The 71,508-nt window shown below is 44.6% G+C and overlaps 4 protein-coding genes and 1 pseudogene across 4 annotated transcripts in view; 4 read left to right on the top strand and 1 right to left on the bottom strand.

The window, feature by feature from the left end:
- The window catches only part of LOC139908247 (ankyrin repeat and SOCS box protein 15), a 9,813-nt gene extending 1,470 nt beyond the window's left edge, over nt 1-8,343 (top strand). Inside the window, exons 4-9 of the mRNA XM_071894864.2 lie at nt 2,461-2,625; nt 3,312-3,557; nt 4,209-4,380; nt 5,079-5,604; nt 5,894-6,047; nt 8,162-8,343. Of these exons, the coding sequence (XP_071750965.1) occupies nt 2,461-2,625; nt 3,312-3,557; nt 4,209-4,380; nt 5,079-5,604; nt 5,894-6,047; nt 8,162-8,343 (1,445 nt within the window). The remainder of the gene's footprint in view (nt 1-2,460; nt 2,626-3,311; nt 3,558-4,208; nt 4,381-5,078; nt 5,605-5,893; nt 6,048-8,161) is intronic.
- A 3,702-nt stretch (nt 8,344-12,045) lies between these two features.
- On the top strand, nt 12,046-19,591 carry asb15a (ankyrin repeat and SOCS box containing 15a). Its single transcript, XM_071907812.2, has 9 exons — nt 12,046-12,143; nt 12,232-12,266; nt 13,498-13,629; nt 14,979-15,137; nt 15,608-15,853; nt 16,394-16,565; nt 17,103-17,646; nt 19,045-19,198; nt 19,422-19,591. The coding sequence occupies exons 1-9, from the start codon at nt 12,046-12,048 to the stop codon at nt 19,589-19,591; spliced, it is 1,710 nt and encodes a 569-aa protein (XP_071763913.2).
- Nucleotides 12,810-13,437, top strand: LOC139908243 (clathrin light chain A pseudogene; annotated as a pseudogene).
- A 5,026-nt stretch (nt 19,592-24,617) lies between the features above and the next one.
- Nucleotides 24,618-28,941, top strand: lmod2a (leiomodin 2 (cardiac) a). The gene is made up of 3 exons (XM_071907714.2): nt 24,618-24,893; nt 26,034-27,335; nt 28,862-28,941. Exons 1-3 carry the CDS (start codon nt 24,618-24,620, stop codon nt 28,880-28,882), a joined length of 1,599 nt encoding a protein of 532 aa, XP_071763815.2. The 3' UTR covers nt 28,883-28,941.
- Nucleotides 28,942-35,051: 6,110 nt separating this feature from the next.
- On the bottom strand, nt 35,052-63,257 carry wasla (WASP like actin nucleation promoting factor a). Its single transcript, XM_071907791.2, is given in 12 exon segments — nt 35,052-36,610; nt 37,053-37,161; nt 38,116-38,470; nt 38,472-38,703; nt 42,001-42,154; nt 47,642-47,684; nt 48,132-48,372; nt 53,992-54,015; nt 56,116-56,212; nt 57,822-57,908; nt 58,801-58,935; nt 62,846-63,257. Coding segments are annotated over 12 exon segments (1,641 nt in total). The 5' UTR covers nt 62,948-63,257; the 3' UTR covers nt 35,052-36,548.
- Between the last annotated feature and the right edge of the window lie 8,251 nt (nt 63,258-71,508).

Raw genomic sequence — 71,508 nt, 5'->3', positions numbered from 1 at the left:
ATCAGCACCAAGTCAGTTATTTTGAACTGTAAATATGGTTTTATGGCTTCATAGGGAATAGCATAAGTCCTGCTTCCGCTTCTGGAGGCAGAAAATGGTTGTTGCTCCGTTCTCTATGAGCTGAAGCTTCTGGCCACACCTCCGTCAGTGATGTCACGGCAGGTATTTCACGTTTGGCAGCATCAAATGCTTATTGATCAGGAAATTGTTACCAAACCCAAGTAGAGAGGGCTGATCTGTTATCACAACCCGCTCCCCACTTCAAAAATGTGCTTAAGTACAGAGATAAAAATGTACATTTCTGTTTTTTTAAGATGAAAAAACCCCAAAGGCCTTATAAAAATATCTCACCTTTCAGATTTCAGACCCTATAACCAATCCTGAAACTAGCGTGTGCTATGTGGAGATTTCATTGAGATATAATGATATAAACCATTGCTTGTTGTCAAAATCCGGACCGACTCGAAGCTCCTCCTGCTCCATTCAGTAGCTTTTCATTTTTTTAAAACTAGCTTGTCTCCTCACCCCCTCCCATTCATGAAAAAAAATGTCGTAATGGTGGAATCGATGAAGTGAGCTAGTAAAACTAGTAAACTTGTTAAACTAGTGAACTTGCTACCTGCCTCTTCACTTGTCATTGTGGGTCATGTGACCTTCAGCAGGAGAGAGATCTGTCAAAGTGAGACTGGTAACTGGTGACACTTCTCAGTAGGTACAGTTAGCTTAGCTGTTAGCATTTATGCACGGTTTGTCCTCCTTAGCCCAGTAGTTTTGCTGTGCTTTATTTACAAATGTGTTGCCGTTTCTGTCACCCTCTAGTGGTCGTAAAATCACGTATTGCAGCTTTAACATTTAAGGACAAAGAACAAAACAAAACAAAAAACAATAATAAACTAGAAGTCACTCAGTAGAGTCAAACGTCCACCAACACTGAACAGTCAAAGCTGCAGCCTCCATAACGCTTTATGTTTGCTTATCGTTTGTCTTTTTGCCCGGTTTGATTTTCTGACAAAATAGCATGTGAAAGCAGCAGACTTGGAAGTCCCGGATATCGGACTTTCCCATCAGCACATGAACGCAGCATAGTAGTAAATCTAATCAGCTGATCCTTGAGCCAAGAGCGACCTGTCCACCAGGTTTCAGCTGAATCCATTTGTAACTTTTTGAGACATCTTGCTAACAGACAGACAGACAGACAGACAGACAGACAGACAGACAGGCAGACAGACAGACAGACAGGCAGACAGACAGACAGACAGACAGGCAGACAGACAGACAGACAGACAGACAGACAGACAGACAGACAGGCAGACAGACAGACAGACAGACAGGCAGACAGACAGACAGACAGACAGACAGACAGACAGACAGGCAGGCAGACAGACAGACAGACAGACAGACAGACAGACAGGCAGACAGACAGACAGACAGACAGACAGACAGACAGACAGACAGGCAGACAGGCAGACAGACAGACAGACAGGTGAAAACATAACCTGAGAGGTGTGTGACACGCACATCCAGTATAAGAACTGTAGGTTCCGGGCCGAGAGTGTCTTCCTCCTTTCTAACTGAAAACATAAACTCCCTCCAACTCTGCTGGTGGAAGTGATAATAATAAATAAATAAAGATGACGAGCAAAGATAAATATTCATGTCAGTTTGAGTTCTGGCTAATAAGCTGCAGGCTGATGCCAAGGCAGGCGGCGTCATTAGAGAGGCTGAAAAACAAAGGCTGCTGGGAAAACAGTCAGATCACTGTCTAACCTGACAGAGCAGTGAAGCTGCCTTCCAGCTGGAGACAGGAAGACAGCTGATGCAACTTCCTCTCCTGCCTCAGACTCCTGAGTCTCGTCCCGCCCACTTTTCAGATGTGGAGCGATTCAGAGAGTCTGGTGTTTCCCTCGTCAACGGCTCGGAGAAACAATCGAGCCAATCAGAGCCTTTGTGGGCGGGACTAAAGTTTGAACCGTTCGTGCAACGTTTTTTCATTGGTGTTTCGGCAGAATAGATTTGTTGAAATCTCCTCCTTAACCAACAGATTGTCTTTGCAAAGACGATATTTTTGTCCAAATGGACGACATTCTTGGTCAGTTGGTAAATGTCTGTTAACCATGTAGAGGCTGACTGGAGCATCATGTGACTGAAGTGATGTCAGAGCGGCCGATACGTCGTCACTAGTGATCATTAGTGACGTCTTAGGCTGAATAATGGAGTGGGAACCAGATGGACATCAGGCTAGCAACTTCACCGATCAAACAATCCTCAACCCCTAAAATATCTGTGATGTCATCCCCCCCCCCCCCCCCCCTCCCCCCACACACACACACACACACTCCCCACCCATTCAGCTCAACTGAGTTTAGAGGTCAGCTAATACCAGTCAGGTCAGCACAGCTGTCCGTCAGATATGACCTCCAGGCGTGCTGCACAGCGAGCTTGACGTGTTTTGTGTTCCAGTGGCGGCGCACGGCCTCAGCCTGGAGGAGCGCACCACGATGGGCGGGGAGACGCCGCTCACTCTGGCGGCGAGAGCCGGCCTGGTGGAGAACGTGAAGAGTCTGCTGGCGCACGGCGCTTCGCCGCACAACACCAACAGCAAGAACGAGTCTCCGCTGCTGCTGGGTGAGACGGCATCAACGCCGCCGGGGTGGAGGGGTCGAGTCCAAATCATTTCTGTTGTACAGTGTTGTCGACTACCAAGAAAGAACTAATATATTAGATTATTTTAAAATGACAAAACTCAGGAACAAAAACAGTTTTCCCCGCCCACTGAGGAGAGAAGCAGCCAGGTTGAATACACCATGCTCCATCTCCTCCTATCCATCTCTCATATTGTTCTGTGTCTTGCTTTAAATCTATTAAAGGGTCTCTGTGTCATTTCTGGTCCCATGCTGGCCTCTGACATTCAGCGTTGTCATGACAACAACACTCTGCCCTCCGTAGAGCGAGACCATCATCAGCATGGTGGGCAGGTTGGACTGTATTATATACTGGACTGGATTATAGAGATGCTGAATTTACCACAACACCCCACCGATTAGTAATGAAGTCTTAAATTATATTTTCCATGTGTGTTTTTTGCCAATAAGCGAGGCAGAAACAAATTGCCAGATTTCTGAAGGGACCTTGGTGTGGTGGGAGCCTTCAGCCTCGGCTGCTCCTGTGTTTCTGAATGCAGAAATCTGTGCAGCCTCACTAACAGTCAGGACCCTGCTGATATTTACTGTCATATTATGCTTCAGTAAAACATATTACACTATGGAAGTCACACATCTGTTGATCGCAGTGTGTTTTCGTCTCATGTCCAGCGGTCAGGTCCAGCTTGTACGAGATGACCTACACGCTGATCGCTCACGGCGCCTGGGTGGAGCAGGTGTGCAGGAAGAAGTGGACGGCGGTGCACGAGGCGGCCAGGGTGGGAAACGTGGACGTCCTGATGCTGCTGCTGAGGAACGGCGGGCGGGTGAACCAGAAGGACATCATGGGAGTGACGCCGCTCGCCGTGGCGGCAGAACACGGACACTTCCACATCGCAGAGATTCTGCTGAACTGTGGTGAGCGGGAAGAAGCGGGTTAGGCTTCCTGTGGTGAGAGGAAACCGTGTAACGCTCATCTGGTCAATACTGTCATTATAAATGAACATTTGGAAAAACAGAAAATTGGGTACACTATTCTAAAATATCAACTTTTTGTCTCTTAGATAAATAGAAAATAGGGATTTTATATATCGTTTTTCTAATTTTCCATTATTTAACAAAAATTAGAACATTGAAAAAAACATCAACCCCTTCTGCATTTAGGCTATTTGAGAGATAAGGAACTGATATTTTACAATATTGGCATCCCGACCCCAATTTTCCATTTTTTTTATTTTTTAACACCAATTTTGCAATTGTATAACAAAAATCAGAAAATTTGAAAAATGATCTAAAATCCCAACTTTTTATTTACCTTTTTGCAAAAAGTTTATATTTTAGAATATTGTACCCAATTTTCAGATTTTCCAAATGTTTGTTTATAATGAGAATATTGAGCTGATAAGCGTTACGCGGACCGTAAACTCAACCTGAGTGAAGTTTTCCATTGTAAAAGTACTGCTCTGCACCCATATTGTGGGTTTGTAATCATTCTGTAAGAGCAGCTGTCACTTTCTAAATGAGCAGCGTTGCATTGTGGAACCAAAGTCCTGCTGTTTCTCTGGTCAGGCAGCAAAGTGAACTCTCAAGCCTTCAACGGGGAAAGTGTCCTGCTGGACGCGGCCGGATCAGGAAGCACCGCCTGCATCCAGCTGCTGCTGGACAACGGAGCCGACCCCAACCTGCCGAGCATCACCGGACACCTGCCCATCCACAAGGCGGCGTACGCAGGACACTACGAGTGAGTCAGGAGCATCACTACTACTTCAAATGATTTAAAGCTCTGTGTAGCTCTGGTAGAGTCTTGAGTCGTGTCTCTTCCTCCATGATAAAACCCCAAAATCAGTGATTCTGTGATCTGTTGCTCCGGTAGAGCAGACTGGAGAATTGTGTTTTTTTCTCTCTCCATTCACTGCCATCGTCTGGAGGAACAGTCTGAAAATCACTTCTAGCACATAAAGGAACGCCGACAAAGCAGATTCTGACTATATATAAAAAACTAGTCTCTCCCTTTTTTTCAAACTTTAAAAAGCCCTAACTACACCATTAATGTATTGACATGAAACTTGCTACACAAATCCAGCTCTTTTTACAAATTACACTGATTGGCCTAATGGGGGCGCTTTAATTAAAGGTCAAATTTTTAACTTCAGTGTGAAATCTCCGGCTCCGGCTCCGATTTTGATGAACCTCGGAGGGACGATGTGTTCTGGTGTTTAAAAATTACACTGACTGGCCTGATGGGGGCGCTACAGTTAAAGGTCAAAACTCCAAACTTTGAAAGACCATAACTGCTGCACCACCGGCCTGATTTTGATGAAACTTGGAGGGAGGATGCATCTTGCTACTGATTAGCCCAAGCGGGGCTGCATCATTCGTGAATTATTCTTCTGTAAGTTGGGTTTTTTGCTTTATCCATCCGTCTGTTTCCTGCCGCAGCGCTCTGAAGATGCTGATCCCTCTGACCACCAAGAAGACCATCAAGGAGGCGGGTCAGAGTCCGGTGCACTCTGCGGCGGAGGGCGGCCACAGCCGCTGCCTGGAGCTGCTGCTGGCCAACGGCTTCGACGTCAACTACCGCATGAACACCCGCAACTCCGAAAACTACCGGGACATGAGGAGGAGCGCCTTGTACTTCGCCGTGTCCAACGGAGACGTGGCGTGCACTAAAGTCCTGCTGGACGCCGGCGCCAAAACGGACCTGGACCCGCTGTACTGCCTCCTGGTGGCGGTCCGGTCCGGCCGGTACGAGATGGTCAAGCTGCTGCTGGCGGGGAAGGCGGATGTGAACTGTTACTTCACGGTGGTCAGCGACACGGTGTTTCCCACGGCGCTGCAGTACTGCCTGAAGGACGAGGTCATGATGCGGCTGCTGCTCAACAACGGCTACAATGTGGAGAGATGCTTTCACTGTAACCATGACAACCCGTTTGATGCTGCGGAGGATGGAGAGGGGAAAATTCCAGTGAGCAACAACCTTTTCTCATCTTGGCTAAATAATAACACGCACAAAACTAATAACTTGGTGAATAACTCATTCAAAGCTTGCCACATAGAAGAAATTCATACAAATCCTAGCTATCTATGATCAAATAATAAAGTTATTTGTAAACTGACATGACTCTCCTACAGCTATTACTACAACGGCTGCCAGTGTGAATATGTGGAAGTGTCTGAATGTGAAGCAGGGTGAGACTCAAAAATAAATATGATTGTAATAAAGATGATGATTTTTAATTCCTCTCTCCTGTCAGTTCTGTGAGTTCATGAGTCTGTGCTGTCTGATGCATCTGTCCGGAGGCGTGGTCCGGATCCTGCTGGACTACGTCAGCCACATCCACATCTGCTCCAAACTCAAACTCATCCTGGAGAAGCAGCAGGAGTGGCCCGACATATGTGACATCCTGGGTGAGTCTGTCTCACGGTGTGTTTTCAGAGGGATCGCGCTGCTTCCCTCCGCTGAAATAACGTAGGCGGAGTCCTGACAGATGATTGACAGGTGCTCCCTTTCCCTGAAACCTGAACACAAATTCCTCCCAAATGTTAAAACCCAATGTAACGTCTTGCTGGGTTTATTTCAAACGGTGAACGAACAGTAGTTTATGGAGAGCCATTTCATTCAAAACCCCACCCAAACTGCACACCACCTATCCAGTTATCCAGTCATCCTGCGCTGCCACCCAGTGGACATCGCAATTCGACATCGCGCGCCACCCGGCTGGATAGCGCCGATTGGACAGAAATTCAATCGCCTCTCTTAAAACGGAAGTAGAGCGAGAAAGGCCAAAACAAACTTTGGAAATAAGCTAAAATCTAAGGTGGAGGAAATTGGTATTATTAATATTAATGTGTGCCCTCCAGTCTGTTGGTCAGTTGTACCAGCATGGCTAATCCCAGAACCTGAAGTCGATCTATGCATACTGAATAATAACAAAAGAAAGAAATCAGGAGATATAGTCAAGGAAGTTAAGTCTCATCTGCAACAAGAATGGAGTTCATATTTACAGATTTATACAGATGGATCAAAGGATCCAGAGAGTGGGAAAGTGGCATCTGGAGTAACCATTCCTGAATTAAGAATTAAAAACGGACATAGAATTTCAGATCAGATTATGGGCACTTTGGTGGGTAGAGGACAATAAACCAGACTGGTGCAAAATAATATTATTTGTGAACCTCGGCTCGGCAGCGCGCGATGTCCACTGGGTGGCAGCGCAGGATGACTGGATAACTGGATGACTGGATGACTGGATAACTGGATGACTGGATAACTGGATAACTGGATGACTGGATAACTGGATAACTGGATGACTGGATAACTGGATAACTGGATGACTGGATGACTGGATGACTGGATAACTGGATAACTGGATGACTGGATGACTGGATGACTGGATGACTGGATAACTGGATGACTGGATAACTGGATGACTGGATAACTGGATAACTGGATGACTGGATGACTGGATGACTGGATAACTGGATAACTGGATGACTGGATGACTGGATGACTGGATGACTGGATGACTGGATGACTGGATGACTGGATAACTGGATGACTGGATAACTGGATAACTGGATAACTGGATGACTGGATGACTGGATGACTGGATGACTGGATAACTGGATGACTGGATGACTGGATGACTGGATGACTAGATGACTGGATGACTGGATAACTGGATGACTGGATGACTGGATAACTGGATGACTGGATGACTGGATGACTAGATGACTGGATGACTGGATAACTGGATGACTGGATGACTGGATAACTGGATGACTGGATAACTGGATGACTAGATGACTGGATGACTGGATAACTGGATGACTGGATAACTGGATAGGTGGAGTGCAGTTTGGGTGGGGTTTTGAATGAAATGGCTCTCCATAGTAGTTGAGTATAAACAGGAAGGTTTGCAGCCTCGTTACTTTCATCTGTCATGGACCGAAGGCTGCAGCTGATTGGACGAATGCAGCGCTCCTTTCTGTCTCCGGTTTTCAAACTGGAAAAACATGGCGGCTTGTTCAGAAACGTTTTCTTATTTCACCCAAACTGTCAAACAAACCGAAATCTGTTTCTGAAATTATCTGAGGTCAGAAATCGGTCGTGCAGCTGCTGGATCTCGATTCATTTTAGTTTATTCATTTATTTTATTTTAGTTTAGTTTGTTCATGAGGTTCAGGAGTTTTCAGAGGCATAAAGTAGACTAGACCTCAACTTTATGCAAATGTGGAGAAGCCAACATGATGTGCGCTACCAGAATGCATTGCACGGACATAGAAAATGAATGGGAAGCGTGGAAATGACAGAAGCTGTGAAAACACACCATCAGAACTGTGACAATATTCCTCATACACAGCATCATCCCAGCAATGACTTTCTGTTTTTTTTATCTCACCTGCACAAAGTTGTATTTTTTCTCTCTTTCTTTCTATCATTCTGTTTAATCCTTTCACTTCTATATTTTATCACTGTGTGAATTAATGAGCTGAAGTAAGTTCTGAACCCTGCTCTCCAGGCAGCCCTCGCTCCCTCAGGCAGCTGTGCAGACTGGAGCTCAGGAGGCGTCTCACCCTGAAGAGACTCAACAACCCCGAAGTCATGAACTCAGACATTTTCCCTCCCAGACTAAAGAGCTACATCCTGTTCCAGGAGCTGGACCTGTACGGACTGAGAGACGGACTGAGAGAGACGGACTGAGAGACGGACTGAGAGACGGACTGAGAGACGGACTGAGAGACGGACTGAGAGAGACGGACTGAGAGACGGACTGAGAGAGACGGACTGAGAGAGACGGACTGAGAGACGGACTGAGAGACGGACTGAGAGACGGACTGAGAGACGGACTGAGAGACGGACTGAGAGAGACGGACTGAGAGACGGACTGAGAGACGGACTGAGAGAGACGGACTGAGAGAGACGGACTGAGAGAGACGGACTGAGAGAGACGGACTGAGAGACGGACTGAGAGACGGACTGAGAGACGGACTGAGAGAGACGGACTGAGAGAGACGGACTGAGAGACGGACTGAGAGACGGACTGAGAGAAGGACTGAGAGACGGACTGAGAGAGACGGACTGAGAGACGGACTGAGAGACGGACTGAGAGATGGACTGAGAGACGGACTGAGAGACGGACTGAGAGATGGACTGAGAGACAGACTGAGAGAGACGGACTGAGAGACGGACTGAGAGACGGACTGAGAGACGGACTGAGAGAGACGGACTGAGAGAGACGGACTGAGAGACGGCCTCTACTTTTTTTAAGGATTTTTTTATGCTAGATTGTGAATAATCAGAGGTGGAGACTCGAGTCACATGACTTGGACTCGAGTCAGAGTTTGAATTGCTTGAGACTTGACTTGATGCATGAAGAGAAGACTTGAGACTTGACTTGACTTGGGTTCTGGTGACTTGGGACTTGACTCTGACTTGTACTTTGATGACTTGAAAAGGTTTCTAAAGTCTTGACTTGAGATCTTGTGTTTGTGTAAATGACTTAGATTGAAAGTGATGAGATTTGTTCCAGCGGACGACTGAATTTAAATTCTGTTTTCTGAATTTGTATGGAATGATTGAATTTATTGAAGTTGAAACTGATTATAGAAATCAAACTCATGATGCTCTTACCAAGTTTTTATCCTATTAAAACCATATTGCATTGAAAAGTCCTAGATATTTAGTTTTCTTTAAGATATTAAATTGATACTTGAGACTTGACTTGAGACTTGTGCCTCAAGACTTGAAACGGACTCGTTCACCTCTGTAAATAATAAATTGTGCACTCTCTTTTTGAATGAATGTGTGTTTGCAGATTGTTTTTGGAGAAAATGTGAATGTTTGATTTGAGGTTTTCAATGTGGAGTTTGATGTTTGAGCTGCATGAAAAAACTGAGTTTCATCTCAACTGAAAGCTCAGCTATCCATGACTTTTTTAAGCGTCTTTGTGTGTCTGAAAACACAGCGATGTTTTTACATTTTTACAAATCTCTGACTCAACAAGTCATTCAGTCTATTATTGAGTCCTAAAATCTGAATTTTCTTAAAACAAGTGAAGAAATCTGCAAGTGAGATTTGATAATTTCTCTTGTTTCCAATGCAAATCAACTTGTTTGAAGAATTCAGTAGAATCAAGAGTCATTTTCCTGACAGCAGTGCAGTGATCTGCCTTATTCTGACTGGTTTCAACAGACTGACACTCTGTTCTAGAAAACTCCTGAAACAAGTGAAGCTGCATTGGAAACAAGTGGAGTTATCTCTCCTCACTGCAGAATGTTTCTCTTGGTTTAAGGAAAATAAGATCTGAAGGTTGAATATGAGACTAGATGACTTGTTAGATGGATGTTTTTCACAGTGTGTTATGCATTTAGCTGACAGTGAATTACAGTGTCAACAGTAGAATGAGCTTCAGTTTCTAGATCAACATTATAAGCAACAGTAAGGAGGTCAAAGGTCAGAGCTGAACATCTACAGTAGATGGAACAAATATTCCTGTGAGAAAAGGTTGAAAGGATTTTTTTTCCAACATCAGTCATTTCACAATTCATGCCCCTTCATTATCTCAGCAGGTCTCATTGATTTGTTGTCTATCGGCGCTTCAACAGGCGGCAGATTGATCTCATCTGTGGTGAAGACGCCGGCGCCGCAGCGACTCAATAAATATTCAAAGAAGAAGCCCGTGTCATTATGTTTGTCATTAGCTGTGGAAAATGGGTGCAGAGTGACATTACACTCCATTAGGTGTTGTGGAATGGCCTGCATGCTAAATACACTGGAGCAGGTGACGCCTATAAATAGCACTGGGGAGTGTGTGTGTGTGTGTGTGTGTGTGTGTGTGTGTGTGTGGGGGGGGGGGGGGGGGGGTCAGTTCAGCCATGTTACAAACACTCTGTATCTTCGCCCGGTGTCGCAGCACTCTGACTTCAACACAGACGTATTAAATAGGTGAGAATTATAAACATTACATTCTTTTACATTTCATATCAGATATTTTTTGCTGATTCTCTTATCCAGAGAGACTTACAGTGACTCCAGCTGTACAATAAGCTTCAGTGACTCGATCAATGTTATGTGCAACCAACAGCAAGGAGGGCGAGGCTCAAAGTGCCGTGAAAATAGATCCAACAAAATATTCCTGTGAGAGAAATAAGAGCTCAGGAGAGAGAAGGGGTTTGCTTAAAGAAAGGATGAAGCTAAATCCACTTTATCTTTGTTTAGTTCAGTCTCCATCTTCCTCCCTCGGCCTCACTGTGGTGTTTCTGCACTGCTCTTCCCACAGATCACCTGTCAATCACACAGTGTGGGCGGAGCTTGGATTTTCTGTTTTCTGCAGTTTGAGTTTCTCTCTTCTTTGTCTGTTCAGCCATGGTGGCTCTCGCCGCTCATGCTAACTACCCAGTTCTTCTTAGTAAACAGGTTTATGGAGATATAACAGCTGATTTAATGTTACTGTCTACTTCCTGCAGTCTGCCACACAAACACACACACACACACACACACACACACACACTCCCCCGTTTTACCATCCGTTGGTTCATATTGTTGGTTCATATTGTCTTGTTAAGGACAGGGGAATAGGAAATTATAAAAGGAAAGAAAAACATGGATTCACTCACAATGTGATCTAAAAGCAGGAGTCAAAGAGAGGATCTTATGTATGATTTGTTGTGTTCTTTTATCTTTCTATTTTACTTGATTTTATCATTTTAATGCAATGCATTTTGCTTGTTCTTTTATATGAATTTTATCTTTTTATTTGTCTTTTATCTGCCTTCTATTGATGTAAAGCACTTTGAGCTGCATGTTGTGTATGAAAGGTGTTATACAAATAAAGGTTATTATTGTTATCTGTATTCTCTACGAACCAGTAATCCCTTAAAATAACCTTATATTTTCATTAATTTACATTAATTCACCCCTTAATTCATGCAATTAATTAATGGAGGAGATCCCATCGAAACCTCCTTAATCTTGACTCCTTACTTTGTAATTTAATGTAAAATTCAGGAAGACAGGAACTTTCCATTAATAACCTGTAAACTTGCACAAAAGACAAAAGATAAAATCCTTAATTATTAGCGTTTCTGTGAACCAACCCATGAATAAATCCCTTAAAAACCCATGATTCTAACCATACTTTTTTAAAGCTATGTTATTTTTAATGGATAATTAATGTTTATGTAATGGATAAATTAAGGACATTTCAGGGATAAAATGAAGGGGTTTGATTTCGTAGTGATTTATCTCCACTTAGTGACAAACCGGTCTGCCAAAAGCACTTTATAGATAAATACGACTCGACCCGTTGTGAGGCTGACCTGCCCGTCCACACAGAGACTAACCCTAACCCTAACCACAGAGACATGAAGGTGTTTGAAGTTGTGCCTTCATCACGTCAGAGTTATGGATCCGGCCGACGACACGGACGAGGACGAACTTCTGGACTTCGCCGTTCAAATGAGCATCCAGGAGTCGTGTCAGAGAGGAGAGCCGCCCGCAGCGTGGAGGTACGGCAGCGTCAAACCACTTCTTCATCCACAGGTTTCCATACGTTCATTTATTTTTAATTTCCCTTCGTCTTCCCAGCAGAGAGCGTCTGAAGCTTGTGGAGGCCATCGAACACGGTGAGTCTCCTCATGTTCCTCACTCATGCAGCACAGCTCCTCACTTTCACAGCTGCAGGAAGATGTAACATCAATAAACAACATCAATAAATCATCACCACATTCATTTAGAGACATTAGTATGATTACAGTAAACAGAAGGTTGTCAGCTTCTACCGACTTCTACTCTGCATTTTACATTGTGTACGTTTACATAGTTTCTCCACCTGGTGGATCTGGAGGGAAATCTGCTGGATCGCTTTACGGCACGAAACAGGAAGAGGTTCTTCTTCTGTTCTTCCAGAGCAAACGGAGCTAGAGCTGAAAGAGTTTCTGGCAGCAGATGGTGGAAGGAGGGAAAGGAAGATGGAGAAATCACTTCCAACATGTTGATCCTCTTCAGGGAGGGGGAGGGGGGGGGCAGGAAGCAATGGGGCTGATGGGAAATGTAGTCTTAATGTGGAGAAACACTAGAACTAACAGTACTACTGGAGTGAGATAGAGGAGACCAGTCGTCTCCACTGTGGTTTCAACCCACACTTTCACACGTAACCTACGCAGCCTATGGAACATTTCCCTCCCATAGGAGACTCAAACGATGGTGCTATCAACGGAGAGCTTCATGGGGAAAGCAACGGCCCATCAGACGCCTACGCAGCCATCTCCAACGCAGACCGGCTGCAGGCCGAACCTGAAAGCCTGCGCAAGTGGAGGGAAGAGCAGAGAGAGAGGCTGGAGGTGCTAGACGCCAACTCTCGCAAGCAGGAGTCGGAGTGGAAGGACAAGGCCAAGGTGGAGCTGGAGGAGTGGCACACCCGGCAGAACGAGCAGCTGGAGAAGACCAAAGTCAACAACAGGGCGGCCGAGGAGGCCATGATCTCGGACCTGGACGAGAACAACCCCGGAACGGAGTGGGAGCGGGTGGCCAGGCTCTGCGACTTCAACCCCAAGTCCAGCAAGCAGGCCAAAGACGTGTCCCGCATGCGTTCCGTCCTCATCTCCCTGAAGCAGTCCCCGTTGGTCCGCGAGGCTGGGCCTTGGCCGTCATTCCATATCATATCTATATCACCCACACACACACACACACACGCGACCGGCCCGCCTACCCACGTCCCACCGTCTGTATTCTGAAGGCATCTATTCATGTCCTATTACCACGCACCGCCCTGCTGTGTTTCTTAGTGTAAGGATATAGCTCAGGTAAACTGAGGAACAGATGAAAGTGTTTTCACACCGGTCTCTCCTCCCCCAGGCGACCTGTCGGCCCTGCAGGAGCTGAGTGATTTCCCAGCAGCCTTCAGTGAGGCAGACGGCGGCGGCTGGTTTCCTCTGCACCGGGCGGCCGTGCAGCCGCTGCTCCCGGTGCTGGAGACGGTGTTGTACGGTGGGTAAGATGTCATTTACTTCATATTGCTGCTGCTGGGGGAAAAAACACATCTGCAAACAGGAATGAAGAAGATAATGCTTCTATTGTTCATGCAGGATATCCACAGGTCCTTAAAGAGTAACTTAATACCAAACTCTGTGTAAAGCCTGACATCTAACACACCTGACACCGTGATACACAGGCAGATTTTAGGGTTTATATTTCTCACTGATAACAATGTGTCAGTTTGAAATCTAGCCAAGCTTGACCGGAGAGCAAGCTTTGTTGGCAAGGTTTCAACCTCAACCAATCAGAGACAAGAAAATTGGTCAGGTGACTTGTCCTCAGTCTAAAATATGTTAAAAATGGTCCACTGCTACTAAATAGTAGCTAGGAAAGGGTTAGCTGTGATTCTTTCTGTAAAACATTTAAAGCAGTTTATTTCCATTTTCTTTCCTCCAACTGTCAAACGTGTCAGTTAATATTGCCCATTGCCCTCTTTGCCCATTTCCCAGTTGCTCATACTCATTTCAGACAAATTTTGCCCCAAATTTTCCCTAAAAATGTGACTATCATCAGCTTAAAAGTAAAACGCATGCAACTGAAATTGCCATCTGTTATTGGCTGGTCTTTGGTGTCAGGTGATGTTACCACCTGTTGTACTCTATAGGCTGGCATAGTGTACTTTTTACTATTAGATGGTAAAGATGGCTAAATTTAAGGCCTTAAAATGTCTTAAATCCAGTTATTAGAGGTCTACTTTTTTTCAACATGTAATGCCGGGTTTCCTGGCGCTGCATGTTCACTCTAAGATGAATCCAGAACAGGGTTAGTAGCACAGTCTGCATCCTGTCTGTGATGCCCATGTTGCTTCATGTGTTTTCTGCCTGTTTCTCAGTGTATTTTCATGTCTGCATGTGCTTTATCTGTCTCAGTGTCCAGCGTTTTTCTGAGATTTTAAATGACAGTTGTGTTTTTTATTGTCATTTTAATGGTTTCTAACATTATGCCTTTGGACTACAGTTGAAAACTAGAAGGGCACCGAGAGCCCAGAACTCCGCCAAGGTTCGTGCTATTATTGCTTGTTCGTGAGTCGGATCCGGATCCGCTCCAAAATGTAATGGGTTCTTCCTTGGCCCATGCTACACCCTTCCACCAAGTTTCATGAAAATTGGGCCAGTAGTTTTTCCGTAATCCTGCTAACAGACAAACAAACAAACGGCACCGAAAACATAACCTCCTAGGCGGAGGTAACTAGGCTGGCTAGCACTGGAACATTGTCAATGTTGATTTATGTGCACTGTACCAATAAACTCAATACAGTAGAGTAACTCAGTAATTCAGAGACAGTCTGTTCTGTCCATCAGCTTCCTTCAGCCTGACTCTGGAGGAAAAGACGGCGGAGGGCGAGACCTTCCTGACTTTAGCAGTGAGAGCCGGTCTGGTGGAAAACGTTCAGATGCTGCTGGAGCACGGAGCTTCTCCACAAACCCCCAACAGCAAGAACGAATCCCCGCTGCTTTTAGGTAGTAACAGTCTGCTCCTGCACACACACTGCCTATGGACAGGATGTCTGCAAGTTTTAGCAAGATAAATTTACTTTTATATCAGATAGAATGGGATATAAAAACCTTCTCTTCACACCAAAGAAGACACTTTAATGAACATGAAGCTGAGTGTTGAAGAAATATATCCAAAGTTTTAGGAAACTGCTATTTTATGTTAACAAAAGCATTGCAGGCATTTTTTCCTTACTTTCACATTGCAAATTAACAGAGAAAATCAAACAGTAATTTAGAAAAGGCAAGAAGTCCCCAAACTTTAGACAGCCAGTGCAAATCTCCCTGCAACCTTCCAATTAAAGTAAGAAACAGAAAAACACCCTAAAATCACAAAATATTTAAAATAACAGACCTATAGGGATTTCTCTGGAAAAGTCTTTAGAGAAGCAATATCTGTCCAAATGACCTTCACCATCCGCTCTCCCTCCCTGTAGCAGTCAGAGCTGGATCTTATGAGCTGGTGTCCAGCCTGATATCGGGCGGGGCGCGGGTGGAGCAGGTCTGTCTGAAGAAGTGGACAGCGGTGCATGAAGCCTGCAGGCTGGGCGGCGTCGACATCATGGAGCTGCTGCTGCAGCATGGAGGCCGGGTGGCGGAGACGGACCAGCATGGAGTCTCTCCTCTGGGCATCGCTGCTGAACACAGCCACGCTGAAGTCCTGGAGCTGCTCATTAAAAACGGTCAGCTTTATTCTGTGGTGAGAGAACGTCGGTTTGTTAAAGGAATAGTTGATAAAATGAAAATTCAGACTATGTACTTATGTCAGTAGAAACTCCTTAGAAGTTGGTAGGACACCAAACACCAACAGTTCTCTCCTGTAGTTCCATCTCAGCCTTCTCAGAAACTGTTGAAGTTAACCGGCCGGCCTTTTTGCAGCTAAAAAAAAAAGCATAAAATGTCCATCAGGTTTCTCCAAACAGCTTGTGCAGCACAGCCCAAGTGTTTTATAGCCAAACAATTGCACTGTGGGTCCAAAAGTCCAACATTTACCTTGTTACCTTCTAGATTTTGAATGAAGTAAATATTGCACCATAGACCTGACACTGTACCATATCCATAGTACTGGTGCTGTACCATGGTTATAGCAGGCCCAGTATGGGTACAGCAGTGATTTTGTACCAAATGGAAAAATGCTATAGGATAACTGAATGATGTCATAACGAGGAGGGCGCCATCTTTATGCACCTGGTCCAGTGTAACTTTTCTGTTGCTTCATTAAGGTGCTGATGTCAACGACCAGGCGCCCAACGGCGACAGCGTCCTGTACGACGCCGCAAGTTCAGGGAGTCCAGACTGTGTAGAGATCCTGCTGCAGCACGGAGCCGACCCCGACACGCCCAGCCTGAGCTCCCAGCTGCCCATCCACCGGGCCGCGTACGGAGGCCACTACCTGTAAGTCGGTCCATGTCCCGATCTCTTACCGAGCGTTCGGACTCTGAACAACTTCATCAACAAGTCAGCGTCAGTCCATTCGTTTCCTCCAGAGCCGAGCGGCCAGGGAAACTCAGCCGATGTGCGGACGCTCAACAAGCTTGTCACCACAACTGAATTTTTCACGGTCATCATCAACAGCCGTTAACAGCCAATCAGATTTGCGTACTTCCTTGTTTTGAGTGATGGGCTGATTGTCAAATCCAAGAATGCCAAGTCGATACTTGTGGAGAAAGTTCTTCCCAAGTCGTCTTCTCGTGAAAGTGAACAGAGATTGTCAGCGGCGGCGCCACTACTGCTACTACTACTACTATAGAAACACTATAGAAAACACTATAGCCGATGGTGTTGTAGTTCCTATGGCCGCCGTGAGATGTTACTAAACAGTCCATATTACTGATTGTTCCTTTAAGTGTTCAGACTGTTCAGCTTCCATATTTTTCCATTTCTGAAGACTGGAGTTCTAACAGAAAGATCTTTTATCCTTTTATCCATCAGGGCTTTGAGGATATTGATCCCGGTCACCAGCAGAAGGGCGCTGCGGCTGTCCGGCCAAAGCCCCGTTCACTCTGCGGCAGACGGAGGCCACGCCCACTGCCTGGAGCTGCTGGTCCAGAAGGGCTTCGACGTCAACGCGCTCTTAGCCCCGTACATCTCAGAAAACTACGGCGACATGAGGAGAAGCCCGCTGTACTTCGCCGTCTCCAACGGGGACGCGACCTGCACCGAAATGCTGCTGAAGTCGGGCGCCAAACCGGACCTGGACCTGCTGCGCTGCCTCCTGGTGGCGGTCCGGTCCGGCAGGTACGAGATCGTCAAGCTGCTCCTGGCCGCTAAAGCGGATGTGAACTGTTACTTCACCATGATCAGCGACACGGTGTTTCCCACGGCGCTGCAGTACTGCCTGAAGGACGAGGTCATGATGCGGCTGCTGCTCAACAACGGCTACAACGCTGAGAAATGTTTCTGCTGTAACCACGACCAAGACTGGGACGACCGGGGAGACTCCGCATACTCACATCACCAGGAGGAAGAAGTTGCTGTGAGTCCTACTGTGATAAAGTGCTGCACTTACCTGCTATTTCCTGTAGGGCTGGGAGTCGATTCTTCGATTCCAGGCAGTTGGGAACACACAGTACAGAAAATGTAGATTCCTCTCGCATGTGCATGTGCGAGGGAATCCCTGAGCCAAACTCCTCTCTGGTGATTCTGATAAGTGTACAAATGGCTCCAATTTGCCCAGAAACAAGCAACATTTATCCAACCTGGTTAGTCCCACTGAGATCAAGAATGTCAAGGGAGAGCTGGCTAACAAAGCAGCATCATGGCAAACAAGCAAGTTGCAGACCAAAAACATACAACAATGTATAAGTCAAAGAGAGTGGAAAATAAAGTTTTCTATAGCCTAGAAATGCTCCAAAATGCTGTAGTCCAATAACAAACCAGCAGGCTTGGGGCCAATGTTATTTTAATCCAAATCCAAATCCAAATTTATTTATAAAGCACATTTAAAAACAACAACAGTTGACCAAAGTGCTGTGCAATCAAAATAGCAAAAACCATAAAACAACACAATAAAAACAAAGACCAGTTTAAAAGACAAAAGGGCAATAAAATAATAAAAGCAATAAGACCATAAGAAAAAGAAAGGCAACTCTCATACTGAGTTAAAAGCCAAGGAATAAAAATGTGTTTTGAGACGGGATTTACAAACAGGCAGTGTAGGGGACAGCCTAACATGCAGAGGCAACTCGTTCCATAGTTTGGGGGCTACAACTGCAAAGACCTAGACCTCGGGACAACCAGGAGCAACTGGTCAGCGGACCTGAGTGACCTTAATGGGTTGTAAAAGGTCAGAGAGATAGGTTGGAGCTAGCCCATTTAATGATTTGTAGGCAAACAATAAAATCTTAAAATCAATCCTAAAGCGTACAGGGAGCCAGTGGAGGGAGGCCAGTACGGGGGAGGCCTGGCTAACACCAACATGAAGAGCATTGCAGTCGTCAAGTCGGGACGAGATAAAAGCATGTATAATCCTTTCAAAATCACTAAACGATAAAAAGGACTTGACCTTAGATAAGAGCCTCAGCTGGAAAAAGCTAGATTTTATCACTTGAGTTTATCTGTTTGTCCAGATAAACTCAGTGATAAAATCTAGCTTTTTCCAGCTTTTTTAATCCTGACGAAAAAAGCAGAGACAGAGAGAGAATCTGCTGCAAGATTCTTCATTATCAGTTTAAATTCACCAAGAGACTCGTTCAGCCTTAAATAACATTGCAGAGATTTCCATGCAGAGGGAGCAGAAAACAGAATAAAACTGGTAACTTGAAAGTATTCTGAACAACTGAACAAAAGACAACTGAATAAAGCGTCACCTTCTTCACAGTTTCTTCTAAATCCATGGCTAGCTCATGAATCTCTCTTGTCGTCTGTGCTTCAGTTTTGTGATTTCATCAGTGTCTCCTGTGTGGAGCACTTGGCCGGCCGAGTCGTGTCGATCCTCCTGGACTACGTCGGCCATGTTTCCCTCTGCGGCAAACTGACGAAGATCCTGGAGAAACACAAAGAGTGGCTTCAGATTCACAGGAGAATATGTAAGTTGCTTGTGGTGGAGAGATGTTTTAATGCCATTACTGCTGGTCAGAATTTGATTAAACTTGGCTTGTGTTTCAGCAGTGTGTTTCAGCATTTAAAACAATAATTTAAAGCACTAATTTCAAAACAAGGAGACATCCTGGCTCCTGATTGGCCCAGACAAAGACTGCATCATTGGTGGGGGACGGCATGTTTACTGTTGCCTTGTTGTCTCTTATCCAGGTAATCCTCGCTCTCTGTCCCACCTGAGCAGAGTCGTCATCAGGAAACATCTGAGCTCCAGACTGGCTGATCCCGGTCTGATCTGCATCCCGCTGCCCGACAGACTGAAGGACTTCCTGCTGTTTAGAGAGAAGGATCTGTACGCCAAGATCATCTGTATGGAGGAGTGAAGATCCAGTGTGTCTTTAATCTGCTGCACCATGAGTCTTAACTGTAATTACTTTCACTTTGTTATTGCCTTCTGCGATTTCTGTGATTGCTCTACACTTATATTTGCTCTACAGGATTTCCCCATGCTGTTTTAAAGGAGTAATAAGTGAGATTATTGACAAAATGACCATAATATATCCACGGTGGGTTATTGATCAATACTAATGACCTGATTACTTGAACAGTTACTTGCCCCCTCCCATCAGCCTGGTGATAAACAGTATTACCTTTTCATCTCTGCTCTAATGAAGCTGTCTTACTCTTCTGTTGTGAAATGTGACTTTACTGTTTGTGTCAATTACAGGCCGCTGTAAAGGTGTGTGTGTGTATGTGTGTGTGTGTGTGTGTGTGTGTGTGGGGGGGGGTTCTAGTGTCACTTTTCTAACTGTTCAATATCATTTGTCCTGTATTTTATTAAAAGATATGTTTGGCAATAAACACACAGAGAGATCGATGCTTACCTTAGATGACTTTGCTCTTCAGATTGAGTTGTTTATTATTTATTAAACTTTTTCATCTTGTAAAATGGAGGAAATATTCATCACTATCACAATCACAATAATAATACATTTCATCCTCCTTGCCATTGAATCCATGTGAACTCCAACACTAAGCACAACACACACTGACACTAAACACACTGACAATAAACACACACTGACACTAAACACACTGACATTAAACACACACTGACACTAAACACACTGACAATAAACACACACTGACACTAAACACGCTGACATTAAACACACACTGACACTAAACACACTGACAATAAACACACACTGACACTAAACACAGACAATAAACAACACACAGACACTAAACACAACACAGACAGTAAACACAACACACAGACAGTAAACAGACATGAACACAGCCCTTCAGTCATGTGACCTGCGTTCCTCGGTGACAGATAGTGAAAGCGGATCGGCTCTAAATTTAACCTTGTGACCTGCGGAAACAACAACATGGCACTTCAGCCTGGCAGGTGATCCGGGAGCCGATAACTCCCCGCATGGCTCTGGACAACCTCACAGTTCATGTTGGCATCAGCTGAAAGTCAAGTCGGTGTCAGTTTTAACGAGCAGGTTGTCACGGCGCCGAAAGAAAACAAAGGACAGATACAGGGTAAAGCAAGGCAACAGACCTTTTCCCTGATGTAGTTCTGCAGGTTATAGATCGGTTCTTACCACTGCCACCCCGGTCCTTTCTGTAGGGAGTTTGCGCGGGTTGATCCGGTTTCCTCCCACAGACCACAGACATGCAGGTCAGGTGGACTGAAGACCCTAAACTGCCCGTAGGCATGAGTGTGTTTGTGTGTAGCATGGTGGTACATGGTGTCGATGATGCATGATGTATATGAAGTATGATGTAGTATAAGATGTATCATGATGAAGAACTGCTCACACCACAAACCTCCACACGTAACCTGCGATCCAGAAATAACAACCCTCTCCATCCCCCCAGGACCCTCTCCATCCCCCCAGGACCGCTCCATCCCCCCAGGACCCTCTCCATCCCCCCAGGACCGCTCCATCCCCCCAGGACCCTCTCCATCCCCCCAGGACCGTTCCATCCCCCCAGGACCGCTCCGCACCGCGGGGGGTCGGGTCTTCTCGGCTGCACCTGGTCTGTGGAGTCCTCTCCCTGACCGCCTGAGGGCGCCACAGACTATCCATGCTTTCAAAAGGGGCCTAAAAACTCCTTTTTAACAGAGCCTTTCCTTAACTTTGTGCTGTTTTTTTATCTTTGTCTTTATGCAATGTCTATAAACTTTTCCTTTTTAATCAGGCTTTTTTCCTTTGTGTGGCTTTTAATGATCTTTGCTGTTGGTTCATTTTTATCGGTTTTTATGCTCCTGTTTTTTTTCTTTTACTCTGTAGCACTTTGAGATTTACTTCTAATGAAAAGTGCATTACAAATTAAATGTATTATTATTATTATTATTATTATTATTATTATGTGTATATGTAGTATGTATGATGTAGTATATGACTTGCTGTATGATGCTATGTAAAGCCCTTTGACACATGCTTGTGATAAAGGGCTATATAAATAAACTAGACTAGAACACAATACAGCTGCTGTCACTGACATATCTTTCTGTTTCTGTTGTTGATGACTTAAAAAAAAAAGTGATTTGATCGACGGTCACAAAATGATAACAGCACAGAAATTACTAACCAGTTAGCATTCTGTGGGACTGGGAACTGATCAATCACTGATCCATCTGATTGATTTAGTGTTTAGATAATGTCAGCTTGTTAGCTAGCTAACCATAGTATCTGGTCAGCTAACATCACTGTCTTGTTGTTAACACATCTGATTAGCACACTAGCTAACATAGCTAGCAGCAGCTAGCGTTAGCGTGTTCACATTAACATCGGTGCGTTTGCCGGCTAGTTAGCTAGCTAACAGTTTGTTCAGGTTAACTGAGCTGACTCTTCTCAAGCTACAACTCAGAGTGTTTTGGAGTAGAGACTAGGGCTAAAGACAAGACAGTTTACTGTGTCACAGTAACCAAATCCACCTTATCACACTATTCACTTTTACTGAGAACGTTACTGAATGGATCTACAGCCACACCACAACAAGCTGACTCAGCTGCTCTCTGCTTCTAGCTGCTTCATACAGATTTACACTTTATTAACTAACACACAGTTCTACAGATTTACACTTTATTAACTAACACACAGTTCTACAGATTTACACTTTATTAACTAACACACAGTTCTACATGTTCCTCCATCATGGAGACTCAGCTGGCAGCAGGTTGGAGAGGAAACTAATAAACAAGAGACAGGTTGTATGATGCTGCGTGTTTTGGGGTTTGACAATGTAAAGTTTGTATTTTAACAAACAATAAACAAGTAAATGATAAAAAATATATTTAAAAAAATCATTACAGCATGCATTGCAAAATGATTGAGGGAAATTTAAACTAGACGTAGACAGTAGTAAACAGGCTGTAACTCTAAAAGACAGTGGTGTTCCTGTTTAAGTGTTCGGTGACTGAACCTGTTTCCCCTCTCGCTCGGCCCGGACCGCACAGCTGGACCGACGCTCAGCAGGAATTAGACAGGTTAAAGGTCAAATTTACAGTAGACTGAGGGCAATGAGCGTCCAGTTATGTCACTCAAAGCCTCCTGACTTCAGAGTGTAACGTGATACGACTTCAACCGGCAGCTTGTTAAAGCTGCTGAGTGATGGATGCGTGTCTTTATATAACACGCCGCCATGATCCCCCAAACCTCCAGACCACGGTCCGGTCCTGCACCCCCTTATTCTAATGCTGCGCTCATTTCAGTCATTCCACCCACACATGGTCGTTCTTGTACTGCAGTTTTTCTGGTTCAGCAATTTTTACCTGTTTGTTCTTACCTATTTTTTTTTTTTAATCTGTATTTATCTTTTCTTTTAGTTTAATTTAGTTTAGTTTTTTTTTAGTTTTATTTTTAGTTATAGTTTATAATGTCGTGGACAGTCCCCATTAATTAACTGTAACAGTAACAGTAAATGGGGCAGCTTTAGCCTACATGGCTAATTTCCAGCTGTTGTCCCCGGCCAGCTGACAAAAGGCAACCTAAAATAGATTAGTTAAAAGAAAAAAACAAAACAGAACAGACAAAAGAAAAAAAAAGAAAATACTAATAATAATCACAATCACAGCAAGCACAAACAAAGGAGGCAAGACATACAAACACATGAAGGCAGGTAAGGGCGACATAAAGGGACAACATCACAAAATAATGGAGTTCATGAGATAAAAACAATACAAAGGGGACAAGGGAAGACAAAATAATCACAGCAATCACAAGCAAATGGCCAGGACATAAAAAACCTATGCAGGCAGGTAGTAAAGACAGAGAGGGGTACCATCAATGAAGTTCAAAAAACAATACAAAGGGAACAAGGGAAGTGAGAAGAGAGAAGAAAAAAAAGAGATTAATGTGTGCAGTTGTTATCAGAGAGCCATTTTATGTAAAGCACTTGAGAAGAATTTGCTTTTTAAAGTGAAAATATGTCAGATTCTTGTTTTTCTGGTGATAAGCGGTCGTTGTTGTGTGTTTTGCTCTCTGTTGCCCCCGTTAACATGAAACGCATCACTTGCATCAGAGGATTTTTTTCCAGGAAAGAGAAACCCTACAGGTGTTTGGAACAGCAAATGTAAAAGCTTTAATGAACTGGCTATGGGTTGAATCACTATTGTATGGTATCAGATAGAGAGTAGCAAAACTGACATTTATTTATATGAAAAAAAACTTGCGGAATATTACTTTAAAAGCGCTTTACAAATAAATCTGACCTGACTTGACTCTGTCCCTTCCCTGTGTAAACAGCCAGGCAGAGCGGTGTACTGTAGGTAACCCTGCCTCTCCCCGGGGAGAACAAGTGTTTCCCCAACAACACCATAACCACGCCGTGTTTCTGTGTCCCGACGCGTTACGTAACGCCGCAGCGCTCCGTCTCCGATGTCTCCCCGCGGCTTTTTGGCGCTTTTTTCCTTCTGTCTAGGCACGAGTTGGTGACGGGTCTCACCGCAGGCCTTTAAGTGGACTCGCATTCCTCCTGTAAGCCCATCTCGTTGACCCCCGCCCAACACCCTTCCACCCTAAAAAAAGACCGACATCACTGCCCCCCCCCCCCCCCCTCCTCCCCTCCCTCCCTCCCTCCCTCCCTCCTGGGTCCTCTGGCAGCTGAGAAGATTAGATGAACTGGAGCTCTCTCTCTGATTCGCCACCATTCGTACAGCATCTCTGCTCCGTTCACTTCCACTCCTTCAAGCTCTGCTGCAGGAGGTGAAGGAGTCTGATGGAGAGCAGAGGCAAGTAAATAAGCGAGAGTAGACTCAAGCGGGTTCGCAAGACTCTATCGCGTAGGTGTAGACTTCATTAGCAGACGCAAGTGAGAAAGGAAGCGTTAAAACAAGCGGCTCGAGCGGTCAGGAAACCGGAACCAGAACTCCAGAGAGCGAGGCGAACCATGAGTACCTTTGGGTACCGGAGGGAGCTGGGGAAGTACGAAGAGGTGGACGAGGACGAGCTCCTGGCCACGCTGTCGTCCGAGGAGCTGCAGGAGCTGGAGAGGGAGCTGGCCGACCTCGACCCCGACGACAACGTCCCCATCGGCCTGAGGCAGAAAGACCAGACCGCCAAGACGTCCACAGGAGGCTTCGACAGGGAGGCTCTGCTGAAGTACTGGGAGGAGGAGAACAAGAAGCTGCTGGAGGAGGAGAAGGTGGACTCCGGCGCCGGACGGGTGAGAACAGACAGGGATATGAAGGAATGAAGTGAAGAACAAGTGTAGCACAGGTTGTGGATAAGAGCGGCAACAATACTTCATATACAGATGAAAGTATTTTACCTCAGCCCTCCTCATACGGATATGTAATGTTGCTGTACAGCAGCATCAGAGCACACTGGAGTCAATGTGTTTCCCCACCAGGCTTCATTTGCTCAAGTATTCTGTTGCTGCTGCTGTTTCGACACATTAAATATAATAAAATATAAAATATTTTGCGTGCAGTAAGTCATTAAGTGTGCTTACATTCACAGAGCATTCCAGATTCTTCAGTCAAGTCAAATTAAAGATAATCCATTTATATGCGTCTTCATATCCTGTGCAGGAATATCCTTGATTGCATAAAGTAACAGAATATTCTGAATATTACTCTTAAACTAAATACTTCAGTATCGTGAATGATAATATTAACAGTCAACGTTGGTTAGGTGATGAATGTATTTGAAGTCACTAGACTAAACATTCAGTCAAAACAAGATTTATGTGAATCGGCGCTCTGTGGTCAGATAAAATAATCTGACATTTTCTCTGACAGCAATTTTAGATAATTCAGGAAATAGATTAATGTTCACTGTTGGATAATATCAGCTTTAGGAGCAACATTTCTCAAATGTCTTTCTGATTCACATCACTGTATTCCTGTTAAATTACAATATAAAGTCCTGACTGTGAACAAAGATTTAGCCAATAATCAAACAGAATCCAAATGATTAATTTACAGTGTATAAAATATATGCAAGAAGTATTTGTGATATGAAGACCAAGCTGTTTGTTTTAAGACCAAAGACCACAATGGGAATAAGACTTTGACTTTTTGTGTTATCCTTGAGGGTTTTGAGATGCATGTTTTTAACATGTTCAAAAATTGTCCAATAACCTGTGCTATATAGTGTATATAATGCTACAGAGGGTGTCACATGTATCATGGCTCAGTATCCAGTGTAATATGTCATTGGAAAGCAGTCTAAAAATACGATGTCTCAGAAATACCAGCTTTAATGATTCAGTGCCAGAGTTAGGAAGGTATTCTTAATTAAAAGTCGGAGACTGGAGAATGTCAGGGCTCGACCTAATTTTCCATCCTGTTATCGTGTGCAGGCCGACGCTGAGGAGCGGCGGCGAGATAAGAGCAGGGTGGAACAACTGACAGCGAGCGACGGTGACGCCGGCAGGCCGAAGGACAACGAACGGAAAAAGATTTTCCAGAAGGGGAAAAAAGTGGACAGTAGATTTGGCAAAAATGCCGGGCCATCAAAGGAAGATGAGGAGGAAAAGAAGGATAAGTGTAAAAAGGAGGCGTTTCTTAGGACTAAAGGTCCTCAGAAGACGTGTAACGGTCTGTCAAAAGGCTCAGGGAGTGAAACCAGGAAGGAAATCTCCAGGACTGAAACCACAGACCAAAACCTGAACGAGACCTCTGACAGACCGAGTGGAAACCCCATCGTGATCGACAAAGCCCTGGAGCAGATCCTGCGTGACGATCCCACCATGAGCGAGCTGAACCTCAACAACATCGAAGACATTTCTCAAGAGACCTTGCTTCGCTTCGCCGAGGCTCTGTGCACCAACACGCACGTACGCGTCTTCAGCCTCGCCAACACTCACGCGGACGACCGGGTGGCCTTCGCCGTCTCCAAGATGCTCCGGGAAAACCGCTCTATCAAAAACCTGAACATCGAGTCCAACTTCGTGTCCGGTCAGGGAATCCTGGCTCTGCTGGCGTCGCTGCAGCAAAACGTGACTCTGGTGGAGCTTCGCTTCCAAAACCAGCGGCACATCTGTGGAGGGAAAGTGGAGATGGAGATGGTGCGGCTACTGAGGGAAAACACCACTCTGCTCAAGCTGGGCTACCAGTTCGACCTGCCGGGCCCGCGGATGACGGCGACCGGCATCCTGACTCGCAACCAGGACCAGCAGCGACAGAGGAGGCTGCAGCAGCAAAAGGAACAAAGTCCTCCCGAGGCGTCCGTCACACCAGCGGGCCAAGTCTCCGGTTCATCTGCAAACAGGCCAAAGAAGCCGTCACAATCTTCGAAAACTGTTGAAAATCAAAACAAACATCCCCCTCCTCCTCCTCCTCCTCCTCCTCCTCCATGCCCGTCTCTGGAGCCGCTCTCGGAGAAGAAGCCGACCCGGACGATCGCGGAGATGGTCAAACAGCACCAAGGGTCCAACGGCACCAAGGGCCAGTCGCTCCAGAGGAAACCCAAGTCCAAGAAGGTGAAGAACGGCGCCAACGAGAAGGAGAGCGCCGACATCCTCAAAGAGCTGAAGAACGCCTTGAAGCCTTCTGTGCAGAAGAGGAGAGAGGAGCCTTCCCGGCCGCTGGCGCCGCAACGCTCGAGCCGCGACGACCTGATGGCCGCCATTCGAGGAAGCAGCATCGGGTCACTAAAGAGGGTAAGAGCTCCTTTTGAATTTTGAGAATTTTGTTGTGCTCAAGTGCAAAGATCACAGACAGCGCAATATCTAACAGGTATGCATCATTAACGTCCAAAAGCCATCACACCGCCTTAGTGGAAATGCGTGCTAACATTAGATGACAGCCTTCCTAACCCTGTGAATTCCTCACACTCGGTTATAAATAGCTGGACTTTTCACTGCTGATTTGATAAGACTGAAGGCTTGGAGCTCTGCTGGGAAGAGAGAAGACAGGCGGAAGAAAACCAGTGTGTAGATTTACACTCCAGTTAGATACTGACAAAAAATCTAATTGCGATTATTTGACAGATTGTTGCAATTGCGATTTAAACTGTGATTCATATCATCATACGTTTTTCTTAGATTTTTAAAAACTTTTTTTTAGAACTTTAACCCTCATCCTACCAACATATTTAACATACAAGTACTACTGACTGGGGTCCCTGGGGACCCCAAGAATAAACTACTGTAAGAAACAACCATCATAGCAAAATGGTAACTTATTTCTTCTCAAAACATTATTAGTTATGTAATTAATGTCATCTGAAAAAAAAAACAGATTATTATTATTTTAGGAAAGTTACAGTTAATTAAATGATGTATTGTATTTCTGACTTTGAACATCATCTTACCTTAGGAAGAGCAGTATTTAGGGTCGTCGACAGCACATGAGGAAATCTGTGTCTGTCTCCTTCAAAATGACTGACAGAGTGCCCCTCCCCCCCCGATAGTGTGTGATACTTTAAGTTAGGACCCATGGCAAACATGAACTCAATAAATAGTTCCATCTATTAAAACTGCATAATCGGAATTGGGTGCTTTTGACTGGGGTCCCCCAGGACCCCAATACATTGGTATTTTTAAAAAGCACTAATTAAAACAATGATATGAAAACAATGATATGAAGTCATTAGGAACAAATTGATTGACAAAGTCATGAAAAATTGGAATGATAGAATAAAGCACCTGTGAGATACGACAAAAAGTATACCTCTGGTGTCAGTGCGCAGATTTACTGAGTTTGAGTCTGATGAAAGGTTTTGATTCTAAATTCTCTGATTCTGATTTGGAAATTGTAAAATTCATATTGCAAATTTATTTTTTATTTTTTTTATTAATTGTTCAGATCTATTAGACGGCCCAAATTTGCTTTTTTATTAAATATCAGATATCAGATATATTCCACCTCCCTGACCACAGCTACAGAAAAACATTCTGGAAAACCTGACATGACTTTTGATTTTCTGTGCACATTTTATTTATTAATTTACTTACTATACTTTAAATAATTTGTAGAGTTATCAGTTATTGTGTAGAGTTTTTGTGAAGCGATTCTTAATTTAAAGGCTGTAACTTTAGTGCTGAATGAATAAAGATATTAGTATTATTATTATAACATTCTCTCTCGATTTCCTAAAATATTGACGCACTTCACTGATTTGCACAGATGTTTTTCAGATGATAAAGTTCAGCTGATGATCTCGTGCTGATCTTTGTCGTTCCAGGTGGATCTGCCTCAGAGCTGAAGTCTGCGACGCATCGACTCGTCTCTTCTGAACTGTTCTCACTTTATATCGAGTCTGACCTGGAGATATTTAATATTTGTATCACTTTTGGATTTTACAAAATGACACTTTTGAATGGCATTTCATTTAAGTTTAAAAGCTTTACTGGTAGACCATGTGTGATGTTTGAGTTATTATCGCTGCATTTTGCTACAGTGTGTGAAAGATGTGCTGTAAATATTCTTGTGTAGAGAAATAAACAAATCAGAGAGTTAAAAAGAGATTTGACTTAAAGTCTCATATTCAGGTTTCATGATTCAGTTTCCAGATCTCCTCTGTCTCAGGATCAGAATAAAGTTCTTCATGATGTTCTGCAGATAAATGTAGTTTAGTTCAAAGTTGAATTGAAAGAGTTAAACTGAATGAATGTCTAAGTCGTCACAATCCTGGCTCCTGATTGGCCGACAGCAGTGGCTCCTCTAACTCAAATGAGGTAAACCTGCTGAGTGGAGGCTTTCAGTTCAGATGCTGCAAACTGGACCCTGATTGGACGGATTTCAGTCATTCTTTAGTGAGGGAGCCAATCAGGAGCCAGTCCAGCTGTGATGAGTTTTGAAAATGCAATAACTTTAAATTTAACCACTCAAACACAATCAAATTTTGACAATCTTCATTAAACGTCTTTGATCATATAGGTATAGAAATAGAGGAAAAGCTGAAATACACTGATAGGGCTCCTTTAACCTTCAGATATTCACCTGGTGATGCAGCCTGATGGGATTTAAACAGACTGGTGAACTGGCTGGTGAGCAAACCACAGCTAATACAAAAAACCCAAATATATTTTCTGACCAAAGTCACCAAACTACCTTGATTTTTACTTTCTCTTTTAATTATTAAAAACTACAAGATCAAATTTGAACTCACTTACTGCAAGCGCCACACCTCGCCATACCCAACTGACACCCATGGAGGTCAGAGGTCAAGATCCTGGAGCCAGCAGGGTTTCAGGGTTCAGACTCACGGACTGTAGGTGGCGTCACCTGACATCAGCGCGTGGGTCGTGCGAGACGGCGAGGGTGTGAAACGGTGCAAAAAAGGAGGAACGAGATGGACTTGGTGACATCACATGTCGCCTTGGATACACCGACGCTGCTTCACGTGGACGGAAAACAGATCTGGAAATCGTAGCAAAACATATTTGTCTAAAGATAGAATCAATGTGCAAAAAAACACACAAAAAAAAACCACTAGTAGCATGATAGAGATCAAGAGTAGAATCAGGAAGGACAGGGGAAAAGAAAATTAAAGAAAAACATATGGGTTCACTCACAATGTGCATCTAAAAGTGAGAGTATTTGTTGTGTTCTTTTATCTTTCTATTTGATTCTTTTAATGCAATGCATGTTGCTTGTTCTTTTATATGAATTTTATCTTTTTATCTGCCTTATCTGCCTTCTATTAAAGCACTTTGAGCTGCATGTTGTGTATGAAAGGTGCTATACAAATAAAGGTTATTATTATTATTATTTACATTTACAGATATACTTCTTCGGTAACACTTCACTTCAGTAGTTGTCTGTTGACTCCACAACATGTCAGTTAACTGTCTAGATTTGTGTCAACAGACAGTAACATGTACTCAACCAAACACTAACAGACAATGAGGGGAATTTAATCAACAGACATAAGACGAGTGTTTTATGTGACTAAACCTAAACCTAACCTGAAGTTGTTGACAGTCTATAAGTCTATTGATAGAAATCTGAGCAGGTTCACTTGACAACAACTGACAGATAATTTGTTGAACATCTGTTGATAGTCGACTGAAAACAGTCTGTTGACAGCTGATACTGCCGAATATCTGAGAGTCAGCAGCGGACGATTGAAATAAAGTGACACCGCTCTTTCTCGCCGACAGCTGCCGTGCTCGGTGTATTTATATTTTCTGGCCGCTTCCCTAGTGTCCACATTTTTGATGTTGCTGATGCAAAGAATTATGGGAAATTCCCTCTGAAAAGTCGCTAAAAGTTGGAATGGAAAGCTCCAAAAGTTTCCAAGTAACTTCCATCAGTCTGATGCTACTTACAGTGCATACTGTGGATTTATATCTGTGGTAACAGTTTCCCTTTTCACCTTGTTTCATTTGATTCATTATCAGAATCAGTCTGAAAACTATTCATATTTCACAAGAAAAAAAAGCAAAAATTAGAGAAAAAAATGAAAAAGTAGACATAATAAAATTTGTATAGTAGAAATATGTTTGTCCTATCCCATAAATCATCTCACGACCCCCTGCAGGATCCTGGGCCCCAGGTTGGGAACCACCGATCCAGATCTTAATGACAGATCTTAATCCCCTATTATGTTTGAAAGGTGGATAAAGTCTCATTCCTCTCAGATGGCAGACTGGCTGCAGTGTTTCAGCTCTGCTGGTCTGTGTCAGCTCTGCCGGTCTGTGTCAGCTCTGCTGGTCTGTGTCAGCTCTGCTGGTCTGTGTCAGTTCTGCTGGTCTGTGTCAGTTCTGCCGGTCTGTGTCAGCTCTGCCGGTCTGTGTCAGTTCTGCCGGTCTGTGTCAGCTCTGCCGGTCTGTGTCAGTTCTGCCGGTCTGTGTCAGCTCTGCCGGTCTGTGTCAGCTCTGCCGGTCTGTGTCAGCTCTGCCGGTCTGTGTCAGCTCTGCCGGTCTGTGTCAGTTCTGCCGGTCTGTGTCAGCTCTGCCGGTCTGTGTCAGCTCTGCCGGTCTGTGTCAGTTCTGCTGGTCTGTGTCAGCTCTGCCGGTCTGTCAGCTCTGCTGGTCTGTGTCAGCTCTGCTGGTCTGTGTCAGTTCTGCTGGTCTGTGTCAGCTCTGCCGGTCTGTCAGCTCTGCCGGTCTGTGTCAGCTCTGCTGGTCTGTGTCAGCTCTGCTGGTCTGTGTCAGTTCTGCTGGTCTGTGTCAGTTCTGCCGGTCTGTGTCAGCTCTGCCGGTCTGTGTCAGTTCTGCCGGTCTGTGTCAGCTCTGCCGGTCTGTCAGCTCTGCTGGTCTGTGTCAGCTCTGCTGGTCTGTGTCAGTTCTGCCGGTCTGTGTCAGTTCTGCCGGTCTGTGTCAGTTCTGCTGGTCTGTGTCAGCTCTGCTGGTCTGTGTCAGTTCTGCTGGTCTGTGTCAGCTCTGCTGGTCTGTTGTGGAGCAGCAGAGCAGCTGCTCCGTCACTCAGCAGTTCTCCAGGACAGAAACCTGCAGGCCGACGTCCCACCAGGCCTTGCTGTGTTTTACATTTCACTTTCTTCTGTTCTACATGTTTTCATTCTTTGTTTCTGTCTCAGTGTGTTCAGCTGCTGTTCTTCAGCATCGCTGCAGATCCTGTTTCCACACTTCTCATTAAAGCTCCCTGTTATAGGAATTCATATTTAACTCTGTTTCTATACATGTGTGATCAGAAATGTTTAGTGAAGACATTGTTGAAGAGCAAAACTTCTGCACACTTAGATCCATGCAAGTTTCTTTATTGAACCAAGCTTTCGGTCAAGTAGACCCCCTTCAGATCTAGTAGACCTCCTTCAGGGCAAGTAGACCTCCTTCAGATCAAGTAGACCTTCTTCAGGGCAAGTAGACCTCCTTCAGATCAAGTAGACCTTCTTCAGGGCAAGTAGACCTTCTTCAGGGCAAGTAGACCTCCTTCAGGGCAAGTAGACCTCCTTCAGGTCAAACCTGAAACTTCTTCTCCTTCTGCCCTGAAGAAGGTCTACCTGACTGAAAGCTTGGTTCAGTACATGCAGAAACTGGATCTCAGTGTGCAGAAGTTTTGCTCTTCCACTTTGTTGTTTTTTTGGTCCAGTTTGCAGCATCTGAACTGAAAGCCTCCACGCCGCTGCTGTCGGCCAATCAGGAGCCAGTATTGTGACAACTCAGTCTTCACATTCATTCAGTTTAACTCTTTCAATTCAACTTTGAGCTGAACTACATGAAGAACTTTATTCTGATCCTGAGACAGAGGAGAACTGGGACCTTTAATTTATTTCTTAAATTAAAGGTTACTATGTGAAAGTGTTGGAATAGTTGCTTGTGATACGTTTAATGCCACCATTTATTTTTATTTGCTGTACATTATTACTATTTTACGTCTACAATTACCCAGTTTCCCCAGGGCGATCAATACAGTTTCATTTGATCTTGAAGAAAACAAGAGAGTGTTAGTTCAGTCTGTAAATAAATAACTTTCTAATCCGGTCTGGTTACGTGGGAAATGTATTTAGAGCCTGTGGGACGATTCCCAAGTTCATTAAGCAGCTGTTCAAAGTAAATATGGATTTCCCACTGAGGGTGTGTGTGTGTGTGTGTGTGTGTGTGTGTGTGTGTGGGCTTTACTCTCACCGAGTGACCCCTCATTACAACACTCTTCAGATGGCCAATAAAATGCCAGTGAAATGTCATATACATGTTTAATGGGGGAAAATGAAATCCTCCACTTAGTGAAAGAGGAATCGAGGCTCGTCCCTCTGAGCGCTGCGGCTGGAAATAGATCCAGTCTCACCCTGCTGTACTTATCCTGCTGCAGTTCTCTATTGTATTGTATAACTTTTTACATTATCTTGTACATTTCTCTATTTTTTCTTATATTTCTTATTCTTATTTGTCTTTATGTTGACACCTGCAACAAGAGAAATTCCTTGCACATTGTACTTGGCGAATAAAAGTTTCTGATTCTGATTTCTGATTCTATACAGCGGGAGACATGAGTTCTTCCTTCAAGTATTTATCCTGCAGAAAATCCTTTCTTGAACGTTCTACAGTAGAACCAAATAACTAAAAAAAAAAACCCTATATTTAGAGGTTTTGGTTCAGTCTAGTCTTTCTTGTCACATTAGTAAGTAGAGTTTGTGTATGAGGTGTCACGGTGTTTATTTCATGAAATGTAAGTATTTTTTTTTAATTAAAAGGATTTGTGTTGGTGAAAAAGAGAAGATGATTAGAATACAAACACCCGATAAGGATGCTTGGCCCTGGAGGGTTTTAGGAGAGTTAGTTAAGTCTTGCCTTTGTTTATTAGTCCTGTCAGTGTTGTGAATGAACATCGTCGTGCTTTATGTTCATGTAATATGTAATATGTATTTTTTCTATGTTTATTGATCGGTTTGTTTTGTATATCTCATAAAAAAACCTCTCTCAACAAACCAGTCACCACTTTCCTGAAACCTGCAGTAAGTGAGTTCAACAAAATTAGATTTTTTTTCCCCCTCAGACATTTTCCCTTCCTGGCATCACTTCATTTTACAGTACAGTCTGTACCTGATATGTAGATAATTATGTGGGAAGAATAAGTAATTGTTGGTAATTATTTTGTCAAGTTGTGAAAGTAATTAATCTGTGTATTATGGAGGGGAAGCTGTGTGGTAACAAGCTGTAATACCAGGTACTTTACTGTTACTGACATGGATGAATGAAGACCCATAAATAACAGTTATTAACCAGGTAACACTGTTTAAAGCTCCATATTCTCCACTCAGAGTTTTATTTTGTGTCTTTCTGTCCATTCAAAGCTGTGTGTGTGGTGTCATGAACCAAAAACACTCTCAATCCATTTCTCCACGTTCATTTTCCAGCATCTCTCTGAGCCTTACCAAGAACAGGCCGTTTCTGTCTCCGTGTCTTTAAGGCTCATTAATATTAACGACCCTCTGTTCCGATTGGACAATGACAACCGCTCGACCGCTTTGAAAAAAACACTTTGTTAGTCTATTATTTCTTACAGAAATGATAATGAGCGAACCTTTGTGACGCCACAAAGTTACGGAAGTCCAAACGGCTCGTTTAGAGGCTCGCTTTTCTAATATGGATTGTGTGGATTTAGTTTTGATACTTTCACCATGTTTAGATACACATCCAACTGCTTTATCATCACAGAGGAGAGGGAGTCCTGCTTTTTAACAACACTGCTCACTTACCAAATACAATGCACCGCACCTTTAATGTTAGTACATTAGTCAGCACATTAACTACCTGGGATTTTTTTTTTTTTTAAATTGACAAAGTAATTACTAGCAATTATTTCTTCTCACCACATAATTACCTACTGTAGCTCTATCAGGTTCAGTTCATCTGTAAATGCAGATTCTATGGTAGAAGTTAATAACTAATAACTCACTTTGGCCCTCCAACATGAAACCAGGCTAGGAAAACTAGTTTTTCCACACGCTGAAAGAGCAAAACACAAAATCTCTCTGTAAATATTAACATTTATTTAAGTATACAATTTAGTATTCTCATTGCCCCCCCCGCCCCCAACCTTGTTCACAGGTTCGATGTCAGTATCACGGTTTCTTAATGCAGCATGAAGCCTCTGGAGGAGGAAAAACTCAGACGACGGTTAAAACGAGCATCACTGTTTCTGTACACGCTTCAGGAGGAGAGGAGGAGGAGAAGAAGAAGAGGAGGAGAAGAAGAAGAGGAGGAGGAGAAGGAGAAGGAGAAGAAGAAGATCACAGGCAAATCGCCAAACCCACAAGCTTCTCGCAAATGCCAGTTTTGGTTCATTATTTGCTTTTGCTTTTTTCAGCAATTTAGGCATTTACAGTCGCGTTGCATAAAATCATGGTTCGTTAACCAAAAGGGAGAAGATGCTTTGATGTTTGTTGGTGATGAAATATTCTAAGAAACAGAGCGGAGAACGATCCCATCTGTTCCTCCTGCGGGGAGTAACGGAGCGACCGGAGACCAGGAGCCACGACGAAACCAAACACACCCGGACAAAACTCCCATCGGTTCAGTGAGTATTCGCAGTGTTTCTCTGTAGTGCTTCTGAAGCCGAAGACGCTTTCTAACGGTATCCCACAATGCCTCTGGGAAACATGCGGTCAGTCGCGTTTCATAACGAGGCAAAAAGTCACGTTAACGCAAATCCTCGAGCTTTTAAAACGTCCGACCGACAGCGTATCCGTCCCCAGGTCAGACACGGAGTTGCCACTTGCTTTCACACACACACACACACACACACACACACACGCAAAACTGAACTATCGTGGAGAGTTCAAACGGTGTGCAAATGCGTTTCGGCCTCGAACGCGGCCCGAGCCTCGCTGACATCTCAGGAAAAATAACGTCGCTAAACTAGAAGTGAATCAGAAGCCGGGAGACGGAGAGACGCTCGATATGAAAATATGTTTTCTCACATTAAAGCAGCCGCCAACACAAAGAGGATCCGGCCCGTTTTGTCGCTCCCTTTCCGCTTTCTCACACAACGAACGAAAACATTCAAAATAAACACAGATAAAAAATATTTCCCATGGAGCATTGCACACGGTTAACTGTTACTACCAGAGCCTCCTGTTCCCAGAAGCCTCTCTGAGCCGCCGCTCGCCGGGCGGAGCTCTAATAAGCAGCGCCGGGCGGGTTAAGCTAGTCGTCTTTGATTTTTAATAATTGCTAATAATTAACGGCAGCGGCTGCGTCTGACAGCTGAAGAGCTTTCTGTGACCGGAGGCCCGGCAGGTGAGGAGACGTGACCAACTTTACAGATTAAATGAATGAGGTATTGCACAGATTAATAATAATAATAATAATAATAATAAAAAAAAAAAAAAAACGGAAAGCAAAAAGGCAACAATAAATATACAGCAAATTCATACAACATTTATATTACAATTTTAGTCAGGTTCTGGAAGATTTTTAGAAGATATTTTAGTGTCAGTCGGGGGAGGCGGGGTCGAGGAGCGGCTAGTCGTCCCATTCGTCGTCGTCCTCGAAATCCTCCTCGTCTTCGTCGTCCTCGTCTTCGTCTGGAAAAGACAAAAGAGTTCAGCAGGAAGGTTCTGGAAGTCTGGAGGATCGAGCCGGCCGGTCTGAGAGGCGAAGGCTCAGACCGGATCAGTTTGATCCATCATCCACAGAAATAACTGATGATGACTGAGCGCCCCCTTGTGTTGACTTTAAATCATTATTTCAGTAAAACTCCCACTGACGCAGTTCAAGATGACACCACATATTGTTCAATTTGATCGTTAAATTGATAAACTGGATCGATCAAATTCTTAACGGCAATTAATCGATCATTGATTAATCGTTTACAACGCTGGTTCACACTGTTTTCAAACTGCCAGCAGCTTCTCTCACATGAAACATATAACCTGTAATAATCTGTAATAATCTGTAATAATCTGTAATAATCTGTAATAATCTGTAATAATCTGTAATAATCTGTAACGTGAGGCAGAGTCTCACCTGAGGAGTGGATGGCTTTGCTCCTCTTCTGCATCACCTCCATCAGAGCGCCGACGATCCCCGCTGAGGGGGCCGGGGTGGGGGGGCCGGACTCCGGGAGGTCCGACACCTGCAGGCAGAACCAGGTCCAGATATAGTTCAGTTATACAGGACAGAACCGAGTCCAGTTCATTTTACAGAACAGAACCGAGTCCAGTTCAGTTATATAGAGTCCAGTTCATTTATAAGTCCAGTTCATTTATAAGTCCAGTTCATTTATACAGAACAGAACCGAGTCCAGTTCATTTATAGTCCAGTTCGTTTATAAAGAACAGAACCGAGTCCAGTTCGTTTATAGAGAACAGAACCGAGTCCAGTTCATTTATAGTCCAGTTCGTTTATAAAGAACAGAATCGAGTCCAGTTCGTTTATAGAGAACAGAATCGAGTCCAGTTCGTTTATAGAGAACAGAATCGAGTCCAGTTCAGTTATAAAGAACAGAACCAAGTCCAGCTCAGAGTTTCTCAGAGCAGCAACAAGAAAGAAGCAGCAGCCAAAAATGTGTGAACAAGAGGCATTTGAGCTTCCTGATCAACATGATATATTAAACATAACCTGTTATGCTAATGAGGCCCTTAATTAAGCTAATTAATGCATTCATTACCAAATTCCTGAGGGGAAATTAAGTGGTTTCAGCAGCAGATTTCTGAATACAACAAAGAAAAATGGGATGGGGAAAGTAGAAATATATGTATGAAAAGAATGAACATTTCTGAATGACAGCCTGTGAGCAGAGATAACAGCAGCAGAAGAAGAATATGAACGATAAAAAATCGTCCAGTTGTCCACAGCTCTTATTCCAGCGTTCCCACTGCCGCCCTGATGGAACATTTTCCATAACTTCCATGATCTAAACATTTTCTTCTTTCTTGGTTTGTTCATGTTGTTTTCCAGTCTGGTTTCTCTAGACTTGGGCCCATAATATCGCAATATTTTGCGAATATCTGAATTTGAGAATCAGCTAAAAGCCTAAAATGTAAAATGTACACATATGAAGGTAAAGTGCGGGTCGCAGCCGACTCACGGTCTTGAGCTGGATTCCCTGTCGGATCTGGTCCAGCAGCGCGTCGCGTCCCGTGTTGGAGGCCGGCGCCCGGTGGTTCTGCTCCACCTTCTTCAGCTGCGCCCCGCCCCGGATCTGCTCCAGCAGGGCCGACTTCCCGCCCGGCGAGCGGGGCGAGTCTCCGCCCCCCGGACCGTCCAGCTCCGGAGGGGGAGGGGGGCCGGGCGGGGGGGGAGGAGGAGGGGGAGGAGGCGGAGCGGGAGCGGCGCCGCAGTGCTGAGCCGCGGGGGGAGGAGGAGGGGGCGGGGCCGGGGGGGAGACGGAGGAGTGCGAGGGAGGAGGCGGCGGAGGCGGAGGCTGCTGGTGGTGGTGGTGGGGGGGGGTGGTGGCCTCCTCTGGTGGGAGGGGGCGGGGGAGGGGGGGCGCCCAGCGTGCCCGGCCTGGTGGGAGGAGGGGGAGGGGGGGCGGAGCTGGGGGCTCGGGAGGGAGGGGGGGGAGGAGGGGCTCCCCGGCCCCCTCTGGACGGGGGAGGAGGGGGGGGAGGGGCCGAGCTGTGGGGGGGCGGAGGAGGGGGAGGGGGGCCGCCGCGAGAAGGAGGGGGAGGGGGGGCTGGGGGGGAGAGAATGGATTTTATTAATAAGAGATTTTAGCATCTTTACATCGTTAGTTTCAGAAGACGAACTTTCACAAAATAAACAAACTGATAAACAAATTCAGGTCAGTCAGACAGTCAGTCAGTCAGTCAGACAGTCAGACAGTCAGACAGACAGACAGACAGTCAGTCAGTCAGTCAGACAGTCAGTCAGACAGTTAGACAGTCAGACAGTTAGACAGTCAGACAGTCAGTCAGACAGTCAGACAGTCAGTCAGACAGTCAGACAGACAGACAGTCAGTCAGACAGTCAGACAGTCAGTCAGTCAGTCAGTCAGACTGTCAGACTGTCAGTCAGACAGTCAGTCAGACAGACAGACAGTATAATTCAGACTGAGCTCGCTGCAGTCCGGCTGTCAGTCCGGCCCCAGCTCTCATGGTTTAACCCGTGCAGGTAAGAAACCTGTTACCAGGTTAGAACCTGGTAACAGGTTAGAAACCTGGTAACAGGTTAGAACCTGGTAACAGGTTAGAGACCTGGTAACAGGTTAGAGACCTGGTAACAGGTTAGAGACCTGGTAACTGGTTAGAGACCTGGTAACAGGTTAGAGACCTGGTAACTGGTTAGAACCTGGTAACAGGTTAGAGACCTGGTAACAGGTTAGAGACCTGGTAACTGGTTAGAACCTGGTAACAGGTTAGAGACCTGGGAACAGGTTAGAGACCTGGTAACAGGTTAGAGACCTGGGAACAGGTTAGAGACCTGGTAACAGGTTAGGACCTGGTAACAGGTTAGAGACCTGGTAACAGGTTAGAGACCTGGTAACAGGTTAGAAACCTGGTAACAGGTTAGTTAGTTAGTATGAATAAAACATTTCCAGCTGCTCAGGCTGCTGTTCCCACACATAAAAATATTTCATCTCAACACCTCAGATCTCCTGTCGAGGACAAACGGCAGGAGGAATAAATGGCAGCTGAAGATGTAGTCCTGTATGAGAAGACCTGAACCATGTGAGGGTTTTTATGTCTGAGTCTGTTTTTCCATAAAACACATCAGACCGCTCCATCAGACGCTTTAAATCCCCAAATTATCAAGCCAGTGATGTTTTGATGCTACACACCTTCAGCTGTCATCTTTTTTCCTTGTTATTATTCTCATCATCGTCATCAAACACGGCAAAAACAAACCAGGACACAAGTGAGTGACAGCTGTCAATCATCCTGAGTGACAGGTCCAGACGGCAGGTTGGACCGACAGATGGTTTCTTCCCTCCGGCCTTTCATCAGAAACTGGATTTGCTCCAGTCTGATGTGATGGACATGATGCAGTTTGATTGATTACATATTTATTGTAGAACTGATCAATACTACATAGGCTTGGGCCGATATTCGAAAATATCGAATATCACGATATTTCATGAATATCACTATTTCTGCAGTATCGAATATCAAAATCCTGTATTTTGAATAATTATTATAATAATAATATAATAATAATAATTATTATCCTTGAATAATTATTATCATTATTATTAGAAATTTAATGTAATTTAGAAGAAAAAATATCCCAAATAAAAACAAAAACTGATAATTTAGCATATGATATTTCAGCAGGACGGCATCGTGATATTAAATTAAAATTTAATTCTGGGGGAAAACACAAATACATTAAACTTTTTGGGCTTGAAAATGATCAAATTTAAATATATTGAATATCGGCACAAAATATGAGCCATCAGCAGCTTCCATCCAAAAACTTTGGTATCGGCCTTCAAAAACCCTTATCGGTCGAACCAGAGAGACAGGCAGAGAGACAGTTAGAGAGACAGTTAGAGAGACAGTTAGAGAGACAGGCAGAGAGACAGGTAGAGAGACAGGTAGAGAGACAGGCAGAGAGACAGTTAGAGAGACAGTTAGAGAGACAGTTAGAGAGACAGGCAGAGAGACAGGTAGAGAGACAGGTAGAGAGACAGGCAGAGAGACAGGCAGAGAGACAGTTAGAGAGACAGGCAGAGAGACAGTTAGAGAGACAGGCAGAGAGACAGTTAGAGAGACAGGCAGAGAGACAGTTAGAGAGACAGTTAGAGAGACAGGCAGAGAGACAGGCAGAGAGACAGTTAGAGAGACAGGCAGAGAGACAGGTAGAGAGACAGTTAGAGAGACAGGCAGAGAGACAGTTAGAGAGACAGGCAGAGAGACAGGTAGAGAGACAGGTAGAGAGACAGGCAGAGAGACAGGCAGAGAGACAGGCAGAGAGACAGTTAGAGAGACAGGCAGAGAGACAGGTAGAGAGACAGGTAGAGAGACAGGCAGAGAGACAGGCAGAGAGACAGGCAGAGAGACAGTTAGAGAGACAGGCAGAGAGACAGGCAGAGAGACAGGCAGAGAGACAGGTAGAGAGACAGGCAGAGAGACAGGCAGAGAGACAGGCAGAGAGACAGTTAGAGAGACAGAGAGACAGGTAGAGAGACAGGCAGAGAGACAGAGAGACAGGTAGAGAGACAGGCAGAGAGACAGTTAGAGAGACAGAGAGACAGGCAGAGAGACAGGTAGAGAGACAGGCAGAGAGACAGGTCCACTCAGGCAGACAGTCAGTCTGGATAGTTACCCACAAACCACCTGGGCGGCTCTGGAGGAGAAAACAACATCTGTGACTCCACATGAAACACGTCAGCCTGTCTCACTCTGACAGCCTGGGACTGAACTGACTTCTGGATCAGAGTGAATGTGGATCAGACCGGTTCAGACCGGATCAGCCCGGTTCAGACCGGATCAGAGTGAATGTGGATCAGTCCGGTTCAGACCGGATCAGAGTGAATGTGGATCAGTCCGGTTCAGACCGGATCAGAGCGGACTGACATGACCAGACTGTCTGTACAGGTAACAGGAGTCTCTCCGATCTCACGATGTCTGTAGATAATGTCTGTAACCATAGTAACGTTTACTCCAGTCCAATATGGCGGCTACCATCGCCTGTGTTTTCAGTTTACTGGGAACCAGTGACACCAGTAATGAGAGGCATCAATTTATCCATAAAATCTTAATAAACCGCCGACAGCGGCGTCATTTTCTCTTTTAACCACAACATTTGGTTCGGTGTTTCCTGTTAGAACCCGTCTGCTCCAGACCTGAAGAACCCTGCTGCTCCGCCTGTAGAGTCCGCTTCCTGGTCCGAGCTTCATATAAACTAGATTCAGGTCGAGTGGTGAGGTGTACATCAACCAGGGAGAGTGTGTGTGCGTGTGTGTGCGTGTGTGTGTCTGTGTGTGTGTGTGTGTGTGTGTGTGTGTGTGTGTGGGGTCCGGGGAGCTCACCTTGCCTCCGCAGCTCGTTCTTCACAGCCTCCACTCCTCCCTTCTTCTCGATGAAGTCGTAGATGACCTTGGACGTCTCCTTGTCCTTCAGCTGGGCCTCGGAGATGCCGCACATGTCGAACAGGTTCTTCAGCTCCGGGTCCAGGTTGTTCAGCTGGGGGGGGGGGGGAATATAAATATATAAATATAAAGTAATATAGATAGAGTTGGGTTCTGTTAGCCAGTTCCATTTTGGAAGTTGGTAAAATACCCTGATTCGTTCAGCTCAGTCTTTTTCAGTCAGTTTTTTGCCCCGCGACAGCAGCAGCTGTATGGATGGTACTCTCTGTCTCTCTGTCTGTCTCTCTGTCTGTCTCTCTGTCTGTCTCTCTGTCTGTCTGTCTCTCTGTCTGTCTCTCTGTCTGTCTGTCTCTCTGTCTCTCTCTCTGTCTGTCTGTCTGTCTCTCTGTCTCTCTCTCTGTCTGTCTGTCTGTCGGTCTGTCTCTCTGTCTGTCTCTCTGTCTGTCTGTCTCTCTGTTCTCCACTTGGGCCTCGTGGGCCACGGGGAGTCAGACTGCAGACTCTCCAGAGGGAAAACCGAGTTTGATTCCCGGCAGAGACACTTCCACAAAACTCAACATCGCAGCTGTTAGACTCTCAGTCTTGTTTTTCTCTCCTCTCTCTTCTACAACTGCCGTCTGCAGCTGATGATGTAATACGAGTTTCTCGTTCAAAACTCTGTAGCTGCAGACCGCTACATACAGCAGACGCAATCAGAACCTTCGGCCCCGCCCACAATCCGTCAGAACAGGCGCGGACGCTCTGTGAAGCGGAGAGCGGGTCGTCACACGGCGGCAGCAGCATGTGAGCGACTGCTGCAAAACACCCAGCACCCAGTCTGCAGCCAGTCTGCAGCCAGTCTGCAGCCAGTCTGCAGCCAGTCTGCAGCCAGTCTGCACCCAGTCTGCAGCCAGTCTGCACCCAGTCTGCACCCAGTCTGCACCCAGTCTGCACCCAGTCTGCACCCAGTCTGCACCCAGTCTGCAGCCAGTCTGCAGCCAGTCTGCAGCCAGTCTGCACCCAGTCTGCACCCAGTCTGCAGCCAGTCTGCAGCCAGTCTGCACCCAGTCTGCACCCAGTCTGCAGCCAGTCTGCAGCCAGTCTGCAGCCAGTCTGCACCCAGTCTGCACCCAGTCTGCACCCAGTCTGCAGCCAGTCTGCACCCAGTCTGCGTGCACCCAGTCTGCAGCCAGTCTGCACCCAGTCTGCAGCCAGTCTGCACCCAGTCTGCACCCAGTCTGCACCCAGTCTGCAGCCAGTCTGCACCCAGTCTGCCCCCAGTCTGCACCCAGTCTGCCCCCAGTCTGCAGCCAGTCTGCACCCAGTCTGCCCCCAGTCTGCACCCAGTCTGCCCCCAGTCTGCACCCAGTCTGCACCCAGTCTGCACCCAGTCTGCAGCCAGTCTGCAGCCAGTCTGCAGCCAGTCTGCACCCAGTCTGCAGCCAGTCTGCACCCAGTCTGCACCCAGTCTGCACCCAGTCTGCAGCCAGTCTGCAGCCAGTCTGCAGCCAGTCTGCACCCAGTCTGCACCCAGTCTGCACCCAGTCTGCACCCAGTCTGCAGCCAGTCTGCACCCAGTCTGCGTGCACCCAGTCTGCAGCCAGTCTGCACCCAGTCTGCAGCCAGTCTGCACCCAGTCTGCACCCAGTCTGCACCCAGTCTGCAGCCAGTCTGCACCCAGTCTGCCCCCAGTCTGCACCCAGTCTGCCCCCAGTCTGCAGCCAGTCTGCACCCAGTCTGCCCCCAGTCTGCACCCAGTCTGCCCCCAGTCTGCACCCAGTCTGCACCCAGTCTGCACCCAGTCTGCAGCCAGTCTGCACCCAGTCTGCACCCAGTCTGCACCCAGTCTGCACCCAGTCTGCAGCCAGTCTGCAGCCAGTCTGCAGCCAGTCTGCACCCAGTCTGCAGCCAGTCTGCAGCCAGTCTGCACCCAGTCTGCACCCAGTCTGCAGCCAGTCTGCACCCAGTCTGCACCCAGTCTGCACCCAGTCTGCACCCAGTCTGCACCCAGTCTGCAGCCGCGCAGCGTGAAGCTTCACACTGAGGGAGAAGAAAAACAACTGATGCAACCGACGCAAAGTCAGTGTTTCAACACTGACAGAGCGTATAGAGAAGAGAACGAGTCACACAAGGCAGAGAGAGAGAGAGTGAGAGAGAGAGAGAGAGAGAGAGAGAGAGAGAGAGAGAGAGAGAGAGAGAGAGAGAGAGAGAGAGACAGGACAGAGAGAGAGAGAGAGAGAGAGAGAGAGAGAGACACAGGACAGAGAGAGAGAGAGAGAGAGAGAGAGAGAGAGAGACAGGACAGAGAGAGAGAGAGAGAGAGAGAGAGCGCCTCGGCAACAAACACGCCTGGAAGCGTGTGAGGAGCGTGAGCAGACTCCTGAGAGAGAAACACGGCAGAGATGACAACAGAGAAACTCTCAGATTTATTGCGTTGGACGACCGGTTGCTTTCTGTCGTCAATCACAGAGTCTGGAGGCCCGGAGGCTCCCAGGGGCCCGCTGGCTGCCGGGCTGACAGACAGCAGGACTCGCATCCACCGACAACTGTCTGTCATTTCTTGAAAGATTAATTCTTTTAGATTGTTTGAAAGACGTAACCGTCGTGAGTTTCACTGCTGATATCTGACAAGACAAGAGCGACTGTAAAATACAATCTTCATATTAAAGAAAGGAGGAGAAGCGTTCCTGGGAAACATGAAATATAAAATCCATGTAGAGAGTAGAAAGTGTCTTTAGTAATGGGATTTACAATAAAATAAAAAAGAACAAGGGGACCAATTTCCTTCATGACTCCATGTTTAGGTTATTTTAGAAATATTAGATGCGATACTGGGCAATGATGATTAATTAAAGCATTTTAATTTGAAAATGAAGAGTGCCTTGGTGCTCGTTTTTGGGATGAACTAATGTGTAATGTGGTCTGTCTTCATGCTCTGAGGCTTCAGTCTACAGCTGATCACAGTGCCAGTGTGTCACCTAGTGGCCACCGACTGCAAATACAACTGAAGCTGCCTGCAACCCGGCAACCTGTAAACCAAGCCTCTCAGCTGGTGTTAGATCCATGACATCACTCTGCACCAGGTTGGTCTGTCCAACCGCCTTCCCGTACATACTAATATCTGTTGTTTACATCATGCCGCATTGCATTCTGGGCCGTTCTGGTCTGCAGCTGACATGCGGGATGTGTGTGTGTGTGTGATGGCTGGGCATGCGAGGTCAGTCGACTACACGGACAATTAAGTCTCTGAGAACAGAAAGCAATCAGCTGAGCTCGTTAAGGTTCTCATCAGACCGCTGAGTTCGTTAGAGACAAGCTGAGTCGCGTGCGTCAGCGCTCTGGTTGCTAGGAGAAACCGTTCAGCGCTTTGACATCTTTCATTTCAAAATCACACACTGAAGACTCTCCGGACCTAAAGGAGAACAGCGGTGTCGTTTAGAGCTGCAGCCCATTTCCTTCTGTCTGTCTAGTTTACATTTCCCCCGGTCATTCTGCAACGCATGCTGTATGTAAAGAGATGTTTAATATTTACTTGTTTTACATCGTTTTTAAAATCCAAACTTTAAGTGTCAAACCTAGCTTGAACTGAACTGCTGTCCTGCTGAATAAAAAGCCGACTCAGCTTTTTACCCCCAGGCGGTTAGATTACTGAACAGTAGCACTTTACAACTCATAGTGATTATTATTTGTGGGATTTCTTATTTATTGTTTTTGTTTTTTTTATTTATTCTTATTTATATATAGTTTTTAAGGGCTGAGATAGAGCCAGGGCAAATGCATTGCATTGCATTTGAATGTACATTGTACTTTTTAAATGTATGTAACAATAAACTTGAACTGAACTCAATGAAATGAGGAGAAAACAGAAAGTCTGGCTTCATGTTTCCTGTGATGGATTCTCTCTCTCTGTGGAAGTTTGTTTTTCATACCGGAGAAGAATGAATGAAGGAGGAGAACGAGTGCTGAGATCTGAACTGTGCTGACTGTGCAGAACCAGACCAGACCAGAAGAAAAATAAATCCAAGTCGCTCTTCTCTTCAGATTTCAGGCTACAAAGCAACGCAAAGTCTTTCATTTTCAATGGAAGCTCCAAACTCCAGAGAGTAAAACGCAGCAGCTACAAACTGAAGTTCATCTGCTTCAACTGTTTTCCACTCTGATGATGCTGTGAAGCGCGAACCAATCAGAGCAGAGGGAAGGCAGGGCAGGCCAGTTACATGTACTTTATTATTACTGTCTGGAATGTTGGAAAAGTCTGTATGTTTGTAATTTATGTTTGTATGTCTGTGGTCTGCCTGTCCTATCATGTACGTGAATTATTTCAATTAACGAGAACGATTATTTGCCAAATAAAATTAAAACAAGACAAAAACAAAGCTATGACAGTTTGACATCATTAGTTGCCGCAGCAACGTGACGACAACATGAACCGTCAACGACCAGCCGGCAACACTCGTCCGCTCCGCTGCCGACAGCGTGGCTCGGTACAACAGACTGTTTGGTATCTTTTCATCTTCTAATCTGAACGCACCGTAACAGTCTGAGGAAGGCCAACGTGTCGGAGCAACTTTTAACCTGTAACACCCTGCAGCAGCCACTACAGCTGAAGCTCTTTAAAGCTCCATATTCTCCTGTCCAGAGTTTTATTTTGTGTCTTTCTGTCCATTCAGAGCTGTGTGTGTGGTGTCATGAACCAAAAACACTCTCAATCCATTTCTCCACGTTCATTTTCCAGCATCTCTCTGAGCCTTACCAAGAACAGGCCGTTTCTGTCTCCGTGTCTTTAAGGCTCATTAATATTCACGACCCTCCGTTCCGATCGGCTAACCGTTTCGAGAGCGAAACGTGAGACGCCGCGGCCCGGCGGCTACAGGTAGGGAAAACTCTCCGGTAATAAACGATGACGACCGCTCGACCGCTTTGAAAAAAACACTTTGTTAGTCTATTATTTCTTACAGAAATGATAATGAGCGAACCTTTGTGACGCCACAAAGTTACGGAAGTCCAAACGGCTCGTTTAGAGGCTCGCTTTTCTAATATGGATTGTGTGGATTTAGTTTTGATGCTTTCACCATGTTTAGATACACATCCAACTCCTTTATCATCACAGAGGAGAGGGGAGTCCTGCTTTACACCATATGGGACCTGTAACTTTTTTTTTTTAAGAGAAGAGTCCCTTGGATTTGTTTCTCTTTTTTGTATTTATTTAATTTGCACAGTGAACCAATCATTCTACAAGACAGGAAACAAACATGAAGGAAAGCGTGCGGGTGAGATAAAAAAAAAACCCTAGAGGCTTTTGAGGGGATCTCACCTAAACAAGACAGACAAAAGAAAGTAATAATAAAACAATTTGCATCATTCTCTTCACTGCTCTTCAAGTCAATATGACAGTTGTGAGTGTTTGGATCGACTCTAACAAGCAGCCTCCTCTCTCTGTACTCTGTGTTGATGCTGGAAGTTATGAGCAGGAAGCAACAAGAGGCTATTGTGAGGCTCCATCATGCAGCGACACACAGGTCACTATTGTGCTGCAGTGGTTCGCCCATGACTCTGTGTGTGTGTGTGTGTGTGTGTGCGTGTGAGTGAAGGGGGTACTCACATCGAAACCTGTGTTTGGATCCCAGCCCACATGTCCGATGTGCCTGAAGAAGACGGGACAGACGGGGTGAGGTCATACATGTGTCTATTCACACACACACACACACACACAGACTTGTTTGCATGCACACGTGGGCGACCACATGTGAGCACAGCCGTGTGTGAACCCACTCACTCTACAAGCACGCACACACACACACACACACACACACACATCACTCAGGAGCACAGTCGGGTCTTTCAGGCTGTCAGACAGAGCGCAGCATGTTTTCTGCTGCAGAGCGGACCAGACTGAGATATCAGGCCGATACTGGCCTTTTATTAGATATTAGATATCGTCCACCTCTGATATGATATGAAGAAAGACCTGATATGACATTTGACTGTTCAATAATGTTTTATCTAAATTAATTCTACATTTAAAAGGAAGTACTTGCTCCCAGAGACTCCCATGATGGTCTAAATGCTTTTTCAGAGGTTGTTTCACTCACTGGAAGTTGCTGGGCGTGCCGATGTCGGCCTTGGTCAGCTTCTTCTTCTTGCCTTTGGTCTTCTTGTCCTTCCTGTTCAGGCCTCCGTGGCTCAGCATGTTGTTGATGTGGTACGGCTGCTGCTGCTGCTGCTGCGGCTGCGGCGGCGGCGGCGGCGGCTGGTGGCCGTGGGAGTTGTGGAACCGCATGTTGTTGATCTCTGGGTTCTTGATGTCGACCGTGGCCATGGGCAGAGCCGGACCTGAGGGAGAGGAGGAACGCTTCTGTCAGCCATGGTGACTGATGATGTCATAAGATATTGGCTGATAATATGCCTATTCAATAATAATTTAATTCAAGACTCATTCAAGAATGGCCCATGAAGACCCGTCTCTGCAGGGTTCACCTGGACCCCACCTGCACTGACCGATCTCCTTCCCCTTCTACTCTTTAAAACAAAACAAATGCTTCTTATTCCTACTGAAGTCTTAGCTGATGAAGACTGTGATGTACAGTCAGTCTGACTACTGCTGACAAAATGTACTTACTGTAAGTCGCTTTGGACAAAACCGTCTGCTAAATGACATAATGTAAGGTTGGATGTTAACTAGTCAACACAGATGTTGTTCACGAGTTGACATGTTGGATGTTGTTAACGAATTGACGTTGGATGTAACCGAGTTGACATGTTGGATGTTAACTAATCGACATGTTGGATGCTGTTAACTAGTTTGGATGTTGTTAAGTAGTCGACATGTTGGATGTTGTTAACTAGTCGACATGTTGGATGTTGTTAACTAGTCGACATGTTGGATGTTGTTAACTAATCGACATGTTGGATGTTGTTAACTAGTTTGGATGTTGTTAAGTAGTCGACATGTTGGATGTTGTTAACTAGTCGGCATGTTGGGTGTTGTTAACTAGTCGACATGTTGGATGTTGTTAACTAGTCGACATGTTGGATGTTAACTAATCGACATGTTGGATGTTGTTATCTAGTTTGGATGTTGTTAACTAGTCGACATGTTGGATATTGTTAATGAGTTGACATGTTGGATATTGTTAATGAGTTGACATGTTGGATGTTAACTAGTCAACATGTTGGATATTGTTAATGAGTTGACATGTTGGATGTTAACTAATCGACATGTTGGATGTTGTTAACTAGTCAACATGTTGGATGTTGTTATCTAGTTTGGATGTTGTTAACTAGTCGACATGTTGGATATTGTTAATGAGTTGACATGTTGGATGTTAACTAATCGACATGTAGGATGTTGTTAACTAGTCGACATGTTGGATGATGTTAACTAGTCGACATGTTGGATGATGTTAATGAGTTGACATGTTGGATGTTAACTAATCGACATGTTGGATGTTGTTAAGTAGTCGACATGTTGGATGTTGTTAACTAGTCGACATGTTGGATGTTGTTAACTAGTCGACATGTAGGATGTTGTTAACTAGTCGACATGTTGGATATTGTTAATGAGTTGACATGTTGGATGTTAACTAATCGACATGTTGGATGTTGTTAACTAGTCGACATGTTGGATGTTGTTATCTAGTTTGGATGTTGTTAACTAGTCGACATGTTGGATGTTGTTATCTAGTTTGGATGTTGTTAACTAGTCGACATGTTGGATATTGTTAATGAGTTGACATGTTGGATATTGTTAATGAGTTGACATGTTGGATGTTAACTAATCGACATGTTGGATGTTGTTAACTAGTCGACATGTTGGATGATGTTAACTAGTCGACATGTTGGATGTTGTTAATGAGTTGACATGTTGGATGTTAACTAATCGACATGTTGGATGTTGTTAACTAGTCGACATGTTGGATGATGTTAACTAGTCGACATGTTGGATGTTGTTAACTAGTCGACATGTAGGATGTTGTTAACTAGTCGACATGTTGGATGTTGTTAACTAGTCGACATGTAGGATGTTGTTAACTAGTCGACATGTTGGATGTTGTTAACTAGTCGACATGTAGGATGTTGTTAACTAGTCGACATGTTGGATGTTGTTAACTAGTCGACATGTTGGATGTTGTTATCTAGTTTGGATGTTGTTAACTAGTCGACATGTTGGATGTTGTTAACTAGTCGACATGTTGGATGTTGTTAACTAGTCAACATGTAGGATGTTGTTAACTAGTCGACATGTTGAATGTTGTTATCTAGTTTGGATGTTGTTAACTAGTCGACATGTTGGATGTTGTTATCTAGTTTGGATGCTGTTAACTTGTTGACATGTTGGATATTGTTAATGAGTTGACATGTTGGATGTTAACTAATCGACATGTTGGATGTTGTTAACTAGTAGACATGCTGGATGTTAACAAGTCGACCCATTGGATGTTGTTAACAAGTCTACATGTTGGATGTTGTTAACAAGTCTACATGTTGGATGTTAACTAGTCGACATGTTGGATGTTAATTAGTCAACATGTTTGATATTGTTAATGAGTTGACATGTTGGATGTTAACTAATCGACATGTTGGATGTTGTTAACTAGTTGACATGTTGGATGTTGTTAACTAGTTGACATGTAGGATATTGTTAACTAGTCGACATGTAGGATGTTGTTAACAAGTCGACATGTTGGATGTTGTTAACTAGTCGACATGTAGGATGTTGTTAACGAGTCGACATGTTGGATGTTGTTATCTAGTTTGGATGTTGTTAACTAGTCAACATGCTGGATGTTACCTAGTCGACATGTTGGATATTGTTAATGAGTTGACATGTTGGATGTTACCTAGTCGACATGTTGGATGTTACCTAGTCGACATGTTGGATGTTACCTAGTCGACATGCTGGATGTTACCTAGTCGACATGTTGGATGTTACCTAGTCGACATGTTGGATGTTACCTAGTCGACATGCTGGATGTTACCTAGTCGACATGTTGGATGTTACCTAGTCGACATGTTGGATGTTACCTAGTCGACATGTTGGATGTTACCTAGTCGACATGCTGGATGTTAACTAGTCGACATGTTGGATGTTACCTAGTCGACATGCTGGATGTTACCTAGTCGACATGTTGGATGTTACCTAGTCGACATGCTGGATGTTACCTAGTCGACATGTTGGATGTTACCTAGTCGACATGCTGGATGTTACCTAGTCGACATGCTGGATGTTACCTAGTCGACATGCTGGATGTTACCTAGTCGACATGTTGGATGTTACCTAGTCGACATGCTGGATGTTGTTGACTAGTTGGTGTGTTCTCTACCTGCACACTGTTCCTTGATCTGACCTTGTAAACTGATTTTCCCTTCAGGACAATAAACAGTTGGATCCTGCATGATAATCTCAAACAACACACAGGACACACAGGTCACACGGGTCGCTTGTCATCCTCTTGTTGCTGTAAACACACACACACACACACACACACACACACACTGCAGCCCATCTGTGGTAATGTTTACCTTAAACCCAGTCACCAGGAGGTCCCTAGGAGCCTAATAACAGCTTGGCTTTTCAATACAAACAGAGATCAAAACCAGCTTTGGTACGAAGGAGAGGGAGGGAGAGAGGGAGGGAAGGAGGGAGAGAAGGAGGGAGGGAGGGACGGAGGGAGCAACGAGAGAGCAACACTTCAACATCACAAAGTGCTGCTGAAAAAAATCACTGCCACTGAAAGGAGCAGAGTTTTATATCAAGTTGACCAACAATGTGACTTAATTCCTTTGCATCGAGTCCGTAATGATCCAACTCTTCCAATACACGTTGACCAACCACCCCCCCCGCCCCCCACCGGTCCGGTCTGCTGCGACCACTCCTCGAATTCCACCTAATCTCCACCAACCACAGCAGCATCTGACATAACCACTAATCCACCGTTAATCCCAGGCCAAATCCCTGGATTCCCCGAGAATGCTCGATGTCTACACGGTGAAGTCTTGTGCGTCTCGAGCCGCATGGCAGGCTCGGTGTTTCCCCTTTCATGGGATTTTGTTGTGATACTCTACTGATCCAGGAGGGGAAAATCCATCATTTTGCTTGACCCCTTTCACGGGGAAGTCCGGTATGACGGTCGACCACAGAGTGCTGCCTCCTGGAGCCGGGAGGGACCCGGTGCCTCGCTGCAGGACATTTCAGCAGGCATCGAGGATCGAACCTGTGACCTTCTGGTTTCATGTCGGTCTCTCTAAGGCCATCCTGCTGTCCAACCAAAGGACTCATCTGAGCTGCCTCCACTCACAGCTCTGGCCTATTAAAGACTATTTTGGGGCTTTTTGCCTTTATTGTGATAGTTTTACAGTAGAGATAGACAGGAAAGACTAGGAGAGAGGGGGATGACATGCGGCAAAGGTCCTGGGTCGGATTCAAACCCACGACATTACATTTACATGGTGCAGGCTTTAGACTACTGACCCACCAGGACACCCCAGCTCTAGCCTTTTAAAAAGTGTGGTGGCCAAACAAGCCTGACCCGAAGCTAGCATCCACAACTAACAGTTTCTGTGCTAACTCCACACTCTTGGTTATACTTCGTCAATGGACACCACTGCAAGCCAACTGCATGCACACAACTTGTCAAAGAGACAACTTGGAGGGACTTGAGTTGGATTTAAGAGTTCACATCTGGTAACAAGAGACGCTGAACGAGACCCAACGCCGAGCCCTCCCACCGACATTCTCAGACAAAACCAGTAATCCCTCAAGCAGCAACACAAGCAGATTCTTTCCCCTCCAACGGCGTTATTTTATTGATATTCTGCCGCAGTGATGACAAGAACAACAAAATGCAAAGAGGGAGGTGGAAAAGGGAGACAAACGAGTAAACATCTTCCAAATGCAGAGAAGCAAATCTGGGCCGACCGTGTCGCACTGTTAGTTTCACATTTCACAACTAAAATGTCACGCTCAATCTCCGCTCACTGGAGAGCGACTCGCTCCACAGGGCCGCAGTCTGCAGAGGGCTGAGGCAGCAATCCATGAAGTTGATTGAATAGACGGCGCTCTGATCTGTTCTGCATATGCTAATCCGACTCCTTAGAGCGTCGGTGTTTGCCAACATTCAGAAGTCTTAATGAAAGTAAATCGTCTTTTGGGACGCAGCTGCGGAGGAAAAGCGTCAAATTAAACGCTGTAAATAGCAAACATTTTATGGAAAGCTTTACTTTCCCCAAAGACTGTGAGACTGACTACGCACAATCTGTCAAAACGTACGAGTAAAGAAGACCTGAAACATCCTGAGAACGTGAGAGTAAAGGCATTTGTGATCAACCTGTGGAACCTGTTAAGTGAATGCAAACAATCTATCTCATATTTGTTTATCTCTTATGAAGGAATGAAAAAATGAAGTCGGTGAAAAATAAGTTGGCGTTCCCGAACAGTAACGGTGAGGATTACAGATTCGACCCGCCGCGACCGGACTCCCATCACAACACCGGGTTAAAGGGAGAGACAGCGAGACAACAGGATCCTACGTGCTCTGCATGTGGACAGATGGGCTTCCTACTGACCGGATTAACCTGCAGCCTCGGCTTCACTGGGTCAGTGGGCGAGTCACGCTACTGACACACTGAAGTGACTTTGCATTGTTTCTGAAGTTGCAGCACGTTTCTCCTAATGCAACTGCTTTGGGCCGCTGGAGTGCGCTTGCACCCGTCGGCCACCGTACCCTCCCCAAGAGGAATCACTTTGTGTTACTATATGCTAATTTGGTTCTACTGTGTAACATTCAAGAGAGAACTATCTGCAGCACCAATACATGTTAGATGCATGAGAAACACATGAGGAGGAACCATCGTATGAAGGCCACAGCATCTGACATGATCACCGCTCCCCTCTATCATGGTGACAGTGAGGAGAACAAAATCTGCATGATCAATATTAAGAGTTCAACATACCATTTGGAGGGTCACATCTTTTCTCTGCAAAACAAAAATTGACACCATTATAGTTTCGGAACCAAATCCAGAGCAGATCAGAAGGAAGATGCTTAAAGATAGTGAGATGAGTGGAAAAGGCAGAGGAGTGACCGAGTCAACTTTGCGCGAGTTTCAAGTCAGTCTCAAGTCTTCAGACACAAGTCTCAAGTCAAGTCCAAGTCATTAATGTCAAGTCTCAAGTCTAAATGTAGAAGAGCAAGTCAAGTCAGAACAAATCAAGAGTCCAGTATCAATCTAATATCTTAAAGAAAACTAAATATCTAGGACTTTTCAATGCAATATGGTTTTAATAGGATAAAAACTTGGTAAGAGCATCATGAGTTTGATTTCTATAATCAGTTTCAACTTCAATAAATTCAATCATTCCATACAAATTCAGAAAACAGAATTTAAATTCAGTCGTCCGCTGGAACAAATCTCATCACTTTCAATCTAAGTCATTTACACAAACACAAGATCTCAAGTCAAGACTTTAGAAACCTTTTCAAGTCATCAAAGTACAAGTCAGAGTCAAGTCCCAAGTCACCAGAACCCAAGTCAAGTCAAGTCTCAAGTCTTCTCTTCATGCATCAAGTCAAGTCTCAAGCTGTTGAAACTGTGACTCTAGTGCAAGTCATGTGACTCGAGTCCCCACCTCTGGGAGAAGGTGAGCTATCCAAGAGACAGGTAGTGTTTTGGAGGGTGGTTAGTGTGATTCTGTGGCAGTCAAAGAGAAAGAAGTTTGAGCCCTCGGGTGCCACAGAGGGAACACGCCGCCTCACGTCTCGCCGCCGCGGGCAAAACGCTCAGAAAGACGGTGCAGGAAGTCCTCGACGTGCGGAGAAGAGGAGGCAAAAGGTATGAAAGCCAGTCGTGTCTGCCATACCCCCCCCCGCCCCGCCCCTGCTCTCTGAGCCTTTGAACCCCCCGTCATCGCAGTGCGAGCAGCACTTCAAACGGCCGGTGCTGAGCGGCGCTGGAGGGAAGCCAACATGCTGCTGCAGTGTGTTCCTCTTCACTACGCAGAGACAAACCTCTGGTTTTACTACGCAGAGACGAACGCCGCTGAGCTGACAGCAGATCAGCGACAGAAAGACAGACATCCCAAAGCAAACCTCACATCCTCCCCTCGTTAAGAGACACTCATAGATTTATAGATTTTATAGATTTACATTTTAGGCATTTATAGCTGAAGATCTTAAGCACACTGATGAAAGCATGAGCTGAAACGTTAGTGCTGTTTGCTCCTGTGCTGTTTATAAGTGATGGGATGATGTATGGAAATTCAATATATCACAATACAAAAAAGAGACAATCTGTATGTTGTGTCAGGAACATGAATGGTGATATCAGCTCCATGTTATTCTGCTGTCAGGAACATGAATGGTGATATCAGCTCCATGTTATTCTGCTGTCAGGAACATGAATGGTGATATCAGCTCCATGTTATTCTGCTGTCAGGAACATGAATGATGATATCAGCTCCATGTTATTCTGCTGTAGTAATCACTAATGAGACTCTTGACCATCACAGTTTCACAAGCTCTCCATCCAAATTATATTATTGTCACTTTGTAATGACATTTTTAAATTGTTGTTTACATTCTAGCAGCCAATGGCATCGCTAGAAAGATTTGAGTCTCAGAAATAAACAGAATTCTGCACAGTCAGACTTTGTTGTCACTGAACTTTTATTGATTGAATCCTGAACCTCATGTTGCGTATCAAATCATATTGTGAGATACGCAGATGGTCCATCACTACTGTTTATTGTTTGTTAAAAGAAAACGCCTCAACAGATTTAGGTGTGCGGAGTCTTGGTTGAGCACGATCACTCACACTGAGTGAGCAGTTCAGTGCCTTGCTCAAGGACACGGGCAGGGGGTTGAACCTGTGACCCTCTGGCTACAGGACGGTCTCTCTGAGTCACCCTGACACACCTGGACATGACAGGTTTTGGTTTGGGACTGAGCTTTGAGGCTTGTTAGTAAAGGAGGAGGTGAGCATTCTCCATTTTGTGGCAAGGTGTGAGAGTTGAAAGGTCACAGTGTGAGGAAGCAGAGGAGGAGGGAAAGGAGGTCGAGGGCGGCGGCGGTGAATTACCGGTTTTGCGTTGCCGTCGGCTGAGCAGATCGTTGACTGCGACTCTGAATCTTTTGGCTTCTTCTTCGCTGGCGAAGTTCAGGCCGATCTGACAAGTCTGGAGGAGAGAGAGAAGAAGAACTTAAAAAAAAACTTCAACAGAGTGACTATGAAACTACGGAAGCCCATTTAGGACATATATCCATAAATTGTATTTACGCCGTTTTCTTGTGATAACAAATTAATTTTCTTTGTTTTCTCAAGAAATCTAGTTATTTATGTCATCTATCTCATGATAAAATATTCTGTTTTCCCGAGATAACGACATCATTTTCTCATTATCTCAAGAAAACAAAGTAATGGGCATAAAGTAATTATCTCATTATCGACAGAAAACTAAACTTTGTTTTCCTGAGATAATGTATACATTTTATTTCTATCACACTGTCATGAAGCTGCTGACTGACTGAAGACGCTGAACACCAACAGGCCGACTGCAACATTTGGCTTTTGAATAATTTGCTTCTGCTTTATCACATTATCTCTGGAAAATAATTTTTGTTATCCTGCGATAATGACATAAATAACTCGACAAAGAAAAAAAACAAAGAAAATTAACTTGTTACATAGGAAAACAGCATAATTAAAAATGTATGCAGTCATGTCCTCAACGGGATTCCATAATGAAACATCGTCCCTTAACACCATACATATTAATAGACTGACATATGAAGCAATTTAGGCAACAAGTGGACATTCCACAACAACACTGCACACTGCAGAACAGCCGGCTTCAGCCAAGAAATCTGATTAACCAAAGACACGATCCAACTGTGCTGATAATCCTCCGACTGGACAGACATGTTCCCCTGGTTCCTGAGCCAGCTCATGAGAACCAGGTGCCAGTTTGGTCCTGGATTCTATTCTCTTCACATGTTCACCAGTTTGTAGAAAACCTTTCTCTCTGTACACGTGTTGGTAACAGTTTTATAAGGCTGAGGTGGAGACTCGAGTCACATGACTTGCACTCGAGTCACAGTTTGAATTGCTTGAGACTTGACTTGCTGCATGAAGAAAAGACTTGAGACTTGACTTGACTTGGGTTCTGGTGACTTGGGACTTGACTCTGACTTGTACTTTGATGACTTGAAAAGGTTTCTAAAGTCTTGACTTGAGATCTTGTGTTTGTGTAAATGACTTAGATTGAAAGTGATGAGATTTGTTCCAGCGGACAACTGAATTTAAATTCTGTTTTCTGAATTTGTATGGAATGATTGAATTTATTGAAGTTGAAACTGATTATAGAAATCAAACTCATGATGCTCTTACCAAGTTTTTATCCTATTAAAACCATATTGCATTGAAAAGTCCTAGATATTTAGTTTTCTTTAAGATATTAAATTGATACTGGACTCTTGATTTGTTCTGACTTGACTTGCTGTTCTACATTTAGACTTGAGACTTGACATTAATGACTTGGACTTGACTTGGTAATCTACATTTAGACTTGGGACTTGACTTGAGACTTGTGCCTGAAGACTTGAGACTGACTTGGGACTCGAGCAAAGTTGGCTCAGTCACTCCTCTGTCTTAAGGACATGCTGAACTGTGATTTTGTGAACCTCGATGCTGCAAATGTTCCTCGGCTGCGTGTTTACCTGCTGAGTCAGGGTTAAAAACATCCTCTGCTGTATTACTGCTATAATCACAAAGAGCTGCAGACTTACATCTCCTGCAAACACAATGAAGTAGGATCTGGAGCTGCTGATGGAGAAATTGTTGTACAGTTCTTGTTCAAACATGGTTTTCCCTTCCTGGAAAAATGGGCGAGAGAGAGAGAGAGAGAGAGAGAGAAACGGTCATTCCAGATTCTCCCTGCAGTTTAACAGACTCTGGAGCAGCCAGAGGGATTACTGACAGAGCAGGACAGGAAGCCAGCGTGTCTGTGGCTGGACGACTCACCTCCATCTGTTACTGCTGCACAAATAACTGAATATATAACTTTATCTCACAATATTAGCTTCCTCAATTACTAACTGTAGAATATTGGTATAGTCACAAAAGTTAATCATTTCATTTAGACCAGCTGCTGAATCTTAAAATCCTCAAGATGCTGCTATGAGATACCAGAAAAAACAAAGTAATTGTGTTCGTCAAATCAATACAGACCAATACACATAACTTGTAATCGTGATCACAACATCAAGTGGAATAATCTGGATTATAATTTTAGCTATAGTCACACAGTTTAGTCGGTTTCTGGTTTAGTAGCTAAAAAGCTAAAAATGTTACGGGCCGAAACAAGTTCGGATACACAAGTGTCACACATGCAGAGCGGTTTAGTTTAGTTTAGTTTAGTTTAGTTTATTAAGTTTATTTGTCAGGGACCATGTGCAAAAGAGAACATTGATCTCAGAAAAGAAAAAGATGCTTTGCACCAGATTATAGCTATTTGCTAATTTCCATCTGCAGTCCCAGGGCAGGTCGACATAAAATACAACACAAACAATACAATAAATTACAAAGTACATGTTGAAGTACAAAAAATCACATCTAGTCACATCACCACATTTCATACACACACACTGCACAATATGTGAGATCACATTATGCTACTTTGAATAATAAAATTATTAAACTTTGCTGTGAAAAAAACTAAATTAGTAGTAGCAAAGTAGTAGACTAATGGCGGAAGCAGCCGCTCACCTTGATGTCGAACACCCGGATGTAGTACGACCTCTGGGGGTTGTCTTTGATCAGACAGGCGACGCCGCAGCAGCGCTTCACCCAGCTGCAGCTCCGGTCCGAGCCGTAGACCTGGACCACCGCCGAGCACAGGGTCTGCAGAGCGGGCAGGAGGAGGGGGGAGGGGGGTTAGGGGCCAAATTAACCAAAAACATCACAATATGAACTACTTCAATTTCCAAATCTCAAGATGCTGCTGCTGTTATTTTAATGCAGTATAGCAGTCAAATACAATATATCTCAATATAAAATTCATCCTTATTTATCAGCCAATGAGATTAGTACAGACTGCTTCTAAAGGCTCGGAGCCCCGCCCACAACAACACAGCCGAGGTGGTTTTCAACACAGACTGCCTCAGAACGTGATGGATGCTGAACGTCCCATGTGAACGTCGCCTTAATCATTCTGTTCCCCAGACCGTCCAGGGACTCAAACCGCCGACCCTCCGGCAGCAAGCCGGCCCCTCCTCGCCACGGAGGACCGGAGCCTGGGGACCGGAGCCTGGGGACCGGATCCGTCCCTTCAGGTTCCTCAGGCAGGGAAACTTTAACAGCTTTCCCTCCTTCATTATCTGCATTATCTGTCCACGTTTCACCCTGCGTCTGCTTCCTTGTTAAATGCCTCCGAGCGAGCTGCTACACAAATGTGGCGAACCAGGAAGAGGAAGAGCTGATGAGGAAGAGGAAACCAGCAGGATCCAAAACCACAGCGACAGCATCACTTCTAAACCGGACCAGAGAGACCAGTTAACGCTGCGGAGCCCATGTTGGTTTTGGGGAGCGGTGAAACTTTCTGAAATTGGATGACGAGTCGTTGTGCGACTTGTCACGAACACAAATGGTGGCCAGATGCTTTTTCCACTGCGCCACTACAGCACACCAGATAATACTTCTAATGTAGACCTGTACAAACCACGTACTAACAAGACCTGCATGCTAAACTAGATAAACATTTACCAAATCACATGAGTTGTTGTTGTTGTTGCCCGGACGCTCTTTTAACCGTCATAACATGTTTTAACCTTCGTTTCTCCAGTGGAAACAACAGAGCAAGCTCAGTGTCTCCACTAGTGCTGAAACGATTAGTTGATTAATCCATTAGTCGATCGATAGAAGATGAATTGATTAAGGGAGCGCCCTGGTGGCTCAGCAGTTTAGGAAGCACAGTGTAACCGTGATGTCCTCATCCGCCTCTCTCCCCTTTCCTGTCTCTATCGAATAAAGGCAAAGAATATCTAAAAAAAAGAAAGAAAATGAATCGATTGTAATTTTGATAATTAATAATTTTAGTCATTTATCAAGTAAAAGTACCAAACATTTGCTGGTTGCAGCTTCACAAATGCTGAGATCTGCTGCTTTTTTTTCTGACTTTGGGGCTTTTTGTCTGCTGGTCAGACAGGAAGAAATCTGAAGAATCACTTTGGACTCTGAACTGAGACGGACAGTTTGGACATTTTATAGACTCAACAATTAATTGAGAAGATAATAGATAGATTAATCAATAATGAAAATAATGGTTAGTTGCAGCCCTCGTCTCACTGCTGACCCTGCAGGTTTTGTCTCCACTGTAGCAGACAGACGGTCTCTTGTTGTGGTTTTGTGGTTTTGTGGTTTCTGTCTCTGCAGCAGAGTCGGATCAGACGGAGGAAGAGGAAGAGGAAACGCCACTCGGCTCGCTTCCTCTTCTGTGATTTATGAGTTCAGGTCAGAGGACAGCAGGAAACACTTTTCACCATCAAATCACCCTCACCGTTACACAGGAGAGGTCAAAGGTCAGCCGGTAAACGCTTCAGTCGGTCCGGCTCAGTAAAGTCTCACCGAGGGAAAGTTGTGTGATAATAAACACAAACATCTAGATACCAGACAACTGGATCTGCAGGTTCAACACTAAATTCACTGACATGTTTCATTCATTAGGAACATGTTGGAAACGTGTTGGAAAATATGTTCAAATGCTCGTCTGCATCTACAGTAATGCCTCTGGTTTCAGCTCTGATAAGAAACTTAAAAAAGAATCAAATTTGAGCTGAGAACATGTTACTCTATCAGAGAATCTGACATGTAGATAAATGAGAAACCATCATCGACTTAAACTCAGACAGCGATACTTGTAAAGGATCCCGACACTAAGCCAGGTGAGACACCTGGGAGGCTGGAGAGGCTGGAGAGGCTGGAGAGGCGGCCATATTGGCTTGAGCTCCCTGCAAGACACAGCATGTCAGGCTCAACAAAACCAGGATTTAAAACTGCGTACAAGAGGCTCATTTTACACCGTGCAAATACAACTGTGTGTGCAGTACAACAAGCAGTCCCATTTCTGTCAAAACAAACTGTTAGTATTTGAAGCGGTCTACTGAAACCTTTTCACGTCAACAGCCTCCAAACAGACACACCGCAGACCACAAACCACATTAAATAACAATATATTTAATAATGGCTTAGTCTGTCTGTACTGGAGGTTTGGAGGATGAAACCTCTGATCAGAATCATCATGCTAACTGTGCCAACCTCTGCTGAATGAAATTAAACTACTCCTCATTTAGCTGTGGACCCCCCGGCACCCCCTCGAGGACCCCCGGAGGTCCCCGGACCCCAGTTTGGGATCCAGTGGTCTAATGCAATAATGTGAACTTTCCATTCTCTTCAGCACTGTCCTGGCTGCAGGGTGAGCGAGGCTGAGAGCTGCAGGACGGGACAGTAACTTTACCTCTTACTCTTTTAAATGTTCTGGGTCATTCTGTCCTGCGTGGAACTCATTCTGCAACACCGGGAGGTTTTTCCAGATCTGTGCCGGTCTGGAGGAAAAACCTCCCGGTGTTGCAGCATCAGGTCCAGCTCAGCCTGCAAAAAACCTGCAGCCAACGCAAAAACCTGCTGAGCTGCGACGCATTATGTCATTAGACCAAGGATCCGCAAATAGATTCACATTAGACCACAGAGTCATTTGATAAGATTTTGTCTCCATCTGAGAATATTTTTGTAGCTAGTTATGTTTAGTGTAGAACAGGAGGGTGAAGCCTTTAGTCCTGCGGTTCCCAAGTCCTCGAGACCTGCTGGTTCTCGTTCCAGCTGTCCAAAACGGACTGATCTAGACCTGGGACACCCAGGGCGCTCAATCACCCAAACACACAGCAAACAGGGAGTCCTGATGCAGAGCGTTTGTTACAGGCTGTTAGTGGCTGAGCGTCCTCCTTCAAGAATCTGAGCTAATTGCAAATCTGCATGACAGGCGTTTGTACGCAGCCAATGAAAATGCAGAATCACTCTGAACAGTCAAATGTCTCAAAAGCTGCAAAACGTTTCACACCGTTGGGAGCAAACGTTTTGCACCGTAGCAAAACAGTGCAGGTTTTGAACACGGCCTCGAGTCCTGCTGGTTTTCATTCTAGCCGTCCAAAACAGACCTGATTTAGACCTGGGACACCAGGTGAATACAAGTCACTAGCTGGCAGGACAGAAAACCAGCAGCACTCTGGGAGCTGGAACCACTGCTTCTGTAAAAACAGACTTTCTTATCATGCTAACCTCTAGTGAGTGAAAGACTAGTGAAAGTGAACTCTCCAGGTCCAGCTCAGCCTGTTAAACCTGCTACAGCAAACTAACGCAAAAACCCACAAGCCTCCGGGAGACCAGGAGGCCCGAACAGACCAGACAGGACTCTCATCTGAGACGGTTTAGTAGTTTGATGTGGTTTAGTATAAACCTGCATCACTGTCTGTGCTGCAGGTGGGGGGGTGACAGGTGACAGCTAACATCAAAACAGTCACACTGATCCGTCACTGTGCTAGCCTCCAGTCAGTTAAAGAACAGTCAAATTAAACTGGTCCTCATCTCGCTGGGGTCCCCCCCGGAGCCCACCTGGGGCCCCGGTGGAGCTCCCCGGACCCAGGTTCGGACAGAGCCCGTCACTGCCGCTTCGTGTCGGGTAGGAGAGGGAGACGAACCGTCGCAGGATGCGGGTCCGGACGGGACCTGCGAAGCTGCAGGTGTGAACAGAAGAACTTACAACGCATTTCCTGCCCAGGTAGCTGAAGAGACAGTCGTTCTCCTGCGGGGTGAGCAGCAGCGAGCCGGCGTTAGCGGCCCGGCGGGGCGCGTGGCTGTTCATGGCCGCACGGTAACTCCAAATAAACCCAAAAAGATGCAGCTATCCCGGACGGGCGGAGGAATATTACACAAAATCCATGCAGGCTCTGGTCGCCGTGGCCTGCGACCGGATCATCTCATCGGGCTGAGTCCGGGTCTGAGTCCGGGGCTGTCCGGAGGGCGCGAGGAGCGGGGGGAGTACTTCCGGGTTTCCTCCCGTCTGGAAGCAGCTAAGTTCTCCCGTCGGGTCCGGTGGGAGCTGGATCCGGATCCTGGTCTCTGCAGAGGGCAAAAGCTCAACTTTCATTCGGAAACTCCAGCTGCAGCAGCGATGCGTCCATCCAACATGGCAGCCGCACGGGACGGGCCACTTTAAAGAGAGAGGGGGGGGGGGGGGGGGGTCCGGAGCAAGTGTAAATATCCACGGACACACAGACGGCAGGACGCGTCACCGAGCAACACACACCGGGAAAATAATCCTCAGTTATTATCTTAAAGAAAAAAGCTGTGCGTGTTGTTTGCTTTCGGCTCGCAGTAAAAGTGAATATCCTGGTGAACACGGAATGGTTCGGTCCGGCTTGGCAGCAGGAATGCAGCTCTGCGGAGGAAGGGGGGGGGGGGGGGGGGGGAACTGGGATGGGAGTGACGTCAGCGCGGGGAGGAGCCAGGGCCATGACGTCAACAGTACATCAATGAAATGTTAGATATTTTTAATGTTTCCTATCAGAAATAATAAAATACAACGTTACTCTAATACAGAAATAATAATAATAATGTTACTTTCCATCAGAAATAATAAAGTATAATGTTTCCTTCCTTCACAAATGAAATAAAATGAAATAAAATAAAATAATATAAATCTCGGTATGACTATATATTTGTGTTGAATAATAATGATAATAATAATAATAATAATAATAATAATAATAATAATAATAACAATAATAAATGTAGCATTCCCTCATATTTAATGGTTAAAATCATCTGTAGACTGAATCTGCTTTCACTCCGGATTAGATTCAATAATCACACTGACATGACTGAACCAGCTTTGTCTGATATGGTTTTGAAAGCTGACTCTGACACCTGAGGACTGAAGCTCACAGCACGAGTTTCTCCTCATATTCTTTTAATCTGAGTATTTTTATGTCCATTTTTTTTTGTATTTTAAATTACAAATATTTGGTGTTTGCTTCAATTTTATTCTTTGCAGGGGGGAAAAACCTCTGAAATGGCATTTAAACAACAATAATGATGATAATAATAATAATAATAATAATAATAATAATAATAAACAAATTAATTCAGACTTGTGTGGAATCTGATCAAAGTGTCTCATTTGAGTCAGTTCAAGTTCTTCCCATAGACAACCAGTGTAATATTGATCAATTAAATCTGTAATCATTCAAACTGCATCATATCAGACTGGACCAGATCTGATTTTTAATAAAATGATGATATATTATATTATAATTTCAGTTACATGCACCTGCCTGCAGTTTTAAATAAATAAATAATAAACTTTATGTGTATCACGCTTTTCGAAACAAGGTGATAAAGTACAGGATGAGATACAGCATAGACAAGAACCAGTTACAACATAAGTACAAATGATTTATGATGTTTTGTGATTCTTTGTAAATTGATGCCCATGATGTGAGATAAATAAAGTTGAACTGAATTGAATTGAATCTGGGCACCTGGTCCTTGTTCTCCAGGATCTGGACTCTGCTCCATCAGAACAGCAGGGGGGGGGGGGCAGATGGTGCGGTGCTGCAGGTTAAAGCCTGTCAGCATTAACAACAACACTAATCTGCACACCAGCTGCTTCAGACTGAGATACAGTCTGCTGATATCGGGCCGATATCGTCCTTTTATTACAATCTGATCTGGTCCAGTCTGATCTGATGATCTGATGCAGTTTGACTGATTATAGATTTACTGTAGAATTGATCAATATTACACTGGTTGTCTCTGGGAAGAACTGAACCAGAACTGATTCTAATGAGACACTTGGATCAGATTCCACACAAGTATTGATGTATATGTTTCAGAGGTGGGGACTTGGGCTCGAGTCACATGACTTGGACTTGAGTCACGTGACTTGGGCTCGAGTCATGTGACTTGGACTCGAGTCACGTGACTTGGACTCGAGTCACGTGACTTGGGCTCGAATCACGTGACTTGGACTCGAGTCACGTGACTTGGGCTCGAGTCACATGACTTGGACTCGAGTCACAGTTTTAACAGCTTGAGACTTGACTTGCTGCATGAAGAGAAGACTTGAGACTTGACTTGACTTGGGTTCTGGTGACTTGGGACTTGACTCTGACTTGTACTTTGATGACTTGAAAAGGTTTCTAAAGTCTTGACTTGAGATCTTGTGTTTGTGTAAATGACTTAGATTGAAAGTGATGAGATTTGTTCCAGCGGACGACTGAATTTAAATTCTGTTTTCTGAATTTGTATGGAATGATTGAATTTATTGAAGTTGAAACTGATTATAGAAATCAAACTCATGATGCTCTTACCAAGTTTTTATCCTATTAAAACCATATTGCATTGAAAAGTCCTAGATATTTCGTTTTCTTTAAGATATTAAATTGATACTGGACTCTTGATTTGTTCTGACTTGACTTGCTGTTCTACATTTACTTGACATTAATGACATGACATGGAGCTTGTTATCATTTTGTGACTTCCAGATAATTAAATTCTAAAGATCATACAGTTGTTTGATAGACATTAAAAGGTTTTGGGCGATTAAAAACACCAAATACATTTCACATCAATTATTAGAACACAGAAAAAGCAACAACAGAAAATGTTGATTTATTGTTTTGTACACACAGACATGTTTCTATGTGCACACCAACACACACACAATCACACAAGTTGACAAAATGTACTGACTGTACTTGGCTTTGGACAAAAGCGTCTGTAATGTACAACAACATACATGCATATGAATGTAAACACACACACAACCACAGGCATGCACAAACATACACACACACACTGTATGTACACGTGCTTCCAGAAATTCATACATATGCATGCATGACACAATCTCTCTCTCTGTCTCTCTCTCTCTCTCTCTCTCTGTCTCTCTGTCTCTCTCTCTCTCTCTGTCTCTCTCTCTCTCTCTCTGTCTCTGTCTCTCTCTCTCTCTCTCTGTCTCTCTCTGTCTCTCTTTCTCTGTCTCTGTCTGTCTCTCTCTCTCTCTCTCTCTCTCTCTCTCTCTCTGTCTCTCTCTGTCTCTGTCTCTCTCTCTCTGTCTCTCTCTCTCTCTCTCTCTCTCTGTCTCTCTCTGTCTCTCTCTCTCTCTCTCTCTCTCTCTCTCTCTCCCTGACACAAATGTCTCTGTTCACAAAACATGGTAAAACAAAGCTTGATAAACAAGCTTTACATACGCACATGTGTGTACACGTGTGTACACGTGTTTCCCAACATACATACATATGCATGCATGACACAGTCTCTCTCTGTCTGTCTCTTCCAATCCCTTGTGATGATACTGACTGTCTTTAAATTAAATTTGTCCTTTTTCATGACCAAAAATACCATAAAAAATGACAAATATTCGGTTTCATCTTGAATTTTCTTCTCGTCAGGGTGGAAAGCCTCTGAAACATTTAGTCCATCACGGGACACTAAAACTCTCCACTGAAACAGACTGATGAAACTGAATGAAATGTAGAGTTAGCAGCTCCTTCAGGCAGGTGAGGCGTTTTCACCGCAGTTTAATTCAAACTTTATTCATCCAGGTTGGAATAAAGAGACCGGGCCGAACAGCAGCAGAACGTTAACCAAACATATTCTGATTTCCGCTTGAAACTGGTTCTGTTATTATATTTTTTACTTCTCCTCCACTAAAGAGTGTTTTCTGAGGGGAAGAGGCAGTTCAGTTGAGGCCGTCTCGACTCACTTTACCTTGAAAACAGGAGCAGAAACCTGAGGCTGATGGTTCCTGTCTGACCGCTCAGCTGTCAGACACTCAACCAGAAAATCAAGTTAAGACTCCTGTCAACACAAAGAGGATGGAGGCTAATCCAGTTTAGACGATGAGGAGCGAGGCGAGGAGCTGCAGCAGGGAGAGAAACAGGGGATCGTCCTCCATTTTGAAATAATCTCATTTCTAGAGATTATTAACCGCTCGTTTCTGAACACAAGGCCAAAAATGACACCAAAAATAAAACGGTTACTGTGACTACAGGCAGGATCTGGGTCTTCCTGAAAGGTCGAGTGGAGTTTGTTCTCCAGCAGAGGAACAGAAGCTCAAACATAGAAGAAACTGAAGGTTTTTTTCTCAGCTAAAAGCAAAAAGAAAACAAAAAGCTGTTCTGAGTGGAATCAGCTGCCAGATCAGTTTAGAAACTCAATGGAGCCGCCAGACTGACCAAATCCTGGTTGAGAAGTTGATAACAAAACCTCCAAAAATGAGCTTTTACATTGTTTTTCTGTGGTAATGTCTCCGCAGATTTACAAAGACTCCAAAAGGACAAAACCTTTCCAAAAGTCTCCAAATGGGCCTCATGATATCCAGTGTTATTCAAATGATTTTTATTTTACTGAACAACAAACCAAACATTTTGTGGACCATAAAAACCTTTTCCTGCCATCCAAAACAGTGTTGACCATAACTGTCTTTACACATCAGGTATCAGGAAGACTCCGTGGGTCTCCTCACCTCTCTGAGTTTCCTAATTATTACATTTAAAACAGAAAAAAAACTTGAATAAACGCCCAGTGAGCTGAATCAAATCAAATAGTTACATGTAAATGCTCAAAATAAAAGTTTCAGAAAGCCTCCCCAGCTCCACCAGCAGGTGGCAGCAGACACTCTGCCGTCTGACTTCATCTCTTCTGGTTAAACAAACTGGACTGAAATTCCCTTCATTAGCTCTGGAAGAAGCTTCAGACAGACGGGATGAACGCATTCTTCCCAGAATCCTTTGTGAACCAGACTGAACCCGGGTCTCTCTGTCTCTTCTCACAGTCTCACACTGTAATCTAATGATGTCTGCTGCACAGAGGCATGATGGGACGTTTCCTCTGGGAGTTTGTGTCTAGACGCTCACTTCACAGATCTGAGTGTGTCTGTGGCTCCTGACTCCTGCACACGATGCTGCCATTAGTGATGCTTTGTGTCGTCTTTACTTCATGAGCAGAGTGGAGATAAGTCTCTTCAATAATGTGCTCATGATTTACTGATGCTAAAATGCTACAGGCACCTTTAACTTTACTTCTGTCCCTCTGTTGGAGCCATGCGATGTTTGAATATCAGCTGCATTAACAATGTTTATTATTATGATTATAGGAAATATTGAAATTTGATTTTGGGTGTACTTATCTGTAAAAGGAAATCTCTGTTCTTGCAAGTGAAGTGAGTGAAGTTAGCCGCACAGCTAAAGTGTGTGTGCTGTTGGTTCATAATGGACTTCACTAATGAAGAAGATTGGAGGTGAATACATGGTTGTTTGCCTGAAATAATTCCAAAATAAAAATCCAAAATCAGTTATAATGACTGAAATTTGGTTTGCAGAAGTTCTGAATCTACAGGCCAGAGAATCAAAACCAAATACCAACTCAAAGAGGTGTGACCAAGTCAAGTCCAAGTCAAGTCCAAGTCAAGTCCAAGTCATTAATGTCAAGTCTCAAGTCTAAATGTAGAACAGCAAGTCAAGTCAGAACAAATCAAGAGTCCAGTATCAATTTAATATCTTAAAGAAAACTAAATATCTAGGACTTTTCAATGCAATATGGTTTTAATAGGACAAAAACTTGGTAAGAGCATCATGAGTTTGATTTCTATAATCAGTTTCAACTTCAATAAATTCAATCATTCCATACAAATTCAGAAAACAGAATTTAAATTCAGTCGTCCGCTGGAACAAATCTCATCACTTTCAATCTAAGTCATTTACACAAACACAAGATCTCAAGTCAAGACTTTAGAAACCTTTTCAAGTCATCAAAGTACAAGTCAGAGTCAAGTCCCAAGTCACCAGAACCCAAGTCAAGTCAAGTCTCAGGTCTTCTCTTCATGCAGCAAGTCAAGTCTCAAGCTATTCAAACTGTGACTCGAGTCCAAGTCATGTGACTCGAGTCCAAGTCATGTGAGTCTCCACCTCTGCCAACTCTGGATTACTAAAATGTTTTCTTCATACTTTTCATAATGCCAGTCTCCTGATTACTGAACAGACTGAATAAAGCTGAAGACGGAGCGATCCAGAGACACAGAGATGGTTTTGGTTCCAGTCTTCTCCTCACATGTTGGGTTTGGAGAGCAACAGGCCAAACTAACAGAAAGTCAGTGTAGTTTTTTAAGCCAGACCCCAAACCTGCTGCAGCAGTGGAGCTGCTCAGTGCTCACAGCAGACTGTGGTTATACTGGTCAGCTCCCAGTGGGAAAGTGTGTAACTGTCTGAATGTGAAGCAGGACGGTGCTGAAAGGCTTCACCTGCAGTAACATGAGTGTTGGATCCAGATTGTGTCCAGACCTGATGCAGCTGGATTAGATTTACACCTGCGTCTCCAGTATTCACTCTGAAATCTGATTTCTTTTTCCCTCACCAGATTGTCACGGTAAGACACAGTCAATATTAAACAATATTCAGTATTATTAGACAATGTTTCCCATCCACTACATGTCACTGTGACTAAACAGGGAAGCACCTTCAGTCACAGGCTGCTCCAGTCAGCGTGCACCAAGGTCCTGCCTGCTGCCATTCAACTTTTTAATGAGTCATGCATTCACACACACACACTTGTGTAACATATGTAACACACACACACTTGTGTAACATATGTAACACACACACACGTGTAACAATTTGCACATATACTGTACAACATGCTGCTTTGCACATATAGGCTGCATTTGCACATATATGTTGTAGCCTACATACAGTTTATTCTTGCATTGGTATTTAGTCTTTATTTTTTGTACCTGATTGGTGCTTTGTTTTGTCTGTGTGTGGTGTCTTAAGTGTCTTGCTGCTGTAACAATTTGAATTTCCCTCTGGGATTAATAAAGTTCTTATCTATCTATCTATCTATCTATCTATCTATCTATCTATCTATCTATCTATCTACCATTTACGTCCTGACAGTTGTCTTCTCTTGTTCCTCATCCACCAGCATCCTGAAGATGTTTGGTAGGATGTTCCCGTCTGATCTGCTGCTGCCAGTTTCTTCTGCTTCTGCTTCCTCCACATGCAAAAGTTTATTTTCGTTAACACGGCTCCTATATGTGGACTGGAGACTTGTTGCATTCACACTTTCTTGATAATGAGGCCAAAAGCGTCTCTGACACCTCCAGAGCTGGTTTACAATATGTGTCTTGGCTGCTTTACACCTGCAGTGTTTTCATGAGGTTAATCTGTCAGATTACACTCCGATCTCCCAAGACGCAGGTTCGCGTGGGAAGGGGGTCGAAAAGAGCTTGCATGTGAAGTCAGCTTTCCCCGGATAAACAATGTGAACGGCGGTGAAGGTTCATGGAAACCGACCCTTCGCCTCGTGTTTCCGGGTCTGTGAACCTCCAGCACCGGCAGCTCCGCTCCGCTCAGCAGTTCCAGTATTTCTACAGCTGAGAAACTGCTTCACCTCTGCAGCGCTGCAGTTCAGAGGCCAGAACGACCGCCAGTCACCTGGAAAAACCTGGTGCGTGTCGTCCGTGTGGCAGCTCAGTCTCCTCTACAGGTAACCGGCCGTCATTCAGGAGGACAACTCTACTCTAAACATCTAGCTGGCTGCTAAAACATTGTGAGTAACTGGTGAACTCTGGGACGAAGCAGACGCTGCGGCTTGGAGACAGAAACAAGTTGATTTTGAGTCGCGGTTTAAGTTAAATTTTGTTTGTAATCTGTTCAAAGGCTTCTCTGCAGCCGCTCACTGGGTTTTATCCAGCATAATGTGTGTGTGTGTGTGTGTGTGTGTGTGTGTGTGTGCGTGCCCTATAGCATTCTGTGGGGAGGGTTCTCACGATGCAGCATATACTATACTGTATATGTAGCCTATAGTTTCTGTTTGTGGTTTGTATTTCAATGACAGGTTTGCACTACTTCTGTATGTGTTTTGCTTTTATTGTTTTATGTAAAGCACACTGACTTTCCTTCTGTATGAAATGTGCCAAACAAATAAAGTCCGACTGGATTGGACTTTCCTGCCTTGGATTAAAAACAGTAAATCTGACACTGAACCTGTTGGTATCCATGTTTCATTTGAGGCATCTAGCTGATGCCTTTATCCAGAGCAGCACACTGAGTACAACAGCAGAATAAACTTCATTTCCTACATCACCAACATTGAAATCAACCAGTAGTGAGGTGTGAGAGTCAAGGCCACAGCAACCACACAACTGATGAAACAAAACATTAAACACCTTATTCCCATGGCGGCCATTTTGAATTTACATCACACACGCGATGTAAGTGAAATGCGAACTCTGAGACGCAGATTTACCTGCTGTGGACATGAATTATGTCAAAGAATGCACACATCACCTGATAAGTGTTTAGCTTGAAAACCACATGAAATATTAAATAGAGCCGCATACTGAAATGCTCCAATGCAACA

The sequence above is a fragment of the Centroberyx gerrardi genome, chromosome 4 (genome assembly GCF_048128805.1).
Source record: "Centroberyx gerrardi isolate f3 chromosome 4, fCenGer3.hap1.cur.20231027, whole genome shotgun sequence".
NCBI lineage: Eukaryota > Metazoa > Chordata > Actinopteri > Beryciformes > Berycidae > Centroberyx > Centroberyx gerrardi.
Note: the sequence above shows the minus strand (reverse complement) of the source record. Positions and strands in the feature narration are given on the sequence as shown.

Coding starts and splice junctions, on each gene's coding strand:
- asb15a (XM_071907812.2), top strand. CDS start 12,046: ATGGATCCGGCCGACGACACGGACGAGGACGAACTTCTGGACTTCGCC. Junction 12,267..13,497: donor TGTGGAGGCCATCGAACACG/GTGAGTCTCCTC, acceptor CTCCTCCCCCAG/GCGACCTGTCGGCCCTGCAG. Junction 13,630..14,978: donor GCTGGAGACGGTGTTGTACG/GTGGGTAAGATG, acceptor TCTGTCCATCAG/CTTCCTTCAGCCTGACTCTG.
- lmod2a (XM_071907714.2), top strand. CDS start 24,618: ATGAGTACCTTTGGGTACCGGAGGGAGCTGGGGAAGTACGAAGAGGTG. Junction 24,894..26,033: donor TGGACTCCGGCGCCGGACGG/GTGAGAACAGAC, acceptor TATCGTGTGCAG/GCCGACGCTGAGGAGCGGCG. Junction 27,336..28,861: donor GCATCGGGTCACTAAAGAGG/GTAAGAGCTCCT, acceptor TTGTCGTTCCAG/GTGGATCTGCCTCAGAGCTG.